Source organism: Coturnix japonica, chromosome 26, assembly GCF_054131305.1.
Source record: "Coturnix japonica strain WE chromosome 26, WE-NBRP24, whole genome shotgun sequence".
In the NCBI taxonomy this organism is placed as follows: Eukaryota; Metazoa; Chordata; class Aves; order Galliformes; family Phasianidae; genus Coturnix; species Coturnix japonica.
Genome location: NC_140688.1, coordinates 1,496,099 through 1,557,046, shown reverse-complemented (window position 1 = coordinate 1,557,046; position 60,948 = coordinate 1,496,099). Strand labels below are relative to the sequence as shown.

Genomic DNA, 60,948 nt, shown 5'->3' with positions numbered 1-60,948 from the left:
ACAGACCCTGGCAGCTGCTCCTCTGCAGCTCCTGTGCTGCACAAGGAACACACCGTCTCTGCTCCAACGTGAGTCAGGGCACAACCAGCTGGGAGTGCGACAGCTGTGCTGGAGAGGGCACCAGTAAGAGGCAAACAGCCACGTGCTGCTGGGCTGGGGTCAGGCGAGGCATTGCTCAAGTCCCTTTGGCCCAGGACGGATGGGAACGTGTCCCACCCCGTGGCTGGAGATCTGTCCCATTCACCTTCTGTCTCTTCTTACAGCCTCCAGCACCAACTTGGACAGCGCTGGCCCCAACACCACCAGCCAGCACGGGCTGCAGGCATCTCAAAGCTCTATGACACCAGAGAGCAGCAGCTCCGGCAGCACCAGCCAGGCACCATCGGGGCCAGATCCCAGTTCCCAGGTGCCTGAGCCACTCTCCAGACATCCAGGGCGGGCCCGGACTCGAAGCCGCTCGCCTCTCCATCATCGGGCTGCCGAGACCAACAGCCAGCCCCAAAGACGCTGCAGGAGCCGGTCCAGGCGGCGAGGGCCAGCCCAGGGGTGGAGCCGCTCCCGGGTACCACGTCGGGCCCGGCACATCACCAGCCGGCCCTGCTGATGCCGTAGGACAGCCGTGTACAATCTCCCCTTCCTATCCAATGTCATCTGAATCCATCCCAATAAAACTTAATTCCTTATGCCACTGTCAGTTTTGTTCTTCTCTGCCTTTCCCGAGGTGGGCAGCTTTAGTGCCTGGATCCACGGGCTTCCCTTCCCCAGCACCCAACCCATTCCTTCCTTCCCGCAGCCTGGTTCATGCTGAGCTGGGTTCTAGCCCCGACTCCAGCGGGACACAACGTTTCCAAGCGGAACAAGGAGAAGGCCAGGCTGGGCATTGTGGCTAATAAACGACACAATTAACAATTTCCCCGGTTCTTCCTTCACGTGGTTTATCTCCCATTGTATCACAGTCGGCATCACTCGGGGTGACACCCGCTCTGCCGCCCGCCCGCCAAGGGGCGCTGTTCCCCGCGGGGCGCTCCAGCTTCCCCTAATAACTATAGGGCAACCCCGCCCCTTGCCGTATCCCCGCCTCATGGCGCGCTCCCGTGCGGGGTTGGGGCGGGTCAGAGCAACGTGGGGCGGTTCGGGGCGGGGCCGGGGCGCGGAACGGTGCGGCAGGGTCTTCGCCCGGCCCAGGTGGGTGCCGCGCTGCCCAAGGGGGCTGTCCGTGTTCTACCGGGGCTCCCCGCCCCGGCCCGGCCGCCTGTTGTCGCCGCAGCGCTCTCCGGTGTGGGCCGTGGGACGCCGGGCCCGGTTTGGTCGGGCCGGGCCGAGCTGACGGCGCGGGGGTGGCTCCATTCCGGCCCCTCCGGGACGGCGGGCGGCGGCTCGGGGCTGCCCGGGGTTTGGCGGAGGCCCGGCGGGGCGGACGGCCTCGCAGCCCGGGTCCCGTTACGGCCCGGAGCCGCCCCGGGCTCAGCGGGGTCAGAGACGCGGCGAATCCCACGCGTGCGCGGAGCGGGGCGGCCCCGGGCCTCGGAAATCACGCGTGGATCCGGCGCTGCGATGCGGTGCCGCCGGGGAACCGCACCCGCTGCTCCCCCGTGTCCGTGCCTGGCGCGAGGCCTCGCTGTCACGCGTGGGTCCCTGTGCGGGGCCGCAGGGAGAGGGGCTCGGGGGGCGTTAATCCCGCTCACGCGTGGGGCAGCGCCGAGCATCGGGCTCGGTCGGACGCAGTTCTGCGTCCCGATGGGTTTTGCTTTTGCTCCGCTGTGCTGGGGAGGAAGCAGTGACATGTATTTTTTCCTGTTGCAGAGGTGTGGGGCCTGTGGCTGTGCAGGGGAGAGATCATGTGCAGCTCGTAGCTAAACGTGGCTGGCTCGCAGGTGAGTGGGGCTGGTGAGCCCCGTGCTGAGCCCCCCCACCAGGATGTGGTTCCTCTTCAGCTGCACAAACAGTGTTGGAGGTGGAAAGCTCCTCTTGGACAAAGCGTTTGTCACAGCAAGCTTGAGGCAGAGTGTTTATTTGCAGTATGGGATTCAAGCATTGCTTCAGCCAGGAATCCCATAGGGCTGTGGCAAGCAACCCTCGTCGTCAGTGCTGTGGTTTGAGGGAGGGCACGGCGCACACAGCTCTGTTGTGCTGGGTTTGGATGTGCTCCCCAGGGCTGTTGTGCTGGGGAGAAGGTGAGCTGTGTCCTGGCTGCTGCACTGCACGGGGAGGTGGGATGTGGGGCAGAACAGGAAGGCTTGGGTTGTAAACTTGGAGATGAATAAAAGCCACCTGGACTGAAGGGCAGCAATGCATTGCAGTGCAGTGTGATAGGGATGCTGTTCCAGCTGGGCCTCCTGCTCTGATCCCAATGCATGGGGATCAGCCCCAAACCAGCTCCATCCTTGCTCAGCTCTGCAAATCCTGTGCTGCAGCCCACGGCCTTTATAACCTTTATTTGGTTATGGAGCCGTAATCTCCAGCCCAGCACTGTGTAGATGATCTCTTTACAATGATGCAGCCTCACTGTTTGTTGATCCCCCATGGGAGTGGGCTGTAGGCAAGGCTGTTTTGTATGCTCCTGGTACCAGGAGAGATGGTTCCTGGTGCTGGGGATGGTTCCTGGTGCTGAGGACAGTGCCTTTCTATCCCCACCCCCACAACCACTTAATTGCTGGGCGGCACCACAACAACATAATTGGTGTCTGGTGACCAGGCTGGAACAGGGGAGCTTGGCGCAGGGTTTATATACTGAACACTTTGTGCAAGCACTGCCTTAATACTCTCCTTCTCTTTTCTCTCTGCTCTCTCTGTCAGCACGCAGGACAGATGTGGCACCACCAATCCATCATGTCCAACTGGATGCTCCTTGGCCTGATCGCCGTGCTGGTCGTGCTGCTGCTGCTCACCATCTTTGCCTTTGCTGTCTACTCAGGACTCTTCACAGAGGTGGTGGTCAGTGCCGGCTCGCCGCCCGTCGGCAGCACCACACTGGCTTACAAGTTCCGGGTGGGCCCTTATGGAGAGTCGGGGCAGCTCTTCACTGATGGCTGCAGCATCTCCTCGAAGCTCTGCTCCATTGGTGTTTACTATGACAGCCCGCACACGGTAAGGCTGGGGCAGGGCAACCCCTGATGGTCCCAAGCGGCACCTGTGGCTTGTCCTGCTTTGGTGAGCACTGGGGCTTGTGAGGTCTCCAGACCTGCAGAGGGTGATCTGTGTGCCGAGGCACCTGAAAGCTGAGGGTTTCTTGGATAATGCTTGTGGGGATGTGTCAAGTGAGCAAAGCTTGCTGTCACTGGCATCTTCTATCAGCCAGACCTTATGTCTGCCCTGGTTACAGGGCAGAACCTGGTGCTTGTCATCCCAGCTCCATGCCTCATAGAATTAGAGAGTCATAGAATCGTTATGGTTGGAAATGACCTTTAAAATCACCAAGTCCAACCATGAACCCGTTACCACCATGCCCAATAAACCATGTTGCTACAGGTGACACACTGCTGTATTGTTTCAGCACCTCCAGGGACAATCTCAAAGTGAGTGGTCTCTTTGGTTTGCTGGATCCATATCCATACTCCTTCTCTTGTTTCTCTTGCTCTCTCTGAGCTTCCTTGTAGTTGTTTAGTCCCCTGAGTCTTCTCACTGAACTCTCAGCGGGCTCGTGGTGAGGTCTCTTGGCTGATGAAATAGCACTGTAACTGCAAAGCAAAGCAAGTTGGAACTTGCTGTAGGATGAAAGGCCTCCAGGTGGGCTTCTGCTGGAAGGGTGCAGGGCTGTGCTGGGTGCTGCCCTGCAGGCTGTGTCTGCCTGTGCATCACAAGTGTCAACAGTGACTGCAGAGGGATGGGTGGCAGAGAAGAAGCAGGCTGGGATGGCGGGAGGTGCCATCTCAATGTTGTATGCACCTGAGCTTTGATGGTTCTGCATGCATCTGCCAGGGCAGCTCAGGGGGTGTTGTGCAATCTCAGGGAGAGCCTCCTGTATTCCAGGCTGTGTCCATTACCTCCTCCTGCCCCTGGGCACTACTGACAGAACCTGGCACTGTCCTTTCTTCCCCTTCCATGTGGGACTTTTGGACACAGACAAGAGGCCCTGGGCCTCCCCTTCTCCATGCTGAGCAGTCCCAGCTCCCTCAGCTTCACCTCCCAGGAGAGATGCTCCAGAGCCTTCATCCCCTTGGTGGCTCTTCCCTGGGCTCCTGGCACTGGGGAGACCAGAACTGGGCCCAGTGCTCACAGTGTGACAGTCTGCTGGTCCTGGTGCTGTGGCAGGAAAGGGAAGGTGACTGCTGGGCCCCTGCTGGGTGTCTGCAGCTCTGGCCACCCTGCTTGTGGGCTGCCTTGTGGCCCTGGAGGAGGGAAGGCAGGGCTGCAAGAGCAGGGGAGCAGCAGGGAAAACACTGCTGGTATCTTTGAGTGCTGCAGAACCCCTGCCAACAGTGCTTTAAGCGTCTCAATGGACAAGATTAATATTAATACTCCCTTTTTCTTTTTTTCTGTTTTTTTTTTTCCTTTTTAATTCAATATTTAGCAACCCAAAGGGCTTCTCCCACCTCTGGCAGGGACAAAAATAGCTGCTCAGCAGGGGTTGGATATGGCTGGCAGGCTGCTGCTCAGCTCCAGCCCAGTGCTTCTGCCCAAGTTCAGTTTGGGGCATGCACTGGCATCCCTTGCAAGCTGGTGCTCTGCACCCAGCCCTGCCCCAGCACTTGGTGGATGAGGCCAAAATGCTTCCTGGTTAATTCCCACCCTTAAGAGTGCCCGTGAGGCTGGGGGGAGATAGTCACTGCTTTGTGCATACGGAAGCTGTTCCTTACACATCTTCCTGGGTGTGTCTCTAACAAGGTGCCCTGTTGTCTCGACTGCATTGTGATGGGGATGTGGCCCAGGAGGAGGTTCACTTCCTGGTTTTGTGTGCACTGAAGATGCTGTACATGGCACTGGGCTGGCTGTAGAACTTCCAGTGAACAGAGACAGTCACCTTCCTGGTTCCTTGGGTCTCTGCCCAGTGTCTGCTCTGCCTTTCGTTGCTCTGACCCCATAGCTGGGGCAGCTGGGTGTCTGCTGAACCTTTCTTCTTGCCACTGATCTGTTCTTGTGCGAGGATTTGGGGAGGCTGGGTCTTTCCTGCATCCACAACAGGGATCCTGTGATGCACTGGAGACCAAGAACAGCTTGGCTTGCTATATTACAGATGCCACTCGTCCGTTGTCCGATGCAGCAAACCAGGAGCTATTGCTCCGTGGTGGAGCATCTCCTTGTTCCAGCCTTTCCTTGCGAGCTACACAGAGCTCATCTGCAGCTCCTCCTTGCAGCACATGAGGGCAAGAGTGAGCCATCTTGCCTGCAGATGGATGCTGCTGCTTCTGACTCTCTGCTCTTGTTTTATCTCTTATCCTCTGTGCTCATTTCCTCTCTGGGATGTCCCATTGCTCATGCAGTGCTAGAGGATGCTTGAGGGGCAGGGGAGGTGCGAGAGCCCTGTGATGTTGGTTGCTGCAGGGTTTCCATCTGTCCATCTCACTGCTGCTATCAGACATCCTGGCAGGGCCCGAGGAGCTGTGCTGCCTTGTTCAGGGTGAGTTTGGAGGCTGTGGTCCTCTGGCTCTGGAGGCAGCAGAAAGACACACTCATCAGGAGGCAGCTCTCCTGATTGCTGACCACCACATCTTTTATCTGTCCAGCAGCCTGGGAAGCTTTGTGGATAGCTGGCAGCTCCCCCTGTGCCCAGTGTGTCCCTGCAGTGTGTCACACATGAGCTGTGAGCCTGAGTGCTGGGACTTTTATGAAACATAAAAGGACACCTCGATCTGGTTGTGCTTTGCCAGGGAGGTGACAGCAGCTCTTTGCCTCAGTTTCCCCACCCCGTTGTGATGGAGGCCGTGAGATGTGCTTTCTGCATGGCTGCCAAGTGTCGAGCACCCAGCGTGTGCCTGCACTGCACTCTTGTCCTGGAGAGCACGGCTGGTTTGAGGCTGGGTCAGGCACTGTGAGGAGCAGGTGCCAGCTTCACGTGTATTGATCTGCTGAGTCTTGAATGAAGTTCAGCTGCCCTGTCCCTCTGTCCCAAAACCAGGTGTCTCCTGAGAAGTGCCGCTTTGCCATCGGCCGAATCCTGAGCGAGGGGGATGCAAAGCCATCAGAAGAGCAGATCAGGAGGTTCCAGAAGTACGGCTTTAAGATCTTCACCTTCCCCACGCCCAGCCATGTGGTCATGGCAAGCTTCCCGTTCACCACACCGCTGTCCATCCATCTCGCAGTCAACCGTGTGCACCCAGCCCTGGACACCTACATCAAGGTAAGCAGTGGTGGTGCAAGGAGTGTCATGCAGTGAGCAGCAGTTGCTCTCCCTGCTCCCTGTCCTTGTCCTCCTCCAGAGCAGCCATGGCAGGTGTGTTCCTGAGCAGCTTATGGGACGTGGTACCTGTAGGCTGGGGCTTTGTAGAAGGTCCTGGTTGCTGCGTGTAGAAAGGAAGAGGAACATCTTCCCTCCATGGGGAGGATGCTGGGGTGGAGATGGTGCTCAGCCTGCGGCTTATCTGGCTGTTGAGTTCCGTCATTTTCGTTTGTTCGTGTTGAAGCTCACTATTTATAAACTTGCTTTTCCTGGCGAAACTCCCAGCCCTGCGGGAGAACCGTGTGAATCTCCCAGCCTGCGCCATGCTGCAGGACCGCTGCATGGGTGCCAGCCCTTGGCTGTGCTCCTGGGGATGGTGTCTGCCCAGGGATGCCCAAACACCAGCTGCCACCACTTGTGCCATGCTTTGTGATGTGTGTACTCTTGCCTGTCCCCCTCCTCATGCTCTGTCCTTTCTGTCCCCTCTCAGGGATCTGCTGGCTGCTTCAGTGTGGGGGTGTAGAGAGCGCTGCCAGCCCTGTGAGGGACGTGTGGCTTCAGTGGGGACGTGTGGGGAGGGGGCAGCAGGCTGGTGACGTGGGGAGGGCAGCCTGTTGCTTGGGGACAGGTGCTGGCGAATACATCTGTGCCTGGAATTGAGGCTGGAAAGGGACCCATGGGTCGTGCTGGGAGCATCCTGCAGCTTCTAAGGAGAGCAGCCACTTCTGAAATAAAATAATCAGCTGAAATCCCACGCTGCATGCTGAGCAGTGTTCAGAAAGGAGGGGACACATCTCAGTTCCTGCCATCTGGACCAGACCAAACACTCTGGCCTCAGGCACACCTCCAACATGAGCACCTCCACTGTGCTGGGTTCATGGGGAAGAGAGCATTGCTCAGCCTCAGTGAGTCACAGGGTGCAATGGGAGGAGCCCCGAGCCTGGCTTGGGATGCTGGTACCATTCTGTGCTGCCTGGCCAGGACCCGTAAGTAATCTTGCTCCCAGCTGCAGGTGGTGCTGGCTCTGGCTGGGGAAGGGGAAGGAGAGAGGGGGAAACTTTTATGGAAACAAGCAACCTGTGCCTGATTTGGGTTGGGAATGGGGGTTGCCATGGAGACAGCTTCTCCAAATAGCATCCTTCATCCCACCCCCGGCGCCCAGCTCCCTTGAGCGACCCCAGACAGCAGTGAGACAGCTCTGCTTTATTTATTTATTTCACACTTTGCCCACTTTAAGCAGCACGGCTGTTATTAATGAGAGCTGGGGTCAGGAGTGAGGTGCAGGATCCTCTGCTCCTGGCAGCATCTGGGGGATGCAGAGGGGCAGCGACAGAGCAGAGTGGGCAAGGGAACCGGTTCATGTTTTGTCATGAGAAGGGGAAGTAGAGAGAAGAGGTGTGGGAGGGAGGGTGGGGAAAGGGCTCTGGGATTGCTGAGGAATGGAGAAGTGAATTAGGGAGGTGCACTGGGGAAGGTGCCAGGTCTGGTGGAGCAGGATGGTGGGAGCAGCCCTTGAGTATCAGGTGGGTGAGCCCTTCCCTGACTGTGGGACAGGGTGCTGTGCTGCAGTGCATGCCTCACCTTGGCTTCAGCCCTGACCTCTCTGCCTACAAAACAGTAAAATCTGAAGGAGACATCTCTCTTCATGAGAGACTGAAGGCAGTTGGGCTGGCACAATGCAGGACACGGGGTGGCTGAAGTGTCTCAGGGCCAGGGCTTTGTGCCTAGGGCAGGTGACAGCTGGGGTCTGTCCTGCTGGGGCCTGAGCCCACTCCTGGCTCCGTGCTTGGTCCTGAGCATGGTGACGGCTGTTCTTTGGTGCCCTCAGCCACTCTGGGATGGTGATGGAGAGCCCACACAGAGCCCATCTCTGGGGTGACCATCCTTAGCAGCTCAGGGAGCTGGTTATTAAACATCGACCTCCTGCCATTTCAAGCAGTGTTTATTCTGGCTCAGGTTTAATTAGCTCTCTGCAGCAGGCTGCATGCACTGCTTTGGCGAGCCCTGCACAGTGGGCAGCCTGGCATTGCCTGTCCCCAGGGCTCCGTGGGCAGCCAGACAGGCGCTAATTGCAGCCCCAGGTGCTTGTAGGAGCCAGCAGCCCTCTTTCCCTGGGATTTTGGGTAGGAGACTTGGGCTGGTAGAGGTGTGTGCTCTAACCAAGGCTGGCGTGCATGTGGAGCAGGGGAGGAGAGGTGCTCTCACTGTCCCTGTAACTCCTGAGTACCAGCAGTGTGCAGCAAGCCAGCAAACACTCTGCAGTACCACAGAGCTCTTACTCCATCCTCAGGGCACCCCAGGGTGCTCCCAAGTCCATGTACCAGGTGTTGCTCTTGCTGCTAGGAAGGCTGCACTCATGCCTTGTTTCTGCTGCTACACAGGGAACCTCATTACTCCTTTACCCACTGGCTTGAAGCGCCTGTTAGCTGAGCTCTGTTCCCCTTGTCGGCTGAGATAGTTTAGGATGCAGTCATCTCTTCTCTTTGATAATCAAATGTACAGAGCTTGTAAAACCTCACTGATGTACTTTCCAGTCTCTTCTGGGTGCCTGTTTTTGGCCCATTTTGAGCTCAGGAGACTCTCTGAAGTGCCACCTGCAGGAGAGGACACTTGATTTCAGCCATGGTCTCATTGCTGTGGGGTGCTGATGCCTCTCAGGGTGCATCCTCCCTCGTGTGACCTGCTCTGTCTGCAGAGGGAACCCACAGCTGGGTCTCATTGCCAGCACCTTACATGGGTGTGTGCGTCTCCCACTTCTCCTTTTGTTTCCTTTACCCCTGTTGCTACGGCTTCTGGCTTTGTTCAGCTTTGCCAAGGTCAAACTTCTGCTTGTTATTATAAATGATTGTCTTCAGAGCTGTGTTCCCATCCCAGCCCGTCTGCATTCTAAAGGCAGAACCGCAGAGCATCCTTTCTATGGGACTGTGCAAGAGGAGCTGGGGTCAGAGGGCTGGCAGCTGCATGGAGCGCTCAATTATTGTGACATTTTCCTGCTGAAATTCCTTCTCCCAGCTGATTTTGTTTGTTTATTTCATGCTCTGCAAATGAAGCCCTGTAAAATACCAACTTGTTTTGTGCAAGCGCCGGGGGCTGCAGGCTGTGTGGGTTGGCTGCTGCCAGTCATACTGCAGCTGGGAACCAGTGCATGTCCCCTTGTCCCCTCCTGTTTGTCCTGCAGGGATGAGCAGTGCCTGGGGTGGCTGAAGTGACCCCAGTCCTGAGCCTTGGCAGTTTTCTTCCCAGCACTTCCCGTGAAGCCACGTGTGCTGGGAGGCAGCCCCAGGAATACAGGGGATGGTTGGATGCTTCTGGTAAAGTGGTCCCCGTGCATCAAATCAAAATAGGAAGAAAGTTCTAGAGAGTCACAGATGGTTCAGCATGTCCAGTACATCTTGATGGTAGAGATGAGACCAGTGCTGACACTGACAGGCTGTGGGCCTGGGGCTTGGCAGGGATATGGGGCAGGGGGCTGTACTCTGGGAGAGGTGTTTTGAAGGTGTGCTTGGCCTTATGAGAATGTAGGATGGAAGTTTTTCTCACCTTCATCTCCCCTCCAGCACTGACACTGTGACAGCATTCCAGTGCTGTGTGCCCAGCACTGCTGGACCACAGTAGGCTGATGTGAATTTCTTGTCGGTGTGGAGGGAAGGACTTGTTTTGTTCACCAAGAATGTGTTTGTGAGTTGGGCACTCACCTCCCAGCTCTGCTCTGTGCCAGTGGCTGGGTCTGCACAAGTTCAGCAAAGTGAAGTCCCTAAACCTTCTCCTTCTCAGTTTTCTTGTCTGTGAAGGAGTGTTGTGAGGCTGACTGACTTCAGCTCATCATGAAATGTCTTCCATAAGGTCTTGGACCTGGGAGCATTGCAAAATGATGAGGTTGTTCTGGGAGGTGGGGAAGGACAGGAGGGTATTTATCCCATTGTGCCATTTTCTTTCCAGGGATGTGAATGTGACACAAGTCCTGAGTGTGTCCTGCTGACATCAAGGTGTGGAAGAGCAGCCAGGGATGCACACCCTCCAGAAAGCCTGTGGAGCTCTGAGATTCAGAGAAGACAGCCCAGATCTGAGCTGTGGTGACTGAGATCTCCTGTGGCTGTGGGCAGGCAGCAGCAAGGCACAGCTGGGAGTTCGTGCTCCCAAAATATCACTGGGGCTTTAGTTTTAAGCTAAAAGGGTTTCATGAGGGATGTGAGAGGACTGAAAATGTCAGAACTGGAGCATTGTTCATGATGTGGAAGGGCAAACTCAAATGTCAGATCTGAAATCCATGTGGGTTGGTACCAGTATTGACCTGGGCTAAGAGCTCTTCAGGTTTTCAGCTGTGAGTTGGCCATGGAAGGTCTTTTGCCACAAGAAACAAGGATCTGCTGGGCATCCCATGGCTGATGTGCTGCTGTGCTGTAGATCTATCTCAGTCTAATGGTGAATGCGTGGTTCAGAATGGCTCCTTTTCATCGTGTAATGCCCCATGTAGGGTGGGAGTCTCCAGCAATGAATCCTTCCCCAACCAGGTGCTGGAAGGCTCTGCCTTGACGCGAGGCAGAGAAATTGCCACAGCTGCTGCTCCTGGCAGCCTTGCCAAGGCAACAGAGCAAAGCAATTTAGCACCTCTCCAGTCATCCGTGATGGCAGAAATCATCGCGTCAACCTCTTCTTCGGCTTTGTGATTAATGCTGAAAAAGCATCCTCTGAGGGCTGAAAGGAGAGCACTGGTCCCTGGAGAGCTGCGCTGCCGAGTGGAGGCAGCACCTCCAGCTGTGGTCCTGACCTCCTGTGGGCTCCTCTGAGCCTTGGGGCTGTGTGCTCCTGCAGCAATGAAGGTAATGGGGATGGGAGCAGAAATGCAGAGCTTGTTCCTTGAGTGAGAAGAGGTTATGTGGCTTTATGCAGATTCCTTGTCATATAATGAAAACCTGGTGTTTGAGCTTTCCAGTGAAAGTCCCCTTCAGAAAGCTGCCATGTGGAAGTGATGTGGGAGAAGGACAGATAGGAAAGGTTGTGGTCCGGGCATCTGGGCTGGAGCATAGTGTGAAGCACAAAGCTGAGCTCCAGGAAGCCTTAGAGAAATGGCTCCCATTGCTGGGACAAGGCAGAGTGGGGTGGCAATGAGTTTTAGGAAGCTGGGGAAGAAAATTTATTTCAAATGCAATGCTTGCTTTGTTTCTGAAACTCTCTGCTCCGGGACTAGTTGCTACCAATACCCATGATGCTGGGAGGACCCCCTCGCTGTGAATTATGTGCTCTGTCTTCTCTTCCTTCTGTGGGTAAAGGTCCCATGGTGGAGGGCATGAGTTATGTCCCTAGCAACACAGGGATGCATGCACCAGCTCTTTCTCGGTCTCTTCTTTGCAGGTGGAGGTAGTGCTAGCCATGCTGCAGGGTTTTTCCTGCAGGTACTGTGTGAGTAGGGGAGAAGAGGCTCTGAGTGTGTCTGTGCAGCAAGGCTGGAGGAAGGCAGGGTTGGGTTTTCTGTGTCCGTCCTGCAGACGAGCATCCATGGTTCCATGCTGCTCCCAGCAGCTCTCAGTCCCCCTGGGGGGCTGTTTCCTGCATCTCAAGAGCTGTGAACCCCCCAATCCACATGGGATTGATCCCATGGCTCAGACACACTGATACCAGCCTCTTCCCAGCTCCTCGGCCCCCAGAGGCACCGGGAGGGCGAGATGTAAATTGCATGACGGGCTGCTTCTGCAGAGGTGAAAATGAAAAACTTTCTCCCTGCTTGAGCCGGGCGTTTCGCAGCTCCCACAGCCCTCATTTTTCTTGGTCACAGTATCTTCTGTTTGTGCAATGCTTTGCAGCTCTAAGGGCTTTGGAGGGGAGAGGAAAGCAGAGACAGAGCCCACTCTTGTCCTACTGAGGAGTGCTGCCCTGCAGTGCCAGGAGCAGTGCAGGTCTGGTGGCAGAGTGTGCTCCTGGTGTGAGCTAAGGCAGGATGACACACTGAGCGTGGGGCGTGCAAGGAGAGGAGGAGGATGTGGCACACAGCACCATTCCTGCAGGGCTGACTGGTGGCTCACTTTCAGCTTGCTGAGCTCTAGCTCTAATTTTAGTGCCTGATTCTGGGGCCCTTCAGTTCCATGCAGTTGGGGCTCTTTCTGTCTGGGTTTGTACTGCAGGTACCCCCGAGGTGGGACAGCGGGTTAGCTCCGTGTGGAACAGAAGGTTGGTGTATCTGGAATAGATGCATGTGTCAGCATCAAACCCATGGACTCTGGAAGCATTGGTCTTTGCTGTATGTGTGGCTTGTATGGACCATATGCAGTAAGTCACAGAATCACAGCACGTTTGGGTTGGAAGGGATCTCCCAGTGCCACTCCTGTCATGGGCTGCCTGCCCCTCTGCTCAGCCTGCCCAGGGACCCTCCATGGCCTGGGGCACCCCCAGATCTGAGCAGCACTGCCGGCACCTCACCATCCTCTGAGTAAAGAATTTTCCAACACTGACAGTTCTGTGATTCTGTGAAATGTTGATGAGTGGTCATTGCATCTCAGCTGTGGGTCTGGGCTCAGCCCGTGCAGCAGCACCTCGGGGCTGGGGCCAAGCCCGGTGCCCGGGGCTGTGCTGCCTGCAGGAGGCTGTGGGGCTGTGGGGCTGGGGCAGCCGCTGTGGGTGCAGCACATGGGCATGGGGGAGGGCCGGCAGCAGGGAGGGCGTTGGGTCCGAGCACAAATCGCGTTGGTCACAGCACAGGGGCTGCAGGGGATGGCAGATGTGATCCTGCGGGGTTAGGAAAGGGCACAGCAGAGCACCGAGGAGCACAAGGCAGTGAAGCGCAGCACGAGCCATTGATTGCCTGCACTGATGATGTTCTGCAGCCACCTCCATTGAGATCTGCGTCCTGAGTGCGGATGGAAAGTGAAGGGAAAGGAGGAGCGGGGGATGGAGGGGCAGGAAGCGCTTGGTGCCGGCGGGAGCAGTTCCGGGCCATGGCGGCATGGTGGCGCCGGGAAGGTGATCGGAGCTGAAGGAAGGTGTGTAACATGTCCTTGCTCTGGCTGTCAGTGAGCGGGACAAGTCGGGGCTGCAGTTCTGTGCTGGTGTTTGTTGCTGGGACCGGCTGCCTGAGCAGAATGGGGGCAGCGAGAGGGAGGTTGGACAAGCGGCAGCATCAGGAGCACGGCCCGGTTCTGCTGTGCTGATGGTGCTGTACGGCTGTGGGTCCCCACTGAGGGTCGGTGAGGCAGCATGGCCCCGTGTGTGTTCCAGCACAGTGTGCGGATGTGGGATGTAATGAGAGTGAGTGGATGCAAATGGAGTCAGAGGTGTTACAAGGAGAGGCTCAGGATTGGAACATGGAGAGCAGAGCTGGTGTGTCCCACGCCAGTGCCAACAGTGCCAGCAGTGCGGCCGCCATGTTAGAATCCCGGCCATGTCACCTTGGTCACCGTTGCCCCACGCAACGCACTCGCCTCTGAGAGCTCTGGACGTTGACAGCCATGTCGGAAGCCAAGAGAGCAAGGCTGGAGGATTCCCACGATTTAGGTGGGAAGATGGAGCCGGGGACTGCAGGGTCGGAGAGGAGGAGGAGGGGGCCCGCCATGACCATCAGGTGGCAGACAGGCAAGCGAGCCCGTTCCCATCGCGCCTGGACCAGCTGCATGACCACCTCCGTGGAGCCCATGGAGGTGGATCCACCTCCAGATGAGCCCATGGAGGTGGATCCACCTCCAGATGAACCCATGGAGGTGGATCCGCCCGTGGCACAGCTGGCCTGGCACCACACCACCATGCCAGGCCCCACATCCTTACCATCTCAGCTCCGCCATCACTGGTCCAGGCGCTGGGCTCCTTACCGTCTGCACGGCCCCCGCCCCCGGCATTAGCCGGGTGGCTTCATTTAACATCAGCTCCTCCTTTGAGACCTCTGCGGGCCCCCGGTTCCATCCTAACCCTATTTCTATTGTGGATTTTAGTGTTAAGTTTAGTTGTAGTTTTAGGAGTAGGTTATTGTTTGCGTTTTTTAGTTAGGAGTACGTTATTGTTCACGTTTTAGTGTTAGTAGATGATTGTTCCTGTTTTAGAGCTAGCTGTAGGTTACTGTTCATGTTTTAGTGTTAGGTGTAGGTTTCTGTTCCTGTTTTAGAGTTAGGCATAGGTTACTGTTCGTACTTAGAGTTAGGTGGGGTCCTACCAGCAGATGGCAGCAAACAGCGCTCACTCGGTAAGCACTCGTCTGCTTTCTCACCCAATGACATGAGTGCTGCTTCATTAGTGCAGAGGTCTGTGACATCTCCGATGGATGGGATTTGCATCTTGTGACTTCTCTGTTGCAGATTGTCGAGGAGCAGAGCGTGAGTGGCTGTGAAATGCAATTGGGCTTCATGGAAACAGTCCGGAGCTGTGTCTGGAGCTTCCTGCGTGGCCATTGTAAGGTAGGTGTGCCTTACTGTAAGCGTGTGCTGAAGCAGTGTTGGTTAAGCACAGCTCACTCCTCTGTCTTCAACAGATCAGCTTTCTGCGCACTTTATTTCTGTGTCTGGCGTTGTAGAGCACAGCAGCAGCAAGACAGCAAACACGTCCACAACCAGGTACGTGAACATGGGAAACTTTAATTCTGTGAATAATACTGGTATTAATATTAATAAGGCAGTGGTCACGCATGTGTGATGGAGCTCAGGGATAGGTTTATTCTTGTTTGTTAAGCTCTTCCCTTATTTGACGTCCACCCGTCCTCTCTTGCTTCTCTTCCCCCCACCTGCAAGTGCAGCAGTACTGAAGGCTGAGGGCTCTTTTCCTAGGCAGACGGGCAAAGGCAACTGAAATGCAAGTTTGCTGTCCCTCTTTGTTCTCGGGTCAGTAGGCCCTGGATATCTTCCCAGCACCTCTCTAAGTCAGCCTGGAAATGTTTGCTCGCAGGAAGTAACCCCATTGCAGTGCCTGAGACTAATGATGCCTTTTTCCCCCTTACAGCACGCAGCCTCTGTGAGAGCAGTGGAGCAGCAGCTGTCTGCGCTATGGCTGCTGAACTGCATTTCTCACCACCTGAGATCCCTGAGCCCACGATATTTGAGAACATGCTGCGCTACAGACTCTTGTTTGGAGCCCTTTTCAAGCTCCTGTGTGTGCTGGCCATCATCCTGCCAGCTTTCAAGTCCCCAAAGGCAGTAAGTAGCGCTGTGTGAGATTGATAGGGATGCTCAGGCAGTCGGCTGGGAGGGAACTGTCTGTAGCTGTTGCCTACGGCAGTGTGCCCCAGCACTGCTGAGAGTGCCGCACTTGGTTCTGTCCTTCCTTCCGCACGCCAGCAGCCTTGAGCTGCCAGCTCATCCTATCCTGCAGCTGCTGCTGTGCCCTATGAGCTGCCAGGCAGAGGGTCCACCCTCCCAGCATGGACCGCCTTGCTAGAGAGGACTTTAGGCTCTGGTTTGCATGGGATTTTTGGGAACTAGACAGAGGTGGAGTTTCTAATGTGCCTTGAGGTCAGGAAGGCAATTTCCTGTGCTGGTCTCCCAGAGCTGCTCGGTCAGGTGACTTGAGCTCCCAAAGCAGCTGTCAGCCAGTTGTTAGAAAGTTCCCTGACTGTTTCCCAATTGCTTCTTGCAGGACTCAGAGGGTTTTGAGTCTAAGATGTGGGAGTTGGTGAAGAAACCCAAGGCAAGTGCTGCTCAGCTGAGAAGCAAGAAGGAAAGCAAAAAGAAACGATAAGGGCTTGAGCAGGAAGGCGCAAAGGACAGCAGAATCACCTGGAATGCTTCCTCAGAGGTGCACCAAAGGACACACACTGCGTGGTCTGGTTTTCAGGCCTGGCCGTGCTTTCCCTTTCATGGACTGTGGAGAGGAACTAAGGAAGCTTTGTCTTTAGTCATTACCAGTATCCCGTCTATTTGATTTCATATTGAAATGTATTTTTGATGCATTTTGCATCTCTCTATTGCAAATAAAAGTGAAACAAACATTTGAATGGTGGTGCTGCCTCTTTCATTAGCTGCTCAAAATGTGCATGGCTCAGGCTGGCAATCGCAGGGTCCTGATGTGGTCGGCTTCACGTCCCTCCTGGAAATGGAGCTGCTTGTCCCACGTTTCCATGTTGGTGTTCCCAACTGGTGGCCTTTCAGCCCATCTGGAACTGCTGGCGATGGACTGTGAGCATCCCTTGTTCTCCGAGGGCTGAGATAAACAAAAGCAGCGTGGGAGGAAGAAAGGTGTCCCTGCGCCTTGAGCTTGTCTCTATTCTGTACTTCTGTAGATACTGTATATCTAGAGCTTGTTCTTTCAGAATGATGACTGCTTTGTTTGATGTGTAGTTTCTGGCCCTCATTCGTCCTATTAATGCGATAGAACTGACAAACTTGTTTGTGTTTAGGTTGTTTGTATGCTCTATTTCTTATTTTCTCTGTATATGCACTGTCCCCATGATTTCCTGTGCATGTGATTAATTCACATGACAATAAACAAAAGAGACAATCTCCATTTCTTAGGAATGATGCTTAGGTTCACGTATAGATGAGCTTCTTAGTTTTAGAGGCTTCAGGCTTTGGAGACTACCTTGGTTTGAACAGCAGAAGGCATCAGTGTTCACTTCTCAGCAGCACCAATCTACAAACCTGAGTAATAGCTGCTTGTTGCTCTGTTTCTGCAGAGCCTCGCAGCTCCCCATGCACTGATTACAGCCTTTGGAAAGGCAGCCAACTCACTTTCCTTGGGAAGCCACACAGATGTGAACCGTAATAGCCCATTGACTTTAGAGATGATTGAACAGGACTCTTTGATTAAAGGATACTGTCAGATGCGTGTCTGCCCCTCTATTATCTGGTGCTCTGTGTTGGAAGCTTGAAGCTAGCACATCTTGCTCTGGCATTTTCTGTGTGTCCTTTTCCAGTTGGCAAGCTCTGACTGCTAGAACCCAAGATGCTAAGGCAATATTTAGACTCAAATGCATTTAATGAAAGGAGGCAATCTGTGTGTGTGCGCTTTCTCCAATGAGACTGGCACTGTTCCCTCGTGTCTTTACCAGATAACTAGACTTTATTTCCCATGGCTGAAATATGATCTGTCATCTGCCCTGAAGGAAACAAGCTTTATAGCTTAGGATTCCTTGTTAGTCCAGGTGAAGAGAGCTTTGCCTTCGGTGCCCTGCCTGGATTTTGGTCTTGGTGTAAAGGCTCTGACTGTGACATTCTGACTGCTGTTTTGAGGCTTACCTTTTGTCTCGCACGTGATAAGGATGAAAATTTAGCAGAAATACCTTTTCAGTGGTTCAATACATGCTGGTGATTCTGTGATATCTTTTTCTGGTGTGAGTAATTGTTGTTTAGTGTTGGTTTTTGTCCTGCTGTTAAAATGGGGGTGTTTTTTCTCTACAAAGCCTGATTTAGGCACTTAAGCTTATAACAACCTCTGTGGTAACAGGCTGTGTGTGGATTAACACACAGTGATGGTGCTGCTCAGGTCTTACTAAATGTAGGCTCAGCCTGATATAGATGCATTCCAGCGGAGATACCCAGCACTTACGTACTTTTGCTTTCACATAAATGCCCGAAATGAGCTGGGCATCAGCACGTTGTTAGAAAGCTCCCTGACTGTTTCCCAATTGATTCTTGTAGGACTTGGAGGGCTTTGAGTCTAAGACCTGGGAGATGGTGAAGAAACCCAAGGCAAGTGCTGCTCAGCTGAGCAAGAAAGCCAAGGAAAGCAAAAAGAAGTGATAAGGGCTTGAGCAGGAAGGCACAAAGGACAGCAGAATCGCCTGGAATGCTTCCTCAGAAGTGCACCAAAGGCAACGGACTGCGTGGTCTGTTTTTCAGGCATGGCTGTGCTTTCCCTTTCGTGGACTGCGGATTGGAACTAAGGAAGCTGGAAGGGAAGGGCTTCCAATGCATTAGCAGCAAAGAGGACTTCACCTATTTGGGACTTGATATATGGCAAGAGCTGAAGACACTGCATTCCTTTAGGGTTTGTCTCTTCAGGGCCAGGGACAGTCTAGTGTTAGCCTGAAATATGGCTAGAAGGGTCTGGAGAGAGGTGGTGTCGTAGCCACAGAGTCTCTGTAAGGCATCTGGAGCTTCCTGATGCCAGCTCACTGCTTGGTTTGTTTGATCACAAATGAGTCAACGGGAGGAGAACCTGATGTGTTAGGTGCCCCAGAGCTTACAGTGGCTTTGAAGAAAAGGGTTCTGCGGTGGGGCTGCAAGTCTGCCATCCTTTTGCATACACAGACTGCCATCCTCAATTGACAAATGCATTGTGAGCCCAGGTCCAGCAGCAGTGCTGTGCTGTGTCTGTTCTCTACCAGAAGACTAGCAGCACATTTGCTGGAACCATCAGTGTGAGAAGGACCGCGTTTGCTTCTCTCCCTTGCTGTTGGTGGATGAGTCAGGTGGGCAGTATGAGGAGAACAGAACAAAGCATGCGAGACAAAAGCACTCCGAAGTTGCTTGGAGATTTCAGGACAAAGAAACATGACAAAAATATCTGACACCAATTACATATAATCTTTGTTTCAAATTAAAACAAAAGTAACTTTTTAAAAGTCATGCTGCCTCTTTCTGTTTACTATGAAAGCTTCTTGAGCTCTGTAGAAACACAGGGACATCCATGGCCTGTTCACGAGAGTGACGCGTTTAGGGGAGGCCTTTCAGCTCCTTCGATCTGTGTGAGGGTGGTTGGCTCAAACTTTCAGGCATGCGTGAGTCTGTGCTTGACTTGGAAGCAGCAAAATGTCTGCCAGAACACCTCCACCTTCCTGGAAAGAGGAAACAGTGCAATGTCTTAATTAATTTGCCTCTCATGAGGGATGTTGGCTCCAAGAGCCCCCATGGAGGTAGCAAAATAAAGGCAGTGTTTGTTAATAGGATCGGGGGATTAGATGGGGATTCAGTCGATTGATAATGGGGATTTCTGTAGGCCCCATGGCAAGTGTAGCTGTAGCAGGGAGCTGCCTGGCAGCCACTTGGACTGCAGGAGGAGCGGTGAGCTGGGTGAGCTCTGGCTGGTGTTACTTGGTTCCCTCCCCAGAAGAGGAAAGGAAGGAAAGACTGTGTGGTAAGTCCTCAAATTCCCAGGCATCTATCTCAAGCAGTTTTTCTCTTCCATTTTTGACTGTTCAAGCAGGTCTCCCTCTCTGACCACATGCTGTCCCGCTCACAATGCATCCTTGTGCTCCTCCAGTGCAAGCTGCATGATCCCTTGAGGCAGGCTCATAAGCAGCTCGTGACCCGAGTTCCAGTTCACATAGTTCAATTAAATCCCTATTAATCCTGCTCAGACCTAATTGACTTTCATTCTCATACATGTGCTTCTCTCTGCTTTAGAGATGCTCTCTGCTGATGTTCCCCACTGGCAGCAGCGGAAGAGCCAAGGCTGTCTGTGAAGAGAACCAATACTTCCTTCGTGCTGCTCTGGAAGTTTTGAAGCCAAGATTCTTTCCCAGCCTGTTGTAAAGAACATGAAAAAAGCCCTTTGATGCCTGGGTGCCAGGGAGGGTCAAGGCTCCGTGTGGTGATACTTAAGGATGGTGATGTTCACTTCCTTCCCCTCAGCTTGTGGGGTTTCACTTGGAGCCCGAAGGCCCTTGTGTGGCTCTGGAGCTTTCTATACCCTGTGTGAACAGCAGCTGGCTGCAGCCAAAGGCCCTCAGACTGCAGCTGAAGCAGAGCCCAGTTGATTCCTGCACAGCCTGGGTCCAACCCACCTGCCAAACACAGAACCATGCTGCTGTGTGAGAGCCTCCAGGCCGGAGAGAAGGATCCCAGCATTAGTCCCCCCGCTTGGCAAACCTAAACCAGCCCTAAGCTCATAACCATGGGTTCCTGATGCTGGCCATGCTAATTGCTTGCTGTCACACCCACACTCTTTGCATGTCTGCTAAGCTCAGTGATTGTAAAATGATAGAATTCCTGAGCTGGAGGGTCCCTGCGAGGACCACTGAGTCCAGCTCCTGGCTGCACGCTTCAATGGCTCCAGGTGGGGATGGCAAAAAGCTGCTTGAGTTCCTGAAAAGATCAGAGCAAAGGCTCTGCTGCATCTGTCTGCGACTCAAACACCACCACTGTGTTATTCATAATAATAATTCCTACAAATATAGTTGGAATTTGCAGCGAGCAAAGCGCAGCTCACCTCAGGAACTGAATCAAAGGCTGGCACAGTCTGGAGCACACACCTCTGCCTGTTTTGCTGTTGCCCGGGCAGATTGCAGCTTGATGACATCCAACAGCAAAGCAGTTCTCCTTCAGCAGGTATCTTCTGAACTCACAAGCACCTCTGCACTGCAGAGCAGCCCTGTGTTTAACAAGGCTGTCCATCATTCACACTGCTTTCAGATCTGACATTCCTCTCCTAGCACCCAGGACCAACGCTTAGTCACTTCCCCGTGAGGAGGAATGACTTAGAATTAGGTAGTAGATGAGTACAGGATTCTTTCCTATGTTGCTCCCTTATAAGCTCAATAACCACATGCTGCACGTGGGTAACAAGAGCCAAACAGGAGCCGTTCCATCCCAGACTACACCTGCAGATGTCTCCACAAGGTCCGTCTGAAGAGTCTCACAGCTGAAGGTCCTGGGACTGCTCTTCCTCTCTCCAAACACACGGTAGCTGAGGAAAGCTCCCTATTAGCTGAAGAGACCAATTTCAGGACCTTCACTGACCTCCAGGTGTCCCCTCCCACTCACCCTCTCTCCACAGCCGACCATGGCGCAGCTCTTGAAAAGATGACGGAGCTGTCTAGATCAAACCCTAGCACTGACTACATAAACAAATACATGGACTAGCTGCATGAAGAGCAAGCAGCAGACATTGCAACAGCAAGTCAAATGCAACCTCAAAGATTTACTAACAAAGAGTCAAAATGCTACATTTCCATGGGAAGCCTAAAACGGATCAACTCAGGTGTGACAGTGGCTCCCAAGGCGGTTCTGCTCCACACATTGCTGGTGCACTTGCTAAGACACCTCATCTCTGTCTTTGGACACTGGGAAAAGGGGAAAACATATTTTGCTACTGGTATGTCATTCTTGGGGACGGGAAAGAAAGTGAGTGTGGGACTTGGGTCACATCACTGCAGCCTATGGAGAGCCCCTGGGGTGTGTAGCTGCCCTGCAGCACCGCACTGCCACTCCACTGCTCCAACAACACCTACAGCAGCTGTGCACATAAAGATGGCAGACTACAGGGAGTGCCATGCAGGTGCTGCAGGGCTTCATCCCCTAAGCCCGCAGTATCAGCAGTGCCCAGCTGGCTTTGCTGCACAGCCTTATCACCTGAGAGTCTGAAGACCTGGGGGAAAAGCTCAGCAGCTGCGCAGCTGCCGAGGTTCCGTGTCATGCCCCGGCCTGCACACAGCCCGGCTCTCCCTGCTCTGCTCTCCCAGTGTTTCCTGCAGCCCCTGTGCTGTGACCAACACGAGCGGGGCTCGGGCCCAACGCCCGCTCACATCCCCAGCAGGCAGAAATAGCACACGACAGAAACCCAGCCTACCTGCAACCCCCAGCAGCAGTTCAATCCTTCATTTCTACACTTGTGCTTCGTAACACCAAACCAATAACGACAGGACGAGCATCTCTTTGAGTCATTTTATAAAAATATTTGACTTACACAGATATTGTTACAGTTACTTGAGTATTGGAAATTACAATACAAGGAAATGCCGACAATGAATTTCAGTAAAGTATTTTACCATCCAGTGCTGCTGATCCCAGTTCATGTCCTTGTTCAATAGAGCATATATACACAAACAGCGATGCTTGAAGAAAATGCAGAAGACACCACAAGAATCAGGGGCTGGAGATACCAACAGAACCAAGAGCTGAATTCACAGACAGAGCGCAGCATGTCAGAATGATGCAAACAAGACAATTTTAACAGACTTTTCGTTTGCAGTTTTTCTTTTTCTGGAACAGAAACACATTAAAATATCAGCTCCCGCTGCTTGATCAGATGAAGACATGACTCATTTACTGTGCAGCTTCATATAGGAACACCTGAGCTACCTGGAGCAATAAGGCTTTGTTAATTCGTCCATCAGCAGCTCAGCAGCTCATTCAGTTTTTCATGTCATTTTCATAAGGCAAACAACGAAACAGAAGTTACTTTCATGTTTGAGAACTGGGATTAGTTGGCAGCTACATACGAGTATGTATTTGTTATGCAGTATGAATTCACACAGATCAGGTTGCTCAAGCAGTGCTGGGAGCAGTAAAGTCATTCATCTCAGCTGGAAGTCCAATATTACCTGGGGTAGCAGATGCTGTGGGGTTATCAGTTGCAAATAACAGCTTTTCCTTCAGCTGCTCATAATTCTTATAGGCTGGAAGATCCAAGCGACTGAAACTGAAAACAAAGAGAAACCTTAATTATTGAACAACAGTTTAAACCACCAAATATCCATGAGGAACACAGGCATATGAACTGTCCTGTTCAGAAGGAAAACTGCATTTGTACCCTCTAAAACACCTGTATCTTGACATGCACTTGTCTATGAAAGTGAGAGTTAAAGCACAACAAGCACCTGAGCAGCGATAACTTTCCATAACTGGCAATGTATTTAGGAACAAGTCTCACCTAATCTCTCTTCTGTATCTGAAACTTAAAATCTGAGCATCTTCACAAAGCACCAGCGTAACTGAGAAACTGAGCAGAAGCTACATTTTCTCCAGCCAAGAGGGAGCATGAGCGTGGCTATTTATTTTCATTGCCAAGATCGAGCGTGGTGATAATGAAATATCAATCCCAAACTCTTTAAAAAAAGGACAACCTTAAGTACTAAAAGTAGCTTTACGTTTTTAGTGATGTGCAGATCCATGGCGTTTACAATGGAATCAGCTCCACAACAAAACTGCTTTTCAGAAGTTCAACTATTACTCAGCAGAGCTTACTGCCATAGCCCAGTGCTTTGCTTTCACACAGTCTCAGACACTTCCATATCACACCCACTTCCTAAAATCTCAAAGTAGATTTCTATCCATAAGAACAGAACCACAGCAGAGTTTGATCCTTCGTACTTACCAGGTGTGACTTCCAGGTAACCAGTTTTCTTTTCCAACTTTCTCAATGCAAAATTTTTGGGGTCTGTTGCTCCCTGTACAAAAATCAAACAATGAATTCTTAGGTCTAACTGCCCGTGTATACCAGTAGGTAATACATGAACACAGCGCGTGAAAACAAGACTATAACTACTTGCAGAGCACAAAGACATTTGTCTCTCACTACATCCCTCTGAAGAAATCCACGTAGTGAAATGCATAAATATGAAGCGGTTTTCAAAGAAACTCAACCACTGAATCACATCGTTGGTTTGGTACTGGAAGGAATCTCTGGAGTTTACCTAGTCCTGCCACTCTGATCAACCAAGGATACCCAGAGCAGGCTGCCCTGCCAGGACCATGTCCAAACCATGGATCAAGTCACTGATGCAAGGCGTGTTCACATTCCATCCATCCCTTTTTCTATCACAGCTCTACCAATATGCAAGACTCAGATTCCATATAAATTCATTAAAAAATACCCTTAAACACACAGCTTGGTCCTTATTAAGAAAAAAGGAAATAACATGAGCATAAAATGCATTAAAGAGGGCTCGTTACCCGTGAGGTCAGCAAATCCTCCTACTGGTAATCTGCACGTTCCAGTAACAAACTGTAGAAATCTCATTCTCTTCTCATTATCTATTTATTTCCCAAACTGAAAAATAATAATTAACATTGATGTCAAGTTTAATATTGAAATGTTCACTTCCCCATCCCCCATGGGACAGCTGGATTAGCAGTTATCATTTACATTTACATGCTACTTATCTGTTGAGTAATTCTGACTATTGCTCATTAAGCTGTTGCTGCATTCTTGTGTGGAAAAAAGAAGTCTACAAACCTGCCAGAACCACAATATCTGTCTGCAGGTTCTGCTATCATGCCGGAAGATGGTATTGCCTCTGCCAGTCATTCAGATCAATTTCTTGAATTCCACACAGGAACACCTTTAGGGAAGAAAAATTTCATAAACATGGAAACTACAAGCTACTACTTTGCTTCTACAGCGAGACTATTGTACTGAAATACTACTGTACTTCAAAGCACCCGCAATCACAGTACGCTTGGTTTTAATATTAAACTCTGAAACTTCCACAGCAAATAATAACATCCGTGGCAACAAAGAAGATACACCAGTCATGAAAACGAATGCATTTAGACATATAAACCATACTTTCTCATTGCCTAACCGTACAATTTTGTGCTAGAAATACGATGTTCTGCTGCAGAGTATAATTTGGAGAGACCAAAAGCAGCTAAAACCTGCTCCACTCTGTAATTTGACCATCCGCTGATATTTGGTTCTTATCTCCCTTGCTTTCCAGTCACTCACTCTTTAGACACATGCAAATCACATTGTCAAGGACTACAAAAACACTGTCAGCCAAAAAATTTATGGTGGCAGAATCTTAACGTTAGAAATGTGTCTAAATTGGTTGCAAAGAAGAAAGTGAAGAACAACACAGTAACCAAATACTACCTGATACATAAGGCTTCTCTCACACATCCTGAAAGCAGAACCACCAGCCTTAATGAACTCTGCTCTTCAGACTCTGACTGAAATTCAAGTATTACATGTAGCAGCCTGGATCTGACAATAGTCTTTTACTTCCAGCTCCTTAGCATCAAAGGACCGCAGATACTGCTGGGGCAGAATTTCATTGAAGCCTTCAAAAGAAGCTTGTGTCTGTTCCTCAGCACCTCAGGAAAGTCTCCATTCTGCTACCAGCCTGGAAAAGACACAGAAGGATCATTTAAAACGGGCTACGCTAACCCAAGTTCATCTTTGTTAGTTTGTTTTGAAATGAACCGTAAGCTGTGTTAAGAAAAATGCTGGGAAGTTCTGGGGATAGAGCACTGTGTAACTGTATTCTAATTGTGTTCCCAACCTTCACCCTGCACAAACAATTTTAAGTTAAAACCCTATGTTTCCAACCACTCAACTATGGAAAGCATATTAGGCTCCAACAGGAGGCAGCATCTACTCACTGTTGATATTAATGAGAGCACAGGAGTCCCTTGCTACCCGGAGGAAGAAAAAAATGCAGAGCTATATTCATCTAATATGTTCCATATTTGTTTCTGTTAATCAGGAAACTTTGCTCTGTGGTAGAAACTCCACTCTCCATTAAGAAAAGGGAGAAAAGCAGGCAGGAGACGCAAAGAACCTGAACCCAGGGAGAAGCAGATATTATGCTGAATTCAAGCCTAACCTGTCAGGAGAACTGGAATCGAAAGGAGAGATGAAACTCTGGGGAACGCAACACAGGACACAGAGTGTGACAAAAGAACATTGCTTAAGCTGCAATCTGAGCTCTCCCTGGCTTCCTCAAAACCAGAAGAGAATGGTCTTCTGCAGGTACTCCCTCCTCTCTATCCCAATGAGTATTTTGCACAACTGCCAATGCCAATACGTTCCTTCTGCAAATGTCGCTGTTTCTGTGAAACCTTTCCAGATGACTCATGACAAAAACAATTTCTATTCCTCAAAACCTTCCCACAAAGAAGCCTTCACAGATCAGATGGTAAGAAAGAGGGAATTCTACGGCCACAGCAATAAAGCGCGCAAAAAAGCAACCAACACAACCATGCCAAACCGCAGCCCGGACTTGTCCCGCTCACTGCAATCCAGACCCACTCCATCCGTACAAACCTTCATCCACGCCCACTGCCCCAGCCCAACACGGCACCGAGGCGTGCGGATCCATCGGCACCAATTCCAGCGGGGAGTCCTCATTCACACCCCCGGAACAACAACGCACACCAACACGGCCGGGGCCGGCTCAGGCTCTGCCTCCAGGCTTTTGGGGCCGGCCGGGTGACTCCGCAGCACAGCGAGACCGTGGAGCCGCCCGGGAGCCGCCTCTGGGTGCCGGCAGCGCCGCGAGCTCCTCCCCCGACAGCCCCTCCGTGCCCCCGCACCGAGGCCCGACCCCGTTCGCAGCACAGAGCCCGCTCCTCCCGGCCCCGCTCATGGCCGCCATGGCCCGGAAGTGCTCTCCGCCGCCTGCAGGAAGCACTTCCTGTCACTGGCACTGGCACTGGCACGTGGCTCAGGCCGGGCTGGGGCCTGGTGGGGGGGGGCGGCTGCCGGAAAAGGACCCAAAATTCACGTCTCGTTCCGTGTCTTTCCTCTCGCTTTCCCTCCTTTACCTTCCCCTTCCCTTCCTTCCTTCCTTCCTCGCCCTCGTCCCCTTCCCCACCTCCCTGTGTCCATTCCAGTGCCTGGCCACCCGTTCTGAGCATTTATACCTCGTAGTGTCCAGCCTGAATCTCCCCCGTCGCAGCTTGAAGCCATTCCCTCTGGTCCTATCATTAATGACACGAGAGAAGAGGCCGAGCCCCAGCTCACTACAGCCTCCCTTCAGGAAGTTAGAGAGAGCAATGAGGTCTCCCCTGAGCCTCCTCTTCTCCAGGCTGAACAATCCCAGCTCCCTCAGCCGCTCCTCATACGGCCTGTGCTCCAGACCCCTCACCAGCTTTGTTGCCCTCCTCTGAACACGTTCCAGGGCCTCCATGTCTTCCTTGCGCTGAGGGGCCCAAAACTGAACACAGCACTCGAGCTGCGGCCTCATCAGTGCTGAGAACAGGGGGACAATCACCTCTCTGCTCCTGCTGGCAACACTGTTTCTGATGCAGGCCAGGATGCAGTTGGCCTTCTTATTATACAGCAAAGGAATCTCCTGAAAAGGAAACCACAATATCTGGCAACATGAAACAAAGTTCTGATTCATAAAAGACTGGCAGCAAGGCCTGAATCTCTTGTGTAATCTGCTCTTGATTTATCACATTAGCACTAGGTGGAATGCAGAAGCTTCCTGTGACATGATAATCAAAACCTAGTCCAATGCCTTAGAAAAAGCCTTTAAGAGATTACTCCTCCTTGTCTTTTTAAAATAAACTTAGGTAATACAAAAGGTTGGGAAATTTTTGGACAACTCCCCAGGGCCGGGCTTTGGAAGGCCGTATTGATGAGAGTCAATCAAGCTCCGGCTGCAGGCGTATATGTGTGTGCCAGTTCTTTAACACAGTAGAAATCACAACTTGCTGCATGATCAGAATTCTACATGTGCTATTCCTGAACCCCAATTACTTCCAACGGTGTTAAATTACCCCTTGATCTCAAAGCTGAACAAAACAACAAAATGCCACACCAATAGTGAATACATAAAAACAAACAACTCCTTGGGCCTCAAGGGGAGGCTGATGCACAGGCCACGGCTGCCAGCGTGCAGCTGGGCTTTCCAGGGCAAACAGCAACACACGGTGCATCAGAAGATGAAAGAGCCCTCAGGGAAGAGAGGCCAACTCAAGGGGCTGAGCACGGGACACCCTTCTTCCTCGCGGGCTGCTTCCCCTCCTCTGTTTTCTTTCTGTCGGACCTCAGAGAGTAAGGAGATGCTCACAGCCTGTCACCAGCACTTCCGGGTTGGCTGAAAGGCCACAGGTTGGGAAGACCAACAAGGAAACGTAGGAAAACCTGCACCATGTCAAGGGAGAGACGTGAAGCCGACTGCTTCATCGCCCTGCGATTGCCAGCCCGAGCGAGGGACGTTCTGACCAGCTACTGAAAGAGGCAGCACCAGGTTTAGAAAGTTTGCTTCAATTTTATTGCGTACAAAAGGACTCGGCTTCTATTTATTACCCCGCCCACACCCCAAAATGAAACCCCAGTGCCCACGATTTCCGCTTAGCAATCAGTCACTCAGCCTCCAGTCAGACCCAAGGAGAAGCCTGACCATGGGGCTACATCACCTCCTCCCTCTCCAGTCCCAGCCAGCCCTAATTCAACCTAAGCCTTCACTGGCCCTGGACCTCAAGAGACACACCTTGAAGGAACACAGCATCTCCAGCTCTTGCCATACACCAAGTCCTGCACAGGTGAAGCCCTCTTTCCTTCTAACGCAGCACAAGCTCTTCCTGTCCAGTTCACTTCCATCATCTCCACCGTCCATGACAGGGAAAGCACGGCTGTGCCGGTAAACTGGGCTGTTCAGTCAGCTGCCTTTGGTGCCACCTCCGAGGAAGAGTTGCAGGTGGTTCTGCTGTCCTTTGTAGCTTCTCGCTCAAGCCATCATCGTTGCTTTCTGCTTTCCTTCTCGGCTTTCTTCCTCAGCTGAGCAGCGCTTGCCTTGCCTCAGCTTTCTTCACTCTCTCCCAAGTCTCAGTCCCCAAACTCTCCGAGTCCTACAAGAATCAATTCAGAAACGCTCAGGGAACCTTCTCAGCTAACAACTGGTTGGCGGCTCGCTTTGGGAGCTCAAGTCACCCTGCTGGGCACGTTGGGCTGCCAGAACTGGGAACCGCCTTCCTGACAGTCGGGCACACAAGAATCTCCACCCCTGTCTCATTCCCCAAATCCCACACAAACCAGAGCCTAAAGCCCTTTCCTGCAATGTGGTCCCTGCACGGGCAGGTGGACCCTCTGCCTGGCAGCTCATAGTGTGCAGCAGCAGCCGCAGGATAAGACTGAGCTGGCACCTCCAGGCTGCTGGCAACAGCTACAGATGGTTCCCTCCCTGCCGGTTGCCCGTGCCTTTCTCCCAGCCCATGAGAGCACCACTTACTGCCTTTGGGGACCTGGAAACTGGCAGCATGATGGCCAGCACAGAGAAGCTGCAAAACGGCTCCGTAGAAGAGTCTGTGGCGCAGCATGTTCTTCATTAGCATGGGCTCAGGGATCTCAGGTGGCCAGAAATGCAGTTCAGCAGCCATAGCACAGACAGCCTGCTGCTCTACTGCTCTCTTATGGAGGCTGCCTGCTGTGAGGGGGGAAAATAGAGGCATCATTACTCTCAGGCACTGTGATGGAGTTACTTCCTGCTAGAAACATTTCCAGGCTGACTTAGAGAAGTGCTCTGAAGCTTGGTCACCTTGGACTACCGACCCAAGAACAAAGAGGGACATCAAACTTGCATTTCAGTTGCCCTTTAGCGCCTGCCTCGGAGAAGAGCCCTCAGCCTTCAGTATTGCTGCACTTACAGGTGAGGGGAAGAGAAGCAAGAGAGGACGGGTGGGTGTCAAAGAAGGGAAAATTTACCAGGCAAGAAAAAACCTATCCCTGAGCTCCATCACACACATGTGAATACTGCCTTACTAATATGAACAATAACATCATTCACACAGCTAAATTTACTCACATTCACGTACCTGGCTGTGGACATGTTCGAGGCCTCGCTGCTGCTGTGCTGTTCAACGCCGGCCACAGCAATAAAGCGCGCAGAAAGCCCATCTGTTGCAGACAGAGGAGTGAGCCGTGCTTAACCAACACTGCTTCAGCGCACGCTTACAGTAAGGCACACCTACCTTGTGCTGGCCATGCAGGAAGCTCGTGACGCAGCTCCAGACGGCTCTCCTGAGGCCCAGCTTCATTTCACGGCCACTCATGCTCTGCTGCTGGACATTCTGCAACGGAAAAGCCAGCGGATGCAAATCCCATCCCTCACAGATGGCATCAGACCTCTGCTCTCATGGCAGTCGCACTCACGGCTCCGGGGGAGAAAGCAGACGTGCTTACCGAGCGAGCGCTGTTTGCTGCCAGCTGCTGGTAGGAACCCACGCCTAACCCTACAGTACCAACAGTAACCTATGCCTAACTCTACTATGGGAACAGCAATCTACTCCTAACACTACAGCAAGAACAGGAACCTACTCCGAACAGGAAAACAACAACTCCTAACACTAAACCTACTCCTAAGCCTACTCCTAACAGTAAAACATGAACAAAAACCTATGCCTAACTCGAAAATATGAACAACAACTTACACCTAACTCTAAAACTAAACTTAACCAAAAAAACAACAAGAAAAACTGGGTAAAGATGGGACTGGGGGCCCACAGGACGTGGCTGCAGAAGAAGCCCGAAGGAGGAGCAGATGTTACAAAAATGCCACCCAGCTAATGCCGGGGGCGGGGGGCCGAGCAGCGGGTAAGGAGCTCAGCGCCTGGACCAGCCACGGTGGAGCTGCAATGGTGCCAACGCGGGGCCTGGCACGGTGGTGTGGTGCCAGGCCAGCTATGCTGCGGGCGGATCCACCTCCATGGGCTCCTCTGGAGGTGGATCCACCTCCATGGGCTCCTCTGCAGGTGGATCCACCTCCATGGGCTCCTCTGGAGGTGGATCCACCTCCATGGGCTCCTCTGGAGGTGGATCCACCTCCATGGGCTCCTCTGGAGGTGGATCCACCTCCATGGGCTCCACATGGTTGCTCGTCACCAGGCTGGTGCAGGCGCGATGGAACTGGGCTCTCTTACCCATCCTCTGCCTGGTGGTCATGGCGGGCCCCCTCCTCCTTCTCAGTCCTAGGGCCCCCAGCTCCATCCTCCCGCATGAAACTGGGGAAAATTCCACCCTCGCCCTCTTAGCTGCCGACATGGCTGTTAACTGCCACAACTGTCAGAGGCGACTGTGTTGCGCGCGGCAGTGGTGACCAAGGTGACGTGGTGAGGGTTCTAAAATGGCGGCCGCACTGCTGGCACTGGCGTTCCACATGGGATGAGGAGGGGGCTGGAGGGCAGGGCACGACATGGGAGCTCCAAGGCGCTCCCTGTGCCCAGCAGGCAGCCCTTCTCTCCGGCCAGCAAGAGGTCACAGAGGAGTCGGCACCGAGTAAAGGGCCCTCAGCCTCCATCACCCTCCTTCACCCTCCCCCTTCTTCCACAAGGGAATCTTTTTGGGCTGCCATACTCTCATGGTTTTGTATTTTTTTCTATTGGTATTCCACATCATAACATCATCTGGAGATCATAGATTGATCTATCCATCATAGATTGATCTAGATAAGTCTGGGACACAGACGCAGCACGCAGCACCACGCTGATGGGGCTCCTGAGCTCAGCGCCAAGAACGGCAGGCTCCAAAGGGGACCTGACTACACCTGCCTGCTGGGACACACAAGCTCTGCTTTCCATAGTTGCACCCAGCGCCTCTCCTTGCGCAGCACCTCGGCGGATTCAACCCTTACCTACAATTAAGACCTCTGACTGAACTGGGATACCAGTCACTCGGATTACACCCCAAATCCCTGCTGCAGGCCCTCCCACACGCCCACACGCTGCACCCAGCCACACCAGCTGCCCCAGCCCCGCAGCCCTCCTGCAGGCGGCGCAGCCCCACGCCCTGGACTCGGCCCCAACACCAAGGAGCTCTTACACGGGACTCAGCCCCCACTGGATCCAGACCCAACCTAAGATGCAAAGGACCTAGACAGGAACAACGACAGGAACAACAACAACACGGCGCAGGGCAAGGACAGTGACGGGACCACAGCACCCAGGTAACAACCCCATTGATCCCTAGTGCCCCCCATTCCATCCCAGTATTTCCCATTCCACTCCAGTGTCCCTCTGGGCCCCCCCAGTGCCCCCCATTACCCCTATCTGGCCTTCAGGACCCCCCAGTGCCCCCCATTACCCCCATGTGGCCTTCAGGACCCCCCAGTGCCCCCCATTACCCCCATGTGGCCTTCAGGACCCCCCAATGCCCCCCATACCCCCATGTGGCCTTCAGGACCCCCCAGTGCCCCCCATTACCCCCATGTGGCCTTCAGGACCCCCCATTGTCTCCCATTACCCCATGTGGCCTTCAGGACCCCCCAGTGCCCCCCATTACCCCCATGTGGCCTTCAGGACCCCCCATTGTCTCCCATTACCCCCCAGTATTCCTCTTTGTCCCCCATTATCCCCTAGTGTCTCTCTCTGGCCCCCCATGTCCCCCATTAACCCCCACTGTCTTTCAGTGCCCCCCAGTGTCCTTCTGTGTCCCTCTGGGCCCCCCCATTGCCTCCCATTCCATCCCAGGTACCCACCCCTTACCCATACCTGCCTCTATGGGACACCCCATTGCATCCTATTACCCCTCAGTGTCCTTCTGTGTCCCTCTGGCCCCCCCATTGCCCCCCATTGCCTCCCATTCCATCCCAGGTACCCCCCCTTACCCACACCTGCCTCTATGAGCCCCCCCCACAACCCCCAGTTTCCCCCATAGCCCCTTTTATCCCCCCATAGACCCCCATTTTCTCCTTCTGTTCCCCCATAGACCCCCATTTTCCCCCCTATTCCCTTCTAACCCCCCATAGCCTCCCATTTTCCCCCTCTATCCCCCCAGTTCCCCCAGTTTCCCCCCCATTCCGCTGTCCCCCCATAGACCCCCAGTTTCCCCCCTTATCCCACTCTAACCCCCATAGACCCACATTTTCCCCCTCTATCCCCCCATAGACCCCCATTTTCCCCTTCTACCCTTTTCTACCTCCACACAGCCCCCCAGTTCCCCCTTTAACCCCCTCTATCTCCCCATAGACCCCCATTTTCCCCCACCATCCCACTGTACTCCCCCAAAGCCCCCCAGTTTCCCCCCATTCCCCTCTATCCCCCCATAGACCCCTATTTTCCCCCTCCATCCCCCTGTACACCCCACAGCCCCCCAGTTTCCCCCCATTCCCCTCTATCCCCCCATAGACCCCCATTTTCCCCCTCTAACCCCCCATAGCCCCCCAGTTTCCCCCCAATTCCTCTCTATCCCCCCATAGACCCGCATTTTCCCCCACTAACCCTCCATAGCCCCCCAGTTTCCCCCCATTCCCCTCTAACCCCCCATAGCCTCCCATTTTCCCCCTCTGTCCCCCCATAGACCCTCGTTTTCCCCCTCTATCCCCCCATAGACCCCCGTTTTCGCCCTCTAACCCCCCATAGGTGGTGAGGGGGGGGTTGTTTTAAGGGGGTGGGGGGGTGGTTATTTTAAGGGGGTGGGTGTTTTAAGGGGGGAGTTTAAGGGGGTGGGGGGTTGTTTTTAGGGGGGTGGAAGTGGGGTTGTTTTAAGGGGGTGGGGGGGTGTTTTAAGGGGGGGGGTTAAGGGGGTGGGGGGTTGTTTTAAGGGGATGGGAGGGTGTTTTAAGGGGGGGGGTTTAAGGGGGTGGGGGGGTTGTTTTAAGGGGGTGGGGGGTGTTTTAAGGGGGGGATTTAAGGGGGTGGGGGTTGTTTTAAGGGGGTGGGGGGGTGTTTTAAGGGGGGCGTTTAAGGGGGTGGGGGTTGTTTTAAGGGGGGGGGGTTGTTTTAAGGGGGGGTTTAAGGGGGTGGGGGGTTGTTTTGAGGGGGGGAGGGTTAGGGGGTGGGGGGAGATTCATCCTGGACACTACGAAGTATTACTGGTCAGAAAGGGTGGCCAGACGCTGGAATGGACACAGGGAGGTGGTGAAGGGAAGGGTACGAGGTGTGTTTTATGTGTATTGCTCTATTGAACAAGGACATGAACAGGGATCAGCAGCACTGGATGGTAAAATACTGTATGAAGTTAATTGTGGAAATTTCCTTGTATTGTAATTTCCAGTACTCAGGAAACTGTAACAATATCTCTGTAAGTCAAATACTTTTATAAAATGACTCAAAGAGATGCTCGTCCTGTCGTTATTGGTTTGGTGTTACGAAGCACAAGTGTAGAAATGAAGGATTGAACTGCTGCTGGGGGTTGCAGGTAGGCTGGGTTTCTGTCGTGTGCTATTTCTGCCTGCTGGGGATGTGAGCGGGCGTTGGGCCCGAGCCCCGCTCATGTTGGTCACAGCACAGGGGCTGCGGGAAACACTGGGAGAGCAGAGCAGGGAGAGCCGGGCTGTGTGCAGGCCGGGGCATGACATGGAACCTCGGCAGCTGCGCAGCTGCTGAGCTTTTCCCCCAAGTCTGCAGACTCTCAGGTGATAAGGCTGTGCAGCAAAGCCAGCTGGGCACTGCTGATACTGCGGGCTTAGGGGATGAAGCCCCGCAGCACCTGCATGGCACTCCCTGTAGTCTGCCATCTTTATGTGCACAGCTGCTGTAGGTGTTGTTGGAGCAGTGGAGTGGCAGTGCGGTGCTGCAGGGCAGCTACACACCCCAGGGGCTCTCCATAGGCTGCAGTGATGTGACCCAAGTCCCACACTCACTTTCTTTCCCATTCCCAAGAATGACATACCAGTAGCAAAATGTTTTCCCCTTTTCCCAGTGTCCAAAGACAAAGATGAGGTGTCTTAGCAAGTGCACCAGCAATGTGTGGAGCAGAACCGCCTTGGGAGCCACTGTCACACCTGAGTTGATCCGTTTTAGGCTTCCCATGGAAATGTAGCATTTTGACTCTTCGTTAGTAAATCTTTGAGGTTGCATTTGACTTGCTGTTGCAATGTCTGCTGCTTGCTCTTCATGCAGCTAGTCCATGTATTTGTTTATGTAGTCAGTGCTAGGGTTTGATTTAGACAGCTCCGTCATCTTTTCAAGAGCTGCACCATGGTCGGCTGTGGAGAGAGGGTGAGTGGGAGGGGACACCTGTGTCCCACAGTGGCTCCTCCAGTCAGTGAAGGTCCTGAAATTGGTCTCTTCAGCTAATAGGGAGCTTTCCTCAGCTACCGTGTGTTTGGAGAGAGGAAGAGCAGTCCCAGGACCTTCAGCTGTGAGACTCTTCAGACGGACCTTGTGGAGACATCTGCAGGTGTAGTCTGGGATGGAACGGCTCCTGTTTGGCTCTTGTTACCCACGTGCAGCATGTGGTTATTGATCTTATAAAGGAGCAACATAGGAAAGAATCCTTTTCTCATCTACTACCTAATGCTAAGTCATTCCTCCTCACGGGGAAGTGACTAAGCATTGGTCCTGGGTGCTAGGAGAGGAATGTCAGATCTGAAAGCAGTGTGAATGATGGACAGCCTTGTTAAACACAGGGCTGCTCTGCAGTGCAGAGGTGCTTGTGAGTTCAGAAGATACCTGCTGAAGGAGAACTGCTTTGCTGTTGGATGTCATCAAGCTGCAATCTGCCCGGGCAACAGCAAAACAGGCAGAGGTGTGTGCTCCAGACTGTGCCAGCCTTTGATTCTGTTTCTGAGGTGAGCTGTGCTTTGCTCGCTGCAAATTCCAACTATATTTGTAGGAATTATTATTATGAATAACACAATGGTGGTGTTTGAGTCGCAGACAGATGCAGCAGAGCCTTTGCTCTGATCTTTTCAGGAACTCAAGCAGCTTTTTGCCATCCCCACCTGGAGCCATTGAAGCGTGCAGCCAGGAGCTGGACTCAGTGGTCCTCGCAGGGACCCTCCAGCTCAGGAATTCTATCATTTTACAATCACTGAGCTTAGCAGACATGCAAAGAGTGTGGGTGTGACAGCAAGCAATTAGCATGGCCAGCATCAGGAACCCATGGTTATGAGCTTAGGGCTGGTTTAGGTTTGCCAAGCGGGGGGACTAATGCTGAGATCCTTCTCTCCGGCCTGGAGGCTCTCACACAGCAGCATGGTTCTGTGTTTGGCAGGTGGGTTGGACCCAGGCTGTGCAGGAATCAACTGGGCTCTGCTTCAGCTGCAGTCTGAGGGCCTTTGGCTGCAGCCAGCTGCTGTTCACACAGGGTACAGAAAGCTCCAGAGCCACACAAGGGCCTTCAGGCTCCGAGTGAAACCCCACAAGCTGAGGGGAAGGAAGTGAACATCACCAGAGGTGGGGACTGCACAGCACTGATGTGTGGTGACAGACCGGGGTGGGCGGTGAAGTTGGGAGACCAAGACTGTAAGATGAGAAAAGCAGCTGAATTTAAAGGAAGAGATGTGAAACCAACAGGATCATCACCCTGTAATTGCCAGCCCAAACAAGGGACGTTTTGACCAGCGACTGCTCTGATCCACTTAACAAAAGCCACAAAACCACTCCATAAACTTAGAAGAACTGCTCAAAGCCACAAGCTACAGGTACTGGAGGAGAGCAGGACCTTTGCCCTGCAGTCAGCAGCAGTTTCAGACACACCAAAGCCGACACTGGTTTGCTTCCGTATCTCTTGTGGGACGGCCCCAGCCAAATCATCCCTTCTGGTCTGAGGATGAGGAGGGTCAGATCCTTTCAGAGCACCAAACCTGGCAGCCAACCTCATCACCAAACAAGCAGCCAGGATCCAAACGCCAGCACTCTCCATTCATCATCCCACTTCCTTGCTGCAGTCAGTCCAATGCTTCATGAGATTCAGAAGCAAACAAAATCAATACAGTCATCTTGATCCCTGCAGGAACACGCTGTGAGCAACAAAACACCTTCCTGGAAGAACTACCTCCATGAACAGAGGCAGCGACCACCTCCTCCCCTCCTACAGCCTCATTGCTTTCTCCTTAAGTATCACCACACGGAGCCTTGACACTCCCTGGCACCCAGACAACAAAGGGCTCTTTTCATGTTTTTTACACCAGGCTGGGAAAGAATCTTGGCTTCAAAACTTCCAGAGCAGCACGAAGGAAGTATTGGTTCTCTTCACAGACAGCCTTGGCTCTTCCGCTGCTGCCAGTGGGGAACATCAGCAGAGAGCATCTCTAAAGCAGAGAGAAGCACATGTATGAGAATGAAAGTCAATTAGGTCTAAGCAGGATTAATAGGGATTTAATTGAACTATGTGAACTGGAACTCGGGTCACGAGCTGCTTATTAACCTGCCTCAAGGGATCATGCAGCTTGCACTGGATGAGCACAAGGATGCACTGTGAGCGGGACAGCATGTGGTCAGAGAGGGAGACCTGCTTGAACAGTCAAAAATGGAAGAGAAAAACTGCTTGAGATAGATGCCTGGGAATTTGAGGACTTACCGCACAGTCTTTCCTTCCTTTCCTCTTCTGGGGAGGGAACCAAGTAACACCAGCCAGAGCTCACCCAGCTCACCGCTCCTCCTGCAGTCCAAGTGGCTGCCAGGCAGCTCCCTGCTACAGCTACACTTGCCATGGGGCCTACAGAAATCCCCATTATCAATTGACTGAATCCCCATCTAATCCCCCGATCCTATTAACAAACACTGCCTTTATTTTGCTACCTCCGTGGGGGCTCTTGGAGCCAACATCCCTCATGAGAAACAAATTAATTAAGACATTGCACTGTTTCCTCTTTCCAGGAAGGTGGAGGTGTTCTGGCAGACATTTTGCTGCTTCCAAGTCAAGCACAGACTCACACATGCCTGAAAGTTTGAGCCAACCACCCTCACACAGATCGAAGGAGCTGAAAGGCCTCCCCTAAACGCGTCACTCTCGTGAACAGGCCATGGATGTCCCTGTGTTTCTACAGAGCTCAAGAAGCTTTCATAGTAAACAGAAAGAGGCAGCATGACTTTTAAAAAGTTACTTTTGTTTTAATTTGAAACAAAGATTATATGTAATTGGTGTCAGATATTTTTGTCATGTTTCTTTGTCCTGAGATCTCCAAGCAACTTCGGAGTGCTTTTGTCTCGCATGCTTTGTTCTGTTCTCCTCATGCTGCCCACCTGACTCATCCACCAACAGCAAGGGAGAGAAGCAAACGCGGTCCTTCTCACACTGATGGTTCCAGCAAATGTGCTGCTAGTCTTCTGGTAGAGAACAGACACAGCACAGCACTGCTGCCGGACCTGGGCTCACAATGCATTTGTCAATTGAGGATGGCAGTCTGTGTATGCAAAAGGATGGCAGACTTGCAGCCCCACCACAGAACCCTTTTCTTCAAAGCCACTGTAAGCTCTGGGGCACCTAACACATCAGGTTCTCCTCCCATTGACTCATTCGTGATCAAACAAACCAAGCAGTGAGCTGGCATCAGGAAGCTCCAGATGCCTTACAGAGACTCTGTGGCTACGACACCACCTCTCTCCAGACCCTTCTAGCCATATTTCAGGCTAACACTAGACCGTCCCTGGCCCTGAAGAGACAGACCCTAAAGGAATGCAGTGTCTTCAGCTCTTGCCATATATCAAGTCCCAAATAGGTGAAGTCCTCTTTGCTGCTAATTCATTGGAAGCCCTTCTCTTCCAGCTTCCTTAGTTCCAATCCGCAGTCCACGAAAGGGAAAGCACAGCCATGCCTGAAAAACAGACCACGCAGTCCGTTGCCTTTGGTGCACTTCTGAGGATGCAATCCAGGCGATTCTGCTGTCCTTTGTGCCTTCCTGCTCAAGCCCTTATCGCTTCTTTTTGCTTTCCTTGGCTTTCTTGCTCAGCTGAGCAGCACTTGCCTTGGGTTTCTTCACCATCTCCCAGGTCTTAGACTCAAAGCCCTCCAAGTCCTACAAGAATCAATTGGGAAACAGTCAGGGAGCTTTCTAACAATGTGCTGATGCCCAGCTCATTTCGGGCATTTATGTGAAAGCAAAAGTACGTAAGTGCTGGGTATCTCCGCTGGAATGCATCTATATCAGGCTGAGCCTACATTTAGTAAGACCTGAGCAGCACCATCACTGTGTGTTAATCCACACACAGCCTGTTACCACAGAGGTTGTTATAAGCTTAAGTGCCTAAATCAGGCTTTGTAGAGAAAAAACACCCCCATTTTAACAGCAGGACAAAAACCAACACTAAACAACAATTACTCACACCAGAAAAAGATATCACAGAATCACCAGCATGTATTGAACCACTGAAAAGGTATTTCTGCTAAATTTTCATCCTTATCACGTGCGAGACAAAAGGTAAGCCTCAAAACAGCAGTCAGAATGTCACAGTCAGAGCCTTTACACCAAGACCAAAATCCAGGCAGGGCACCGAAGGCAAAGCTCTCTTCACCTGGACTAACAAGGAATCCTAAGCTATAAAGCTTGTTTCCTTCAGGGCAGATGACAGATCATATTTCAGCCATGGGAAATAAAGTCTAGTTATCTGGTAAAGACACGAGGGAACAGTGCCAGTCTCATTGGAGAAAGCGCACACACACAGATTGCCTCCTTTCATTAAATGCATTTGAGTCTAAATATTGCTTTAGCATCTTGGGTTCTAGCAGTCAGAGCTTGCCAACTGGAAAAGGACACACAGAAAACGGCAGAGCAAGATGTGCTAGCTTCAAGCTTCCAACACAGAGCACCAGATAATAGAGGGGCAGACACGCATCTGACAGTATCCTTTAATCAAAGAGTCCTGTTCAATCATCTCTAAAGTCAATGGGCTATTACGGTTCACATCTGTGTGGCTTCCCAAGGAAAGTGAGTTGGCTGCCTTTCCAAAGGCTGTAATCAGTGCATGGGGAGCTGCGAGGCTCTGCAGAAACAGAGCAACAAGCAGCTATTACTCAGGTTTGTAGATTGGTGCTGCTGAGAAGTGAACACTGATGCCTTCTGCTGTTCAAACCAAGGTAGTCTCCAAAGCCTGAAGCCTCTAAAACTAAGAAGCTCATCTATACGTGAACCTAAGCATCATTCCTAAGAAATGGAGAGTGTCTCTTGTTTATTGTCATGTGAATTAATCACATGCACAGGAAATCGTGGGGACAGTGCATATACGGAGAAAATAAGAAATAGAGCATACAAACAACCTAAACACAAACACGTTTGTCAGTTCTATCTCATTAATAGGACGAATGAGGGCCAGAAACTACACATCAAACAAAGCAGTCATCATTCTGAAAGAACAAGCTCTAGATATACAGTATCTACAGAAGTACAGAATAGAGACAAGCTCAAGGCGCAGGGACACCTTTCTTCCTCCCACGCTGCTTTTGTTTCTCTCAGCCCTCAGAGAACAAGGGATGCTCACAGTTCATCGCCAGCAGTTCCAGATGGGCTGAAAGGCCACCAGTTGGGAACACCAACATGGAAACGTGGGACAAGCAGCTCCATTTCCAGGAGGGACGTGAAGCCGACCACATCAGGACCCTGCGATTGCCAGCCTGAGCCATGCACATTTTGAGCAGCTAATGAAAGAGGCAGCACCACCATTCAAATGTTTGTTTCACTTTTATTTGCAATAGAGAGATGCAAAATGCATCAAAAATACATTTCAATATGAAATCAAATAGGCGGGATACTGGTAATGACTAAAGACAAAGCTTCCTTAGTTCCTCTCCGCAGTCCATGAAAGGGAAAGCACGGCCAGGCCTGAAAACCAGACCATGCAGTGTGTGTCCTTTGGTGCACCTCTGAGGATGCAATCCAGGTGATTCTGCTGTCCTTTGTGCCTTCCTGCTCAAGCCCTTATTGTTTCTTTTTGCTTTCCTTCTTGCTTCTAAGCTGAGCAGCACTTGCCTTGGGTTTCTTCACCATCTCCCATGTCTTAGACTCAAAACCCTCTGAGTCCTGCAAGAAGCAATTGGGAAAGTCAGGGAACTTTCTAACAACTGGCTGACAGCTGCTTTGGGAGCTCAAGTCACCTGACCGAGCAGCTTTGGGAGACCAGCACAGGAAATTGCCTTCCTGACCTCAGGGCACATTAGAAACTCCACATCTGTCAAGTTCCCAAAAATCCCATGCAAACCAGAGCCTAAAGTCCTCTCTAGCAAGGCGGTCCGTGCTGGGAGGGTGGACCCTCTGCCTGGCAGCTCATAGGGCGCAGCAGCAGCTGCAGGATAGGATGAGCTGGCAGCTCAAGGCTGCTGGCGTGCGGAAGGAAGGACAGAACCAAGTGCGGCACTCTCAGCAGTGCCGGGGCACACTGCCGTAGGCAACAGCTACAGACAGTTCCCTCCCAGCCGACTGCCTGAGCATTCCTATCAGTCTCACACAGCGCTACTTACTGCCTTTGGGGACTTGAAAGCTGGCAGGATGATGGCCAGCACACACAGGAGCTTGAAAAGGGCTCCAAACAAGAGTCCGTAGCGCAGCATGTTCTCCAATATCGTGGGCTCAGGGATCTCAGGTGGTGAGAAATGCAGTTCAGCAGCCATAGCGCAGACAGCTGCTGCTCCACTGCTCTCACAGAGGCTGCGTGCTGTAAGGGGGGAAAAAGGCATCATTAGTCTCAGGCACTGCAATGGGGCTACTTCCTGCGAGCAAACACTTCCAGGCTGACATAGAGAGGTGCTGGGAAGATATCCAGGGCCTACTGACCCGAGAACAAAGAGGGACAGCAAACTTGCATTTCAGTTGCCTTTGCCCGCCTGCCTAGGAAAAGAGCCCTCAGCCTTCAGTACTGCTGCACTTGCAGGTGGGGGGAAGAGAAGCAAGAGAGGACGGGTGGACGTCAAATAAGGGAAGAGCTTAACAAACAAGAATAAACCTATCCCTGAGCTCCATCACACATGCGTGACCACTGCCTTATTAATATTAATATCAGTATTATTCACAGAATTAAAGTTTCCTATGTTCACGTACCTGGTTGTGGACGTGTTTGCTGTCTTGCTGCTGCTGTGCTCTACAACGCCAGACACAGAAATAAAGTGCGCAGAAAGCTGATCTGTTGAAGACAGAGGAGTGAGCTGTGCTTAACCAACACTGCTTCAGCACACGCTTACAGTAAGGCACACCTACCTTACAATGGCCACGCAGGAAGCTCCAGACACAGCTCCGGACTGTTTCCATGAAGCCCAATTGCATTTCACAGCCACTCACGCTCTGCTCCTCGACAATCTGCAACAGAGAAGTCACAAGATGCAAATCCCATCCATCGGAGATGTCACAGACCTCTGCACTCATGAAGCAGCACTCATGTCATTGGGTGAGAAAGCAGACGTGTGCTTACCGAGTGAGCGCTGTTTGCTGCCATCTGCTGGTAGGACCCCACCTAACTCTAAGTACGAACAGTAACCTATGCCTAACTCTAAAACAGGAACAGAAACCTACACCTAACACTAAAACATGAACAGTAACCTACAACTAGCTCTTGTTGTCCCACAGCAGCTGCCCCAGCCCCACAGCCCCGCAGCCTCTTGCAGGCAGCACAGCGCCGGGCACCGGGCTCAGCCCCAGCCCCGAGGTGCTGCTGCACGGGCTGAGCCCAGACCCACAGCTGAGATGCAATGACCACTCATCAATCTTTGGTTTCCCTCCTTCACATCCAGGTCCTTTGCTGCACACAGCCCAACAATCCTCTCTTTCACCTCCGGCAGTGCTGCTTGCTGCCATGCAGGCAGCAGGAGGCAGTGCCTTGTAGCTCATTGTACCGAGTCCACTGTGCAGGCTGGTGGAAGAAGGAAGACGCCAAGGCGCCAATTGAAAATGGCCACCAGACACTCCTGGCATCCAGCCTCTCATCTTTGGGCTCTGGCTCAGCAACGTGCCCTCGCAGCACCCTGGCACTAAACACGCAGCGCTGCCCATCGCGTGCTTGAAGCCATTGGAGCTGAAGCAGCGCCGCGTGGCTCAGGGCCCTCCCGGCTCCCGGCTCAGCTCTGTGCCCGAGGCGCGTTCACCTGCAGCCCTCCAGCTGCCCTGTCCTCCTCCACGCGTGCAGCTGGGCTTCCCGGGGCAAACAGCAACACACGGTGCATCAGAAGGCTGAAAGAGCCAGCCGGGAAGACAGACAAGCTCAAGAGGCTGAGTGCAGGGACACCCTTCTTCCTCCCGCCCTGCTTCCTCTCCCTTGCTTTCCTCTCAGCCCTGGCAGAGCAAGGGGATGCTCACAGTCTGTTGCTAGCAGTTCCAGTTGGGCTGAAAGGCCACAGGTGCAGAACACCAACAGGGAAACGGGGGAAAAGCAGCTGCATTTCCATGAAGGGACCTGAAGCCGACCGCTTCATTGCCCTACGATGGCCAGCCCAAGCCAGGCACATTTTGCGCAGCTACTGAAAGAGACAGCACCAGTTTTAAAAAGTTTGGTTGGCTTTTATTTGAAATGAAGAGATGCAAAATGCAACTAAAATACATTTCAACACAAAATTAAGTAGGTAAGATACTAACAATGACTAAAGACATGCTATAAGGTCAGCTAATAATCAATACGTTGAAACAGGGATCGAGCTGAAGCACCCTGAAGGAATGCAGCGTCTCCAGCTCTTGCCATACATCAAGTCCTGCACAGGTGAAGCCCTCTTCTAATGCAGCACAAGCCCTTCCCTTCCAGCTTCCTTCCTTCCTCTCCATTGTCCACAAAAGGGAAACACGGCCGTGCCTGCAATCCGGACCATACTGACCGTTGACTTTGGTGCCACCTCCGAGGAAGCGTTGCAGGTGGTTCTGCTGTCCTTTGTGGCTTCTTGCTCAAGCCCTCATCGTTGCTTTCTGCTTTCCATCTCGGCCTTCTTCCCCAGCTGAGCAGCGCTTCCCTTGCCTCAGGTTTCTTCACTCTCTCCTAAGTCTCAGTCCCCAAACTCTCCGAGTCCTGTGCCCTGTGCCCTTTCCTGTGCCCTGGCTTGTGTCTCTGAACATTGGGAGAGGGCTCCTAAGCTCTGTCCCTACGCTGGATCAACTCCAGCTCTTCCTCCAGCCAGCCCATAACCCTTCCACGCCTCATTTTTCTTTCACTTGCAGGGAGTCTGGATTCCCACCATGGGAATGAATGGAAGAAAGTACGCTTGAGGAGCAGAAGTTTGTGTTTGGCTGTGCTCAGATCTTCCTCCCAAGAGATGCTCTTCACGTCTTTCTTGTTTCCTTTCTGCTAGAAGCTGAAGCAAACAGGCTTGCAGTGAAGCATGGCCTTGCAGGAAGGCAGGACACTGGTGTGGAGTGTGGCCCAGCTATGAAGAGAGCTACAGACACACAGCAGGCATCTGGGTTCTGGGTCCTGTCTTTCTAGACAGGCTTGCTGTCTGTCCTTTCTTGCGACTGTTGTCATTGCATGTTGCTTGAGGTCTTGCAGTTGGAGGGGTTGACAGTGACCTTTCCTGTCCAGGATTGGAAAATCAAGCCCACAGTTCACCCAAGAGCCTAAGATCCATTGCAGTCAACACTGGAGATGAGATTTCTCCGTATTGTGGCCCAGTTGGGCCTTTGGTCTTGATGAGGGGGGTTGGTCTCGATGATCTCTGGATGTTCCTTCTAACACCTCTAATTCTGTGATTCTGTGCCAGTTTGCAGACTGAAGGTAGTGCTGGACTCATTAAATCTTGCAGCTTCCCCTTTCTTGGTTCTAACAGGGAGAGGTGCTGAGCCAAATGGCAAGATCTATGTGAAAGCTGCTCTCCAGGCTGGAGGGCTTCCTGGAACAGCAGGTCCCAGGACAGGGGGACGACCTTCCCCTGCAGTTGACAACCACTCCTTCTGCAGGACGGTGGCTGCAAGAAAGCGCAAGGGAGTGGAGGAAGAGGAGCAAAAAGCAGAGCTGTGGCCTGCCAAAAAACACGCGAAGGTGGAGCGCAGTGTGGCAAAGGCCCAGAGCCCACATCAGAGCAGAGGCAGTGTGCCAGCTCCAGAAGCACATCCTGGGCTAGAAGTAAGAAGATGCTGTTGTAGCTGCCTTGGTGAAGCACTTCCCTTATCAAGTGCATGGAGTTTGCTTGGGGTTTGCTTTGCTTTTTCCTTCTCTGGACAGAGAAGGGAAAAGAGTTGAAGGCTACCCAGTCCATGTCCTTGACCATGACCATGCCACAGTGCGTGACCCCCTCTTTTCCCTTTAACCCCACGTCCCACTAGAAGTGTCTAGTGTCATATGAGTATCCTCAGTGAAAATCCATTGAATGATTTGCTAAGAAGCTTCAGATCGTTTCCCATAGTCAGTCACAGTCTTACCAGCCTGCTGTAACAATTTCCAATGATGCACTTCCCACCGAGCAGCTCCCTGCTGATCGTCTATCAGCGGGCAAGCGAGCTGAAACACAGCTTGACACGGTCCCTCCAATATCATGTCTCTAATGACTCCAGACCAACGCAAAGGTGGAGGATCGCTACGTGTGGGGGGGAATCGCATAGACAGGGGCTGTAAAGACATCGGTGAAACGCTCGAAGAGACTGATGCCTCCTTCGTACGCAGTTCTAAGTCCTGCAGCTCCTCAGTTAATGTTTTATTATGTTCCTCCAACGCTTTCTCATTCCCACCATTATCTGAGTCGCTTTCACTCTCAGGAGCTTCTTGCTGCTCTGCACACCCCTCAGCCCCCCCCCACCGCACCTTCCTCACCAGCCAAAACCGGATCTGCCAGAGACGTTGAAGAGGTCAAGGACGGGGGATTATTCGGGGCTTCTGCGGCAGCCCTGACTTGTGAGGCTGATGAGCAAACGGAGTACGAAACTCCTGGTAACAGGGAGTCAAGTTCTGACCTTGACTGAGCACTAGGTCCGGATAGAGCTTGTACCACAGCAGCAGCAATCTGCCGCTCGGCTTGCATATTCTTCAGTGTATTTATTTTGTATTCCTTATTTTTGGAGATAACAAAGTCCCACATATGGTCGACTATTTCTCAACATTCGGCTACAGTGAACATCAGTGCCACCTCCTGAAGGTGTCCATTCATATGAGCCCATTTTACCAGCTCGGATATGCATTTAGGAGATACCTGCTCCCCTGTCTTAGAGAGAATACATTCGAGCAGTTCCTCCACAGCTTCCCACAACATCGTGGATGGCAGAGAACGGGATGGTACCCCGATGAGAGGTGAGTGCCATCCCCACCCCCCCCCAGTTCTTTATTGCCCCCACCTCATTATTTGTGGTTCCTATCCCTTTATTTTGTTCTCTCCCCCATATTTGTGCCCTCACTCTGTGTTTATTTTGTTCACCCCCCCCCCCCGCCCCCGCAATTTTTTCAAACCAGCTTCGTCTGCACCAGCAAGCACCTGCGGGACCCTGAAGCTGGTGGGGGACGTGGGGACCCCCCTGAGAGGGGAGAGCGTGACAGCCGCTTGGACTGGGAGCAGGAGCCGGAGCCTGAGGAGCGGGGGAGGCGAGAGCAGGATGAGCAGAGGGGCAGGGGGCGTGGGCAAAGCTGTGGGTGAGTCAGTGATGTATGGGTGCATCTGTTGTGGGGTGGTGCTGAATGGGGTGGAAGCTGTGCTGACCTCACCCCCCCACAGCTGTGCCTTTGTCACCTACAAGAAGATGGAATCAGCTGACCAGGCTCTGGGGATCCCTGGGTGAGCTGGGGGGCACTGGGGGGGCACAGGGACGGTGTGGGGGTGCCAGCAGTGCTGAGTCCCTGCCCCCATCCTGTGCCCCAACAGCCGTAAAGAACAGTGCCAAGGGCTCACACCGCGACAAGCGGGCGCAGGTGGTGTACAATGAGGACCTCTTCGGGGGGCAATAAAGGTTTAGTGCACACAGCAGTGGTGTGGCAGGGTGACAATGGGACAGCGGGAGAACGGGGATGGGGGAACTGTGGGACACGGGGAGCTGCAATGGGGGAGGCTGAGTGGTGACCAGCTGCACACACACCTGTAACTGAACTGCCATCCTCACCTGGCTGTGGTGCTGAGCATGCTGGGCTGCCTGGCCCTGCTCTCAGCAGCACTGTGTCCTCCCTCCCAGCCCCCACAATTCCACTGATACAGTTATGTCTGTTAGAGAGATTCACACTGCATGGAATGTGCCACGGCCAATAGCAACTGAAGGGTTCAGAGCCAAATAAGTGAGAGGAGGCAGTGCTGGAGCTCATCTCTTCCATGGAGCTCATAACAGCAGCACAGCAGTAACCCTGGTGGCAGCAGCACCAGGATGTTGCTGGAGCAGCACTCCTGGCTCCCCTCCTGCTCCCTCCAAGAGCTGCAGGCAGACGTACAGCACTGCTGTCCTGTGCCAGGTTTATTTAAAAACACAGCTGAGAGCCGCTGGCATAAACAGAGGAGCCTGACTACGTTCATACAATATCTTAAATAGAAGACAAATACAAAAGGAAAAGATAAAATATTTACAGTAACAGTGGCAGACACGACATGGGCACAGTCCCACCCAGAGTCAGCAGAAAACCACTCAATACCCTGCTGAAGCACAGAGTCACCACGACGTCCTCCAGCAGGGCCAGGGCTGCACTGTGCCCACAGCAGGGCTGGGATGGCTGCACTCTGAACTGAGACAAGCGAAGCGCACACGTGTTGGCTTCCAGAAATCATCAGCACAGCATCGCGCTCTGCCAGCAAACAGCACTGGAAATCCAGCAAAAGGGAAAGGAGGGAATAACGCAGCAGTGGCATGCAGCATACACCAAAAAAACTCAAGAGCTGGCAGAACTCCAGGCTAGACATGGGGACTGCCCGAGAAATGGGAGCACCGAAGAAGCTTCCAGCTGCACCCAACGCTGAGCATGGCCAAGGGAGGAGGAAGGAAGGAGCTTGAGGTTGAAGCCTTCAGAGCGTCACTGAATCAGGAGATCAATTGCCAGGCACTGCAGCACACAGATGGACGTCCTTCTGGGCTGTCACAGAACTGCTTTGTCCTCTTGCTGCTGAAAGGAGCCAACCAGGATCAGGGAATGGATGCACAGGGCCTCAACTCTGACCAGCAGGAAAACTCAGGACAATGGAATGCAGTCTGCCAATCTTTTACCAGTTCAGCTGTGCTTTAAGACTCATTATTGTGAAGCCTCCTTTAGTAAAGTATCACCCTGGGGTATCCAACCAAAAAGAAAAGGTTTTTATTAAATTAAAGGGTTTTTTTGTTGTTGTTGTTTTGTTGTTTTTTTGGTTTTTTGTTTGTTTGTTTGTGTTTTTTGTTTTTTTTTAACATACTATATTAACTACTACGCAGTTCAACAGTCAGTCATCTCAGAAAGTTCACGAAGGAAATCATCCTCATCCTTCTCCAGGTCCAAGTCAATTTCTGCTTCCATTTCCCCTCCTGAGATTTCCGAGATGAACTTTTCAGTGTCATCTTCTACAGCCTTGGTGAGCAGGCTGACCTCCGGCAGGGCTGGAGCAGCAGTCTGGGAAGAAGGAAGACAAAGTCAAAGAAAGGAAGACAAAGTCAAAGAAAGACGAAGATTGCTCAGGAGATCCTTCCTCTGCAGTGCTTCTCCTTCAGCACTGCTGATCCTGAACCCAACACGGGGGCTAAGGGGCTCCTGAAGGATGTTAACAACCACGTGAAGGCTGCAGAGCACCTCAGGTCTTTTTAACAATGCAGCAGTAATGGACAAATTCCTTCACACCACAAAGGAATCACAGGGCTGCAGAGCATTGTGCGCACACTGCCATTCATCCAGCATCCTGCACAAAGCGACTGCTTTGAAAGGAAACCTGCAGAACATTTCAGTTCTCCACACTTTCTGCAGCAGTTGTATCTCAGTATCAGCCTGACCAGGACAGCACTGACACTTCTTCCCCTCCTTACCAAAGCTGCTTTTTTAGCTGGAGGCTCCTCTTCTTCAGTGCTCGTTTAAATCAGCACAGTGCTAGAGCTGTTACATACCACATTCTATTTGAGCAACAGAAAGTCATTCCTGTTCCCCTACACAACATCCACCCACAGTCTGATTTCATTGAACACGAAGCCATCGTGACCTTTTTGTATCCAGTGCTCCCACGTTAACCTCACAAGTTGTACCTGGTGCCAGCAGGGTTACTGCCTCACTGCCAGATACAATCAGATCAATTCTGAGTTTGAGGAGTGCAAAGCTGTCTGGGAAAGCCATTGAAAGTATCAGGATTGTGAAACATGGCTGCAGCTCTTCACCAAAGGCAGGAAGGTAGGAATGCACTCATGATGGTAGCACATGGTGAGCAGTGAGACATGAGAATATGTGAAGAAATTGTGTCACTGTGTCCATCTACAGAAGGGACTCACCTCTGCGGGTGCAGAGACAGCTTTGGGAGCAGCCCTGCTCCATTCCACAGTCTTTTCCTCTTCTCTTCCAGGTGCTTTAAAACAAGGAAAAAGAAAATCACTTGGTCAACAGCAAGCATAGAAAGAAACCTGTGTGCCAGTGTTTCCTCCATGTGCTTATTTCCTCACATTCAATAACAAAGAACACGAGAGAGGCGACATCTCGCAGTCCATACAGTATCCAAGCTCTTCCCTCCTTCACATGCTGTCTCTTCACGAAGCCTCTCTCACCTCCCCAATGAATAACTCACCCCCCTGACCTTTCTGACAGAGGTTGGCCCCCATGCTGAGGAATCAATCCATGCTGTTCAAATACATTTACATATCAAACTAAGCAATACAAGCCAAAGGTGAAGGCAACCTTGGCATCAACACACAGAACATGCCACACCAAAACCATGGCAGAAAGAAAGTACAGGAGAAACTGAACTACAAAACCTCACAGCAAATGAATTTTCCAGAATGAAGCAGGCAGACACCATGGATTCGATGGAAAAACACATGGATGGACATCCTGGCACTTCCTGCCTTTGCATGTTGTAAGAAACAGCCCAGGCAATTCTAAGCAAACTCCATTTGCTTGACAGGGGAAGCAGTTCAGCAGAGCAGACAGTGAAGCACCTCGTTACCTGCTGGCTTTGCGATCTGCTGCATCCGCAGGGCTTTCTCCTGCTTGATTTCTTCCAAGCTTTTAATATGCATTTCTTCCAATCTCTTGATTTTACGCGGTGGCTCTTCCAGTTTCACTTTATCAGGCTCAGGTGGAGGGAAAATTCTCTTCTTCTTGCATTTACCCTTAGCTCTCTTCTCAGTAAGAAGCTCTTCTACTTTTTGCTTCTCTTCCTCCAGGTGTTTGTGTTTCCTTTCAGCCAGGGCTTCCGAGTAGCTTTTGATATGAACTGCAGGGGAAGGCCTCACCCCGGAGCTGGGATCCTCCACCTTACAGCACCCTTCTGCCTGGGGGGCAGCTGGGGTTTCTCCTCGCTGATTCGCTCTCTCAAGACGGATCTCTTCCAGAGTTTTGACATGGATCTCCCCTGCTGGCTTGGCACCCTTCTCTGCCATCATCAATAAAGGAGAAGCATAATGATTAAAAGAGAGTCCAGCGAGAGCTTAGGTTTCCAGATTTGACATAATATTACAGAATATGCGTGTTCCCAACAACAACGCACCCAGGAAAGAATAAGCAGAAAGCCTAGAGAATCTGTGCAGCAAACACCGATGACCATTTACCTCTCCTTGGTGCTCTGTCAATCTTGATCTTCTTCTCCAGCCTTTCTGCGAGGCTGCGTTTCAGCGGAAGGCCACTGACAACAGCTACAGAGAGAAAACAACAACATTCCTAAGATAATTCCTTTGGAGAAAGATTTTAGAACAGTTAACCACAAAAAAGTCTATCTCTCATGGAGCACCCAGCCGCCAGCAACTGCTACTCCAAAACCAGCAGTACAAGATAAAGGTTCACTTCTGTGAACGGCTCTATTCCCCAACACAATGCCAGCTATCTGAGTATTATCAGAAGGATAACAAAGTAGGGCATATGAACTCACCACTTTGTTGTTTGGTTTTATCCTTTTGTTTCTTCAGTTTGATTTCTTCAAGTGTTTTTATTCCAGCATTCAGACTGTCATCTGGGAACACAGAGCAGTGAATGAGACTGAAGGACAGAGGCACACGCTGAGGACCACAGCTCTGCAAACTGCCTCCTGCTCAGAAGCATGCAGAACAAACCCTGTCAGCTCTCCCCACAGCTAAGAGCACCATGGACCTGACGTCTGTCTGATACCCTCCTTTCATCCTTCTTGATATTAAAAGTAGGCTTTATCCCTTACTTTAACCCATCCACATGATTCCTCTATCAACAATGTGGCTTTAACCAGTGGTTGAAAAGATGCACATACAGGCACTTAAACTCCATGCTGTGGCCTCATCTTGCTCTAATGAAGTAAACAAAGGAGTTTACCTACCTAATCTGAAAGGCACATGAAGATACGAGGTAGGAACAAGATCATGGAAATAGCTGAGTCTATTCAGCAACCCTATGTTCTGTTGTGCTTTTACAACAAATTGCTTTGGAGTTAATTGGCAGCCCACAGTTAATATTCTTAAGTACAAATGGAAGTGATTACAGACAGGTTCCTTATTTTAACAGCTATACTTACCTGGTAAACCCATAGAAGCAGCCTAAGTGAATAGAGTAACTAGTAAAGAACCGGGAAAAGCAACCACACTCACCATCATCACATTTGTCATCATCTGCAGCTTTGATTAAAACGGGAGGATGTGTAGAGCTTGGGACACTCTCTTTGTTTTCCATTTGCATCACTTCCATCAACTGTGGAGAGGGATTGGACTGCACGGAAAGCTGGCTCTGCTGCACTGTTATCTGAGCTGCATTTGGATCGTCACCTGCAGACTCTGGTGGACTTGGCAGCGTAGCTACAGGAAGAAAAGGATCAATTTAAAACTTTGATCCTAACCTTACAACCACTGCACAAAGATGGCAGGCAAGGCTGAAAACCCACACAGATAAATGCTGAGTCTCCACTTGCCCATCCAAATGGCTTCTCTGTGAACAAAGAAATCCCCCCCTACACAACATTCATCTCCCTGACACCCAGTAAAAGCTTAAATGCAGGAGAACAACCTGCAAGGCAAAGGCCACAGGAGCAGAGAGAAGCTGAGCATGCAAGATAAAACTGAGGTATCAGAAGCGCACAAAGTTCAGCTGTGCACCTATCTATCAGCTCACAAGTGAACGTTATCTGGCGTTCTTTATGACACTATACCCACCTGTGAGTAATAGAGTTAATCTTTCATTCCTAAAAAAGACAAACTCACTTTGGCTTGGTGGAAAGAAAACCCCATTGAGGCAACGTCCCTTGGTGTGATGGAAGGCACAGTTGGATTTCTGGCAGCCTCCTGGCTGGTTCTCCCAGTAGCAGGAAATCATGCTGCGAAATTTCTGCAGATAGAAAGGAAGAAAAGCTGATGGTAATGTGGACATAAGATCTGCAAAGGGAGACTGAGCTCCAGATGGTGCCAGTGAGCAGACTGCCACAAAGCAGCACTCAAACACCACTCTGAAGAGTGCGCAGGCTGGGAGCACCAGGCTCACTGAGCTTTCCTAGCATTCTGTGGGTGAGGACACCAGTTTAGAAGGGGTTAAACTAACACACCTTGCAGAATGCTTGTCTGAATGATGTGGTTCTTTAGCAACTGTTGAGAGAACACTGTTGGTATCTACTACAAGAATATTCTGCTATGATATACCATTGCCATTGAGCTCTCTTCCCTCTGCTTCCTCCCAGCCCCCTCTTAACAATAGGAACCATCATCATTTCAAAGCAAATGAACCTAATCTGCAAAAGCACATCAGCCCACCTAAAGAAATGAGAAGTGGGTTTGGTGATAAACTCTGAGGAGCCAACACTCACACTGATCTCCATGTGCCTGAACCTGCAGACATTCCTGAAGCAGCGGCCCTCCTTCCACAGCGTGCAGATGGTTTCATTGCCCAAAACAGCTTCACAGTGCCTGAAGGGACAGTTGTCTCCCTGTAACCCAATGGAAACCAAGAGAGGAAAATGAAATAGTACAGCCTGAGAACTGGCCATGCTTTGAGCTCATTTTTAGCGAGTTGCTCTATTGTACAATGCAATTAGTTATGAAGTTTGCTGAAGACCAGTAATACTTCTACTTATTCTACCCATTCCTCTTAACTTCAGAACTGAAAGAAAGAAAAAATGAAGGAAAAAACCCAAGCAGACCTTTTTACAAGTGGAATAGAAGTAGAAATAGCAATCATTTCCTTTAATCGACATGCTGGACGAGCGCACAGAAGCAGTTCTGGTCTCGGGGATCTCTGTGCAGCTCTTCCTGTGCTTCTCAAAGAGCTGGCTCGTGCTTCCTTGGACTGAAAGTCTTCTACAGTCTTGATCAGTGAAATCTTCTTTTGAAAAGGAACCCTAAGCAAAACACCAAAAAGCAGAAAAGAATGAGGAATGCCCACCCGTCTTCCCAGCTTTCTTCTGTTCATTCAATCAGTCTTTCTGGAGCAGTTGTTTCAAAACATTGCCCTCCTCAACACTGGTCAAACTCTAGTAACATCACCCTGACTCAGCAAAGAGCCCCTGGGCTGCACGGCTGCAAGCCCTCCAATGGAGCCCCTCCTTCAACACCACGAGTGACAGCAGTGAGTAACCCCAACACATTTGTCTGACCGCTGCAGGTCTTCAAGCTCACCCACCTGGACAACCTCAGCAAAGACAGCGATCTTCCAAGCCTTTCAGTTCACTTCTCCTGTAGGCTGAACCAACACTGAATCCGTCAATTAAGAATAACGGGGTAGGAAGAATTTTCCTCCTCACTTTGCCAATGTCAAATTCTGTAAGTTGGAATTTCTGGTCTTCAAGGATTCTTCACCTATGAAGAAAACACTAAAACCTTCCCCTGTCTTTGTTACCTGTACAGCAAAAGCATGCCAGTGCGTATCAATACACAAATCCACACACATATGCCTGAATACTGTAACTCAGCACTGCATGGAGCTGCAGCACGTTCTGCTCAGCCACAACAAGGGTTTGGGTTGGTTTTTTTTTTTTTCTTTTCTGATGTAAAAATCAAATATTTTGGTATTTTAGGTTTGTTTTGTTGGTTGGTTTTTTTTTAAGGTATCAAATGCAGTAAAACCTACAACCAGGACAGACAGAAGATCAAATTCAAGTGATTCGGAACTCTTTCATTAAAGTGCTGCACTTTTCTGTGCTAAGCATTTCCGACAGTCAGTAAGGAAAGGCTGGAACCTTTTACTCACACAAACACTAGTGAATTTTCCAAAAAAAAAACTTTCTTTCAGGGAATTTTCCCAAATCTAAACTAAAGAGAGGAGAAGTCGGGCTCTCAAGTTAGTTGCTGGACTGACTGCATGACAAAGGGAACAAAAACAGCAGTTAAGGACAAAGTTTCCTTCCCTCCTCCAATACTGATAGAAATGCTGCCATTTTACCTTTAGTACCTTCACAACAGATTGGCAGATTCCTACGTTCCTAAAGAACTCAATGCTGCTCAGCACAGACGCCGGGCACCAACTGTCACTGGACTCTGCACCGTGGAACACGCACACAGCTCAGCACTTCTGTTCTCCTCACAATTGGAAGGGTTCTGGAATCGGGAGCATGAAGCGGACTAGAAATACCTCACATCCCTCTGCTCCTTACGAGCCCTTCCATTTTAAAACAAGATAACCCCAGACACATCTGTTAGCACAGCAGCCCAAATGCTAACCAGAAAACACAGTGTGTAACGCCGAAAGTACCAGTTTAATGCCATGCCACAAACCCTATTTAATTGTGCAGGTGACCGCCCCTATCAGATACTTGTGACCTCCCTGACTCCAGCCCTGGTGCACGCAGGCACCACCTGCCCAATACCCAACATCTCCCCCCTCTTTATCATCTCCAGCCCCTGTAAAGGTTCCCCTGCATACTCCCCGTTACCCCAAAGGTGATTTGCACATTTAAGGCTATTCCGCAAATGAATCCATCATTAAACATATGCGAAAAACAATGAAACTGTCATAATAACATACCAAAGAGATGCAGCTGCAGTGACTACAAACCTGAAAGCACACAACAGCAATCTGCCTAAAAATTGTGAAATGCTGTATGGCAACACTTAGTCAACTTGTAGAGAACGGTGCATTCAAGTTCAAGATAACAGCACAGTACACAATGGAGTTACAACTTCTCCAAGTTCAATGTAACACTATTGTACAGAATCTTCGTGGCAATCCAGTTCTGTCCAGTGTGCATTATAATGTCACACTCCATAACCAAATAAGAAGACAAAAGCATATTGGCTGTGCAGAATCGTTCTGAATGTCCACCACTGGGGGACTATCCAGGAACAAGGTCTCCCCCGCTCACGAACTATCAGTCCGGCATGAAGGCTGGATTCCCAGTTCGGACCTTCAGGCACATTGGAGCAACGCTGTCTCATGTGCCGTTACCAGCAGCCGCTGCCCAGTGCTGACGTCAAATCACTGGCTGCACTGGAGACATTAACCAAGGAGACATTGACCAAAACCGGTGCTGAGATGTTCGGATCCTCACGGTGCACAGGATGGCTCCTCATTTGGTGCCGGCTTAACCCAACGTGCCGGCAGCCAGCAGGGCCCACTTGGGGTCCCGACACAGGCGTATCCCCTGCCCATGACGAGGAGTGGCATAGGGTCTGGGAGCCATGGCCCTCCGTCGGGTCTGATCAGGACCTGACCTATTGGTGTCCATTCGGTCAGCTGATGGTCTCCCATCCGATTCTCTCACGCAGGAGGAGAGCGTGTGGGCACAGCTCAGGCCCCTCCAGCCCTCCCCCCTCTTTAAGCGCACAAAGACGCCCCTTCAAGGTCTGATGTGCACACTCCATAATAGCCTGGCAGGTGCTGCTGCCGGGAATGCTGAAGATATGCTTAATGCCCCAAGCTGTGCACCAGCGTCCAAAACATGCATTTCTATATGCTGGGTCATTGTCAGTCTTTAACTCATGAGGTACACCCATGACAGTGATGGCCATGCACAACGCTTTTATGTAATGCATGGCGGTCTGTCCAGATTGTGCCACAGCCCAGAGAAAACCACTGCATGTGTCAGTTGTGACATGCAAGTGACGGAAACACCCAAACTCTGGGAAGTCTGTGACATCCAGCTGCCAAACCTCATTTGGTCTCAAACCTCTGGGGTTCACCCCTGCAGGAAACAGGTTAGCCATAACTCCCGCTCCTCCTTGGCCGATTCAGTTAACTTTCTAAGAGCACCAAAGGTGGGTAGCAGCTTCTGCGCCTCTTCGTCCCCTGCAAAAGCTCACAGAACTCCATGCTGGCTTTCTCTAATGCTGACCAACTCACACAGTGAGAAGCTCCGTCAGCCAGACCTCTCCACGTTATCCACATAATAAGCAATTGAGGTCCTCATCACACACTCTGTGTCATTTCTTGTCAGCGTGTCCTGTCCCATCCCTGGCTCTCCAGCAGGACTGTAATGCTGGGGTGAGCAACACTGGGCACTGTCAGTGTGTTTTTCTTGCAAGCATCTTCCAGGGAAATACGTGCAGGCGTTCCCCACTCTTGGCTGTATCTCTGCAGTGCTGGGTCCTGTGTGAGCAGAGCTCTCTGCCCCAGAAGCCAAGTCACTGCTGTGCAGAGCTCAGCCTCGGGCTGAATGTGCTCCTGAGTTTGTCCCAGTGCAAGGACAACCTTCTCATTGCCCTTTAGGAGCACCTCTGGTGCTGATGGGTGCTCTGCTCTCAGCAACCACTGGATACACGGCTCCAGGCGCATGTGTGCTTTGTCACCTTGAGCTGTTTGCTCTGATCGCATCTCACCCTGGGGAGCCGGGATTTCCCTTTGGTCTCGGTGTCACTTCGAGACCAGTAGCAACACTAGGGGTCAGAGGAGAGCTGCTGAATGTGTGAGCAAAGCTGCTAATTGAGAAGGAGATCGCACGCGTGTGACTTCGAAACCCGAATTAATGAGCTTACCTTCACCCTCCTGACTAATGCAGACCTCATGCAGCCCTGGGCCTGCCCTTCTCCAGCCTCCTGCCTTGTTTTGCCTACTCATAGGAAAAGATTTAGCATAGCTCAGAGCCCCAGGCAGCACTTGGAATGCCAGCAGGAAAGAGCTGCTGGTGTCCACATAGCTCAGGACTGCAACAGTGGGGCTGCTGGACCTCAGTGTTCTGAACACTCTGATGTGGAAGTGATTGGCAGATGCTGTGGCCGGAGGGATGAGGTGCCTGCAGGGCATCCCTTGGAAGAAGGTTTGGTGAGGATGGATCCTCTGAGCCAGCATCGGGGACAGGGTGCTGGGTGCAAATGCCAGTGCTGCCCCCTGTCATCCTTTTGTTTTTAAAAGGAGTACAGCTCCGTTTCCAAATGTTGCCAACCACAGGCTGGCTGGCAGCTTGAAGGAACTGCCATGAAATTGGTCTAATGAAACGTTCCTGGCAGAGCTTCAGGATGGAGAAAGTGCAGTTTGTCCTCAACTGAGCTGAGGTCCAATGAGCTGAGTTTCCTGGCTCAGAGCAGAGGCCGTGAGCATCATGTCTCACAGTCTGTGTCACCTGGGCAGAGCCGTTAGGCAGGGGCTGCTAGTGGGGAGATGCCAAGGTTTAACATGAAGATGATTGCTCAGATATGCCTGAGTTCAGATGGAGGGGCCCATTGCCCTACCAGGAAGTGGAAGATGCTTGGGGGTGAGGCAGCTCGTGCTTTCCCATGCCTGTAGGACCTTACAGTGCTGTGCCTTTCCACATACCTACCCCACCTTCTTTCTTTCCCATGCAGGGGGCATCATTAATCCAGTGGGTGGCACCAAGAATGCCCGGACAGCCCCACTGCAGTGCGTCTCTGTGGCAGAAGGACACACCAAGCCTGTGCTCTGCCTGGATGCCACCGATGAACTGCTTTTCACTGCCTAAAAAGGTATATGTTGGACAGAACAGGTGTGGGGGCTGCTGGCTTTTTATGCGCTATTCTCATAGATCTCCCCAGGCTGGCGTGGGGAATTGGGGTGCATGGCAGGGATGGCTCCTTCTGGGCTGCTCCCCTGTCCCTGCCTTCTGATGTCCAGGTGCTGGAGCAGGCTGGCTCCATTGCCCTGGAGAGGAGCTGTGGGTGGTGGGAGGCAGCGCTTGGGAAGGAGTCGGTGCCTCCACGCCACGGAGGAACTCCCCAGCCCAACTCTCTCAGGCACGTTCTTCTTCCTACAGACCGGAGCTGTAAGATGTGGAACTTGGTGACAGGTCAGGAAATTGCTTCCCTCAAGGGTCAGCCAAATAATGTTGTTTCCATCAAGTACTGCAGCCACACGGGGTTGGTGTTCACCGTGTCAACGTCGTACATCAAAGTACGGGGACATCTGGGACTCAGCGCACTGCATCCGCACCCTGACGTATGTAGTGGGAAGAGTGGCTGTGGGGGACTGTGGGCAGCTCTGGCTTTGCAGAAGATGGTGTGAGGAACTCCTGTGGTCCCACAGGCTGGAAACAGAGCCCAGCTGTTTTAGGATCAGTGCCTACAGCTGTAGGAAACAGGGAGGCTTAGGGAGATCTTGGAATGGAATCTGTGGGGACCCTCTGCAGCAAAGGCTGAAAGGAAAGGACCTGGAAGAGCTTTTCAGCCCTTCCTGGGGGTGGCAAAGAGCACCAGCAAGAAGGGATGGGGATTTTCTTTTTTGCTTCAACTAATATGCCACAGGAAGACGACCACATTAACCCAGCTGTATTTGTTGTTGTTGTTTATCTACAGCATGAAGCATTTCACTTGGAAAGTCTCTGCTGCCACTCATCGTACAACAGACTTAAAGCACAGCACTTGGCATCTAGCAGTGCTGTGAAGGGTTGGAAAGGCAGCGCATCATTGTGCTGAGGGCCAAGAGACGGTTCAGACAACAGAAGCATTTGTCCACATTTCTGACATGAAGGCTGTCGCCTCCCGATCCGGCGACAAATCAAGGCTGCTGTGTGAAAGTACCGTGCCTCCGCACATGGGAACAGACGGGACTCACACACAGCGTGTAGCACCGAATGTACCAGCTTAATGCCACGCCACAAACCTACCCAATACCCAACAGGGGGGACCAGTCAATGCTGCTCATCAGCCATCAACCCCAGATGCTGGAGAAGGCAGACCATGTTGTGGTGCTGGAGCATGACACGATGGCTGAGATGGGGACACCCACCGAACTGAGGACCCGCAATGGACCCTTGTAAGAGGCCATGCTTTTTACATTACTGTCTCAAAGTTTGCTGAAATGGACAAGTTCATGCAAGTCCTGACCAAGGTTCCAGGACTGAGACACACAGGAACCAAGGTTCGAGAAATCCCTTTGTTTAGGAGATGGACAAGTCGGGGAGCTACCAAAGGGAGATAAGATACTGATTAATGGCCCTTAAGTGGTCTTTTGTGTTGGCCTATCTCAAGGAAGATGGCCATCTCTGAGGACTAATGTCCCTCAAGTGGTCTTCCATGTTGGCCCATCTCAAGGAAGATTGACAACTCTGAGGAAATCACAGGACTCTGACCTGAGCGGTCCCGAAATGTCTCGAAGGCTGGAAAGAAGGATAAAAAGGGCACGGACAAACCCCAAATTTGAGGTTTTTTGACACCAGATGCCTCACTATGGAAACAAGGATGTTTTCTGTCATCAGATGCCTCTCTACGCGAGCGCCTGCATGCTGAAGAAGATGCCTGCATGCTGAAGAACCTTTGTGGGCATCTAGGTATCTGACCTCAGATTCCTCCACCGTTGTCCTACTGCTGCCTATTATCTCTTCTGGGATTGCTGCTCGAGACTCTGCTCTGAGGGACCTCGCTGCCCAAGACTCCACTTCCTGAGACCTCGCTATTCTGACCATCTTCTCTGCTTTTCATCGATCTGTGGCCTGCTACTTCGCTGCTGCTCTCCCCTACGCTTATTTTGCCCCGGACCAACGTTAACAACGTGCTATGGGACGCAGCTGCATTCAGGAGGTGACTATTCCCCGCTTTAACGTAATTCTTGCTCTTTTCTACCTTTTTCTATCGCCTACTTTCCCTTCCCCATCACCCTAATTTTGGCATTTGTCCCTCTCCCTTCCCCATCTCCTCAACTGTCTATTATTTCCAATAAACTGGAATCAACTGTCTATTATTTCCAATAAACTGGAATGTATTTCCAATAAACGGATCAACATTTGAATGTTCTTCTTCTTAATCTCACCCGGGCATAACATATCAAAAGAACCTTTGCCTCACTCCTAAATTGAAGCGAGACAACCCTACAGCCGGCTGCTGCAGCACTGAGGACCACAGGGCAGCTGGAGTGGGATGCGATGGGACATGGGGAGCTGTGGCTGTCTCCGCTCCCCGCTGCAGGATGGGAAGAGTGGGATGCTCTGGGATTGGTATGGAATAAAGTGGAGATGTTTTGTAGAGGAGCAGGTTGGGATGGGGGGTGTGGGCAGCTCAGCCTCAGTGCATGGTTGGTTATGGAAGCTGGGTGTCTGCCCTCAGAATGTGGCTGTGGCAGCACTGTGGGTTATGGGGGGGAAGCACAGCTCAGCCCAATACTAGATGAACTTTCCAGTCATGTCTTCATGCCAAAGCGGTGCAGATAGCACAGGGAGTGCAAAGGGGAGGAGGAGAGCAGCAGTGTGAAATGGAGCAATGGGCAAAGAGTGTGGGGTGGGGGGAGGAGGGATGAGGGGAGGTCCCCTCATCCACCCCAAAACCAAGCACGGCACAGAGCAGAATGCGCCGCAGGCTGAGCACAGAACAGCCCAACACTTTATTTCACAAGAAGCAGCACAGGAAAAGCATAACAGCATAGGTAGCAGAGGGAGATGTGAGAGGTAGAGGGGATGGGGCTGTGTTCATCACCGACCCCAAATGCTCGTGTGGCCAGTTGGCCCCTTGCAGGCTGAAGCACAGCACTCAGACGGTTTGGTTACTTCCTGTGTGAAGAAGAAGAGATGGTGTCCCATAGGGCCACGTTCACATCCCAGCCCTCAGCTCCCTGCAGAGTCCCAGCCCAGCCCTGGTGCAGCACCACAAGGAGCACAAGGAGCACAGGGACCCCTTCCAACCCCCAGCCCCACACCGCAGCTGTGCTCGAGTTGCTGGTTCCACCTTCCTGGCCTGTAAGGTAAGAAGAGCCATTGTCTCAGCCCAGTTTGTAGGAGGGAGGCAAGGTTCTTTGATATGCGTATACCTGGTGCGGGATTAAGAAACAACGGTTCAAACATTGGTCCGACCAGTTTATTACAAGACTTTATCAGGGAGATGGGGAAGGGGAGGACGGACGCTATTATGGTGTAGGGTGATGGGGAAGGGAATGCAGTAAAAATATGAAATAGAAGCAAGGAGTCTCTGTAGGAAGCAAGAGGGAGATATTCACCACCATGGATCCATCGAGGTTTGTAGTTCAGTCATTGGTCTTCAGTCGTGGTGGGTCGTCAGGCGTTGTTCTGTTAATGGTGACCACGATGACAATTTCCAATGGTAGCACCAACTTATTTATATGTCCAAAGTGGTCAAGTCAGCTCTCTTTGGAGTGACAGCTCGAATCCAAAGTAGTTGAGTCAGCACTCCTTGGAATGGAAGCTTCTGGCTCTGGGATCTTAGCAGAAATTCCTTTGTTCCCATCTTCTGAGCCTTGCCAGCAGATAAGAGGGAGCAGGGATACCCATCCGCATCCTGTTTTTCACAGGGCACGATGGCTTCATTACCCAGATTTCCCACACCAAGCTGGAGCTATTTAGTCCCGGGCCAGATCTTCCGCTCATAAACAGTC

The 60,948-nt window shown here is 51.7% G+C and overlaps 5 protein-coding genes across 16 annotated transcripts; 2 read left to right on the top strand and 3 right to left on the bottom strand.

Moving 5' to 3' along the window:
- The first annotated feature begins 1,081 nt into the window (after nucleotides 1-1,081).
- On the top strand, nucleotides 1,082-10,690 carry LOC146756542 (testis-expressed protein 264 homolog). The gene is made up of 5 exons (XM_085524228.1): nucleotides 1,082-1,185; nucleotides 1,804-1,874; nucleotides 2,915-3,087; nucleotides 6,056-6,277; nucleotides 10,256-10,690. The coding sequence occupies exons 1-5, from the start codon at nucleotides 1,082-1,084 to the stop codon at nucleotides 10,391-10,393; spliced, it is 708 nt and encodes a 235-aa protein (XP_085380354.1). The 3' UTR covers nucleotides 10,394-10,690.
- Nucleotides 10,691-12,997: 2,307 nt separating this feature from the next.
- On the top strand, nucleotides 12,998-16,220 carry LOC146756541 (protein MANBAL-like). Of its 5 annotated transcripts, none has more exons than XM_085524270.1 (5): nucleotides 12,998-13,290; nucleotides 14,593-14,691; nucleotides 14,808-14,847; nucleotides 15,230-15,423; nucleotides 15,863-16,220. In XM_085524270.1, the coding sequence occupies exons 2-5, from the start codon at nucleotides 14,626-14,628 to the stop codon at nucleotides 15,962-15,964; spliced, it is 402 nt and encodes a 133-aa protein (XP_085380396.1). In that variant the 5' UTR covers nucleotides 12,998-13,290; nucleotides 14,593-14,625; the 3' UTR covers nucleotides 15,965-16,220. The 5 variants fall into 5 exon arrangements, with proteins under 5 accessions (XP_085380396.1, XP_085380398.1, XP_085380397.1 ...); XM_085524272.1 differs by having other exon boundaries at nucleotides 14,766-14,847; XM_085524271.1 differs by lacking the exon at nucleotides 12,998-13,290 and adding an exon at nucleotides 13,691-13,801.
- Nucleotides 16,221-21,814: 5,594 nt separating this feature from the next.
- Nucleotides 21,815-26,455, bottom strand: LOC146756540 (E3 ubiquitin-protein ligase Itchy-like). Of its 4 annotated transcripts, none has more exons than XM_085523969.1 (7): nucleotides 25,934-26,452; nucleotides 24,761-25,010; nucleotides 24,122-24,227; nucleotides 23,839-23,935; nucleotides 23,261-23,333; nucleotides 22,488-22,585; nucleotides 21,815-22,146 (listed from the first exon to the last, which is right to left on the bottom strand). In XM_085523969.1, the coding sequence occupies exons 4-7, from the start codon at nucleotides 23,903-23,905 to the stop codon at nucleotides 21,968-21,970; spliced, it is 417 nt and encodes a 138-aa protein (XP_085380095.1). In that variant the 5' UTR covers nucleotides 23,906-23,935; nucleotides 24,122-24,227; nucleotides 24,761-25,010; nucleotides 25,934-26,452; the 3' UTR covers nucleotides 21,815-21,967. The 4 variants fall into 4 exon arrangements, with proteins under 4 accessions (XP_085380095.1, XP_085380094.1, XP_085380097.1 ...); XM_085523968.1 differs by having other exon boundaries at nucleotides 24,890-25,010; XM_085523971.1 differs by lacking the exons at nucleotides 23,839-23,935; nucleotides 24,122-24,227; nucleotides 24,761-25,010 and having other exon boundaries at nucleotides 25,934-26,455.
- Nucleotides 26,456-39,934: 13,479 nt separating this feature from the next.
- Nucleotides 39,935-41,809, bottom strand: LOC146756539 (uncharacterized). Of its 5 annotated transcripts, none has more exons than XR_014937232.1 (4): nucleotides 41,674-41,809; nucleotides 41,463-41,561; nucleotides 41,307-41,388; nucleotides 39,935-40,923 (listed from the first exon to the last, which is right to left on the bottom strand). XR_014937232.1 is itself a non-coding variant. In XM_085523967.1 (4 exons), exons 1-4 carry the CDS (start codon nucleotides 41,695-41,697, stop codon nucleotides 40,712-40,714), a joined length of 375 nt encoding a protein of 124 aa, XP_085380093.1. In that variant the 5' UTR covers nucleotides 41,698-41,809; the 3' UTR covers nucleotides 39,935-40,711. The 5 variants fall into 5 exon arrangements, 2 of the variants coding, with proteins under 2 accessions (XP_085380093.1, XP_085380092.1); XM_085523967.1 differs by having other exon boundaries at nucleotides 41,307-41,346; XR_014937231.1 differs by having other exon boundaries at nucleotides 41,463-41,809.
- A 7,382-nt stretch (nucleotides 41,810-49,191) lies between these two features.
- On the bottom strand, nucleotides 49,192-52,635 carry LOC146756538 (zinc finger CCCH domain-containing protein 11A-like). The gene is made up of 6 exons (XM_085524227.1): nucleotides 52,388-52,635; nucleotides 52,055-52,174; nucleotides 51,459-51,582; nucleotides 50,780-51,056; nucleotides 49,851-49,930; nucleotides 49,192-49,675 (listed from the first exon to the last, which is right to left on the bottom strand). The coding sequence occupies exons 1-6, from the start codon at nucleotides 52,439-52,441 to the stop codon at nucleotides 49,215-49,217; spliced, it is 1,116 nt and encodes a 371-aa protein (XP_085380353.1). The 5' UTR covers nucleotides 52,442-52,635; the 3' UTR covers nucleotides 49,192-49,214.
- Between the last annotated feature and the right edge of the window lie 8,313 nt (nucleotides 52,636-60,948).

Bases quoted from the DNA above. Each gene is read 5' to 3' on its own strand.
- LOC146756542 (XM_085524228.1), top strand. From the start codon at position 1,082: ATGGCGCGCTCCCGTGCGGGGTTGGGGCGGGTCAGAGCAACGTGGGGC. The intron at 1,875-2,914 runs GTGAGTGGGGCT...CTGTCTACTCAG, and splicing joins TAAACGTGGCTGGCTCGCAG to GACTCTTCACAGAGGTGGTG. The intron at 6,278-10,255 runs GTAAGCAGTGGT...TTTTCTTTCCAG, and splicing joins CCCTGGACACCTACATCAAG to GGATGTGAATGTGACACAAG.
- LOC146756541 (XM_085524269.1), top strand. From the start codon at position 14,457: ATGGCAGCAAACAGCGCTCACTCG. The intron at 14,848-15,229 runs GTACGTGAACAT...TCCCCCTTACAG, and splicing joins GCAAACACGTCCACAACCAG to CACGCAGCCTCTGTGAGAGC. The intron at 15,424-15,862 runs GTAAGTAGCGCT...TGCTTCTTGCAG, and splicing joins CTTTCAAGTCCCCAAAGGCA to GACTCAGAGGGTTTTGAGTC.
- LOC146756540 (XM_085523969.1), bottom strand. From the start codon at position 23,905: ATGAGATTTCTACAGTTTGTTACTGGAACGTGCAGATTACCAGTAGGA. The intron at 23,334-23,838 runs GTAACGAGCCCT...ATTTTTGTACAG, and splicing joins AGGATTTGCTGACCTCACGG to GGAGCAACAGACCCCAAAAA. The intron at 22,586-23,260 runs GTAAGTACGAAG...CTTTGTTTTCAG, and splicing joins TTACCTGGAAGTCACACCTG to TTTCAGTCGCTTGGATCTTC.
- LOC146756538 (XM_085524227.1), bottom strand. From the start codon at position 52,441: ATGTCGATTAAAGGAAATGATTGCTATTTCTACTTCTATTCCACTTGT. The intron at 51,583-52,054 runs GTGAGTGTTGGC...TTCTATCTGCAG, and splicing joins TCAGGCACATGGAGATCAGT to AAATTTCGCAGCATGATTTC. The intron at 49,931-50,779 runs GTAAGTATAGCT...CTCTGTAGCTGT, and splicing joins TGCTTCTATGGGTTTACCAG to TGTCAGTGGCCTTCCGCTGA.
- LOC146756539 (XM_085523966.1), bottom strand. From the start codon at position 41,627: ATGAGTGCAGAGGTCTGTGACATCTCCGATGGATGGGATTTGCATCTT. The intron at 41,347-41,462 runs GTAGGTGTGCCT...CTGGCGTTGTAG, and splicing joins TCCTGCGTGGCCATTGTAAG to AGCACAGCAGCAGCAAGACA. The intron at 40,924-41,306 runs GTACGTGAACAT...CCCCCCTTACAG, and splicing joins GCAAACACGTCCACAACCAG to CACGCAGCCTCTGTGAGAGC.